The sequence below is a fragment of the Lactuca sativa genome, chromosome 5 (assembly GCF_002870075.4).
Source record: "Lactuca sativa cultivar Salinas chromosome 5, Lsat_Salinas_v11, whole genome shotgun sequence".
Lineage (NCBI taxonomy): Eukaryota > Viridiplantae > Streptophyta > Magnoliopsida > Asterales > Asteraceae > Lactuca > Lactuca sativa.
This window is the reverse complement of record NC_056627.2, coordinates 8243724-8314495: the sequence shown is the minus strand read 5'-3', so window position 1 is coordinate 8314495 and position 70772 is coordinate 8243724. Positions and strand designations below refer to the sequence as shown.

Sequence of the window (70772 nt, the reverse complement as noted above, 5' to 3'; positions counted from 1 at the left end):
ATGTTATTAGAATGAAGGACATTGTGATATCATCTACCTCTGATTGTACAATATGTAACCACTCATTATGTTTTGAGTTCCTATAATCACTCACACCTGTCCTTTTGCAAATGCTTAGAAGATCCTGCTATCAAGTGAAAACGATCAATTTTAGCAACAAACTTTGGTTTATTTGTGCATTGCATTGTCTGACTTTCATTTATTTATGTTATAATATTCCACTTTCAACTTTTTTTTCTTATTCGGACATTATACTCAGAAAATTTACCAAATTAAGCAGTGAAAGCTGCTTTTAATTTGGATGCCACTTTATAACTGGGTAGAATTTTCAAAATATAATGATATATTATGAAGACATACAAGTAGGATGCCTTAATCGGGATATAAATGAAAGTATGTTACTTTTTCTTGCATTTAAACCTAAAACAAACGACATAAATTCAGTTATGTCATATGTTTTTTGAAGAGGATACCTCCTTAAAAGAAATAATAAATAATATATATATATATATATATATATATATATATATATATATATATAAAGAGTGGTAATGACATGTATTGGGTTTAGAAACAATTCTAAACCCAATACTGTGACATCCCCAAAATCTCGGCCATAAAAGACCGATTTTCATTTATGCTTTTAAAATAATTTCAGAGTAAATCCTTTTGATTTGAAAGAGTTGCGGAATTTGTTCCCAAAAACAAAGTATGATAAAATAATATTTACCAAAGCATTTCATCAAGAAATGTATTTTCATTATATAATCAAAACTCGGGATGTCATGTTCCGATACATACCATAAAGCATAAACGATAACATTACAAGTCATTCAACAAATATATACATATACAAACTTGTAAACAAAACAACATGATGATTCATCCATCTTATGCCCTTGCGCCACTTCCTATAATACAAATAAACTGAGTGGGTCAGGCTTGGGAGCCTGGTGAGCATATAGGGTTTTCAACCCACAATAAATAATTATATTTAATTCCACCAACCAACAATAACCCAATTACCCAATCCCGTTATTCTCTCTTTACGTCCCTAAAACAACTAACACAAGGGACCTAGTCTTAGAATATTTCATCGGGGCGACAACACATGCTTTCGGGGGTTTCCCGACAATATAAGTCAAATAAGGCAACCATGAGGGAGATGGAGTACAGCGAATGAACATCCAAGTTCATTAACACCTATAGGTGGCGAACCTGCTAGCGTTCCACAGGACTGTCTAGAAAAGTCTGTGGTCGTCATCTAAACTCCGCTAGATGACTGAATCAAAACAACATCGAGGCCTCTCATCTGTTTATCACACAACTATCTACCCATGTTCTACCCGACATATTAGTAGATAAATAAATATATATATATATATATATATATATATATATATATATATATATATATTTATACATAGTTTAAAACCTGTATAGCATTCTCATTCAATACATATTCCAAACAACAGATGAGACACATACACATAACACGTATTTCATAGAGAATAAATCAGATCTATGAGATAGAAGAAAGTGAATATACATTCACACATATAACAACAAAATATACACATAACACGCATTTTATATAAAATACTTCATAATTATGCGTTAGAAGAAAGTAACTACACACTCACTTGATCAGAAGATGATCGGACAACACTACGGCTTATAGAAGTAGTATTCTTCGGCAGATCTGGAAGATCTTCACAAAAACCGGACTTCTCGCGGGCAGAGCTTCTGCTCGGGAATTGCACTTTTCGGGATCTTCGGGGCTTCGGGACTTGCTTTGGGGCTCGGGAATTATACCGGGGCTTTGGGATAATTCTTGCACGAAAAACGATGCAAAAACGCGAAAGAAAGGGAATAAGTGAGCAAAAGAATCGGCTGCCCTCGACACCCTTTTATAGGGGGCTGGAAACCTAATTACGCTGGGCGTAAATTTACATTACGCTGGAAGTAATGTGGATCAGCTCGCTGACTCCCCCCTTGGATAATATCAGACAATTTATAATTAAATTAAATATCAAAAATATTTAATAAACTTCAAAAATTCATATCTTCCTCATATGAACTCTGTTTTCGACGTCTTTATATCCACACGTAGGTGAGAGTACGCTCTATAACTTTTGTTTAGACTCCGTCGGCTAATTTTAACTTTATTTTTTATTATTTATTTTTAGTAGGCCGGGACAGGAAAACTCCGTTATAAAATCATAACTTCTTCATTCGACGTCCATTTTCACCTATCTTTTCATCGTTTCACTACAATTATCGAGATCTTCAATTCTCGTTTAGATTGTTTCGGCTAAGAACCGCTCGGTCTCAAATCGAGTATTCGGGCTGCATAATGCTAAGTCGAAACTTAGAAAAATCATAACTTCCTCATACGAAGTCAGATTTGGACGTTCTTTTTATGCACGCTCTCGGTTTAACAAACTCTACGACTTTCGTTTAGATCACTAAGGCTAAATATCGCTCTAACGTAAATTTCACTTTTTACGTCATTCAGTGTTGCCGGTTCGGTCGCGAAACTTCGACATGTCATAACTTCTTCGTTATAACTCGGATTTCGGCATTCTTTATATCTTCGGAATCCTTGTTTCAACCACTACATCTTTATGCAAAGATACTGGGCTTATCTCATATTTTAATTTTGACGCTTATTTTATTCTTAATTCATTAATTTATAATAATTAAGAAAATAAACACATAATTCACATAATACTCAAATATTTCATCATTAATACTTCAAAAAGACTTACAAGGGTTAACCTAGACCATTACATCAATGATAATGCCTAGCTTGGAAACGCGGGCGTTACAAATACATGTCATCACAACTTTTTTATGGCAATTAATACATAAATAAAATTCCAAACAACAACATAAATGTGACATCCCCAATTTCACGGCCAGAAAAGACCGATTTGTTTATGCTTTGTTTTTATAAAATCAGAGTAATCCTTTGATTAAAAGAGTTGCGGAATTTGTTCCCAAAATAAAATATGATAAAATAAAATTTATCAAAGCATTTCTTAAAGAAATCTACTTTCATTAAATAACAAAATCTCGGGATGTCATGTTCCGATACAGACCAAAAGCATAAACAATATAAAATAGATCTTACAACAGTTATTTATAACTACTGATCTATAATCCAAAATCTCTCGTCAGGTCCACCAACTTATACTGTTGTGAAATTACCTGTAATGCAAAGAAAATTGAGTGGGCCAGGCTTGGGAGTCTGGTGAGCATATAGGGTTTTCAACCCACAATAATACATTTATTATATTCAATTATCAAACAATCAACCCAAATACCCATCCCCATATCTCCTTTATTTTCTCAAGGGTTTACCTTAAGAATCCACTATCCTTCATTCATTCATTCCTAAGGATTAACCTAAGGAACTGGCACAAAGTCCATTTGCTACCATGGTTTATACAACAGGCACTACGTCACATAGTCACCAGGGTTCATGCAATTGGCACTACGTCTCATAGTCACCAAGGTTTACACAATAGACACTACGTCTCATAGTCACCAGGGTTTACACAACAGGTACGAAGTCACATTGTCACCAAGGTTTATCAAATAGACACGAAGTCGCATCGTCACCAAAGCTTTACTTAATAGGCACGAAGTCGCATCATCACCAAAGATTTACTTAATAGGCACGAAGTCGCATCGTCACCAACTATTCCATCTACCCATGTTCTACCCAACATTTTTGTAGATATAAATACATGCACAATTTAAATCATTTAACACCCGTATAAAAACATCAATTCCAAGCCCATCTCAAATAGACAAATAATATATAGCACATAACACGTATTTCATAGCTAATACTTTATATTTATGTGTTAGAAGAAAGTAGCTATACACTCACTTGATTAGAAGATGATTGGACAACACTACGACTTGTAGAAGTAGTATTCTTCGGTAGATCTGGAAGATCTTCACAAAAATTGGCTTCTCGCGGGCAGAGATTTGGCTCGGGAATCTCACTTCTCGGGATCTTCGGGGCTTCGGGACTTGCTTCGGGGCTCGGGAATGATACCGGTGCTTCGGGATATTTCTTGCACAAAAAACGAGGTAAAAACGCGAGAGGAAGGAAGAATGGAGCAATAGAACTCGGTTGCACTCGATTTCCTTTTATAGGGGGCTGGAAACCCGATTTACGCTGGGCGTAAATAGATTTACGTTGGGCATAATGGGGATAAGAACGCTGACTCCCCCCCCCCCCCCCTTGGATAATATCGGATATTTTTAATTAAATTTAAATACCGAAATTATTAAATAAACTTCAAAAATTCATATCTTCCTAACTCCGTTTTTGACATTCTTTATATCCCCGCATAGGTGAGACTATGATCTACAACTTTCATTTAGACTCCATCGGCTAATTTTGACTTTATTTTTATTATATTATTTTAGTAGGCCGGGACAGGAAAACTCCGTTATAAATTCATAACTTCTTCATTCGACGTCCGTTTTCGCCTATCTTTTTATCGTTTCACTACAATTAACGAGATCTCCGATTCTAGTTTAGATTGTTTCGGCTAAAAACCGCTCGGTCTCAAATCGAGTATTCGGGCTGCATACTGCTAAGTCGAAACTTAGAAAAATCATAACTTCCTCATACGAAGTCAGATTTGGACGTTCTTTTTATGCACGCTCATGGTTTAATGAACTCTAAGACTTTCGTTTAGATTGCTAAGGCTAAATATCACTCTAACGTAAATTCACTTTTTACGTCATTCTGCGTCATGCCGGTTCTGTCGCGAAACTTCGACAGGTCATAACTTCTTCGTTATAACTCGGATTTCGGCGTTCTTTATATGAACAGAAACCTTGTAACATATACTATAACTTACTTAAGATTATTCATTCTAAATAATCTTTCATCAAAAATTCATTTTTGACGCCTATCGTCTCTAAATTGACTAGCCCGGATCTACGGGCGTCACAATAAACGTAGTTATTTCTAGGGATCATTTCATCAGAAAAAGGTTATGCTTGAGGCAAATCTGCAGCTACCATCAAAATTCACCAGAGTTTCATTCATATTAATGCTTATGTTCATACCCCTTTAGCTTGATTTGGGCATATTCTCACCCTTGCTAATTCATTTTGTTATTCCAAAGTTCCATTTATATTAATGCTTATGCATCATATTTTTTTTTTTTGACAATGAGTGGATAGATTTAGGTTGTTAAACTTTGATATACATTTTGATCACGCACTTAAGGAGCTAAGAGCCAAAGCTCAAAAAGGGGCCTTGGGAGGTACTGGTCTCAAGAAGAGTGGAAAAAATGAGACCAATTGATGGTAATTATTATGTGTACTAATTTTTGTATCAAGTGTTTTATGATTGTTCTTGTAGAAATTTAAGAGGAACAATTCATGACATTGTATTTCATAAAATAGAAATTAGTAGCAAAAATGTCCCATCTGAGTTGCTAATTGTGTTTTTAGAATAATAACATGTAACACTCTAAATCATGTAATTACTCTTTATACCCTTGAATTAATAAATAGAGCATAATGGCCCCTTAAGTACGTTGGGCATACTCCAGGAGTACGCTTAGCGTACTAAGCATGGATGAACGCGGAGGGTCAGCACGTACACTGGGCGTACCAAAGGGTACACGGGGTGTACGTGATGGACATGGAAACCCTAATTTTCAAACTTAAGACCTATATAAGCATACTTATCTCATTTGAGCTTCACCCTAACTATCCTCTTTCACCCTCAAATGTCCCTAAATCCCTAGAAGCATTAGAGTGTGTGTTCTTGAGCTTGTGAGTGCTTTAATACCATCTTCTTGTTGTGTTAGCTACAAGGAAGAGGAAGAAACAATATTGAACGAGGAAGGGCTTCTGGATCTTACATTTAGATTTGTATGTTGAAGTCCCAAGTATTAAGCACTTAATGGTCATTTCCGCATGCCAGACTAGTACGCTGCGTGTAGCAGCATGTACGCAACACGTACTGATTAAGACACTAGTACGCTGAGTGTACTGGAGTGGTACGCCAGACGTACGCATCCCGATGGGTTTTGAGCTTTGTGTGGGCTTGTAAGCCCTTTGGGCCCATTAGCAAGGGGAGACTTTTGGGCTATTGTGAAAGGACTTGGACTTAGGTAATTGGGTTCTACTGTTAGATTGTGTTTGTAACATCCTAAATTTTAAGATAAGGGTCTTAAATTAATTAGGATATTTAAATAAAGGAGGAGTCACATAATTAAATCATTTAAATGATAATCATATCATTAGTCGATATGAAGCTTGCAAAGTTAAAGGTTAAGATGTTAACATTTCAAAGTTAAGGGACCCAAAGTGTCAATTTGGAAAAAAGTATGTTTCACCAAGGGTTGACTCACTAAGGTTAAATGGATGATAAATGTTAAGAATGGGATGGTCAAGGACTCATTATGTCAATCTTTTAAGCAAATGTGAAAATAAATGAAGAAATGGTAAATTAGCAGAAGATGTAAACTAGAAGGACCAAATATGAAAAATCCGAAAATAAGAATACCTCCTCTTCATTTCAGCCAAACAAGAACGATGGGAGGAGAATAGAGGAGGTTGGATGGCGATTCAAGCTCAATAGAAACCCTAGAGGTTGTAACAACGTAAATTTCAAAACAAAAATTTCATATTTGTCACAACCATTTTCACATAAAATATTTTGTAAAATATCCAACAATAGTTATCAAAACATATCGTATCCCAAGATCACAAAAATCAAATCCTTAGAACGCTCACACCCAAGCTAAAAATGAAGGAAATGCTCTCTTAGGGTTTCTCTCTGAAAGATGGTGGCCGAGGGACAAGACCATCTCATTCCTTTTATAGCCCTCAAGTCATATTAGGGTTTGAGTCTGGGCCGGTTACGCCCGGCATGACCTTAGGTATGCCCAACGTACCCGGATGGAACTGCATACAAAATAAGCGCGCGAGTACGCGCAACATACTCCTTGTACGCCCAACGTACTCATAAGCTTAACACTCAACACAAACGACCCAATATGACAACTTGGAAAAGATGAAGGGTTCAATGGTTGAACATGAATTTCGGGCTGTTACAATTCTCCCCCACTAGATCCAGACTTCGTCCCCGAAGTCTTATACCGAAAACAACTCTGGATGTTGCTCCCGCATCTCCGACTCGGACTCCCACATCAGATCAGACCCCTTCCGGTGCTGCCACTGAACCTGCACCAAAGGCACCTCCTTGTTCCTCAGAACCTTGATCTTCCGATCCCGAATCGTGATTGGTCTCTTGGCATAATTCAGGCCCGCATCTACCTGAATATACTCCAGAGGCATTACCGCCGACTCATCGGCTATACACTTCCTCAACTAAGACACGTGGAAGGTATCATGAATCTAGCTCAACTCCGTAGGTAGCTCCAGACGATATGCTAATCTGCCTACTCTCGCAATCACTCTAAACGACCCAATAAACCGGGGCCCTGGCTTGCCCCTCTTCCTGAATCGGATCACTCCTTTCCAAGGAGATACCTTCAGGAGCACGAAATCACCAACTTGGAACTCGAGCTCAGACCGTCGCCTATCCGCATAACTCTTCTGGCGACTCTGAGCGGTCAACAGCCTCTGCCGAACCTGTTGTATCTGTTCTGTCGTCTGAAGCATAATCTCCGTACTATCCATCACGCGTTGCCCTACTTCTCCCCAGCATATGGGGGTCCGACACCTCCTCCCATACAACAGCTCAAAGGTGGCATACCAATGCTCGAGTGATGGTTGTTGTTGTAGGAAAACTCAGCCAAGGGAAAATACGTGTCCCAACTCCCTCCGAAATCCAATACACATGCCCGAAGCATATCCTCAAGCGTCTGAATCGTCCGCTCACTCTGCCCGTCCGTCTGTGGGTGGTATGCGGTACTGAAATGCAGCCTCGTACCCAACTCCTCGTGAAACTTCTTCTAAAATCTAGAAGTAAATCGCACATCTCGATCTGAAACAATCGAGATCGGAACTCAATGCCGCGATACCACCTCCCTCACATACAACTCTGCCAGCCTCTCAACAGAAGAGCTCTCACTGATAGCAAGAAAGTGAGCGCTCTTCGTCAACCTGTCCACAATCACCCAAATTTCATCAACACCCCTCGCGGTCCTTGGCAATTTGGTGATGAAATCCATGGTAATCTGTTCCCATTTCCACTCGGGAATCTCTAATGGTTGCAACTTACCATGTGGACGCTGGTGTTCGGCCTTAACCCTGCGACAGGTCAAGCATCTCTCTACAAACCATGTGACATCCCTCTTCATACAGGGCCACCAATATTCCTTTTTCAGGTCCAAATACATCTTAGTGGCCCTGGGATGGATCGAGAATTTCGATAGATGAGCCTCTTCCATCAAAATGGTACGCGTTCCGCCCACGGACGGTACCCATATCCGACCCTGAAAAGTCATAAGCCCCCGGCTATCGGTAACGAATTCCGATACCAGCCCGACAACTCGCTCTCTCTTCTGGATTTCTGACCTCACAGCCTCAACCTGGGCCCCACGGATAGCATCCAACACCGGGGTCATCACTGTCAATCTCAAACAAACATCTCACAATGGGGTGCCATCCGTCCTTTGGCTTAGAGCATCAGCTACAACATTAGCCTTGCTCGGGTGGTACAGGATCTCACAATCATAATCCTTGACCACGTCCAACCACCTCCTCTGGCGCATATTCAGGTTAGGCTGATCCATCAAATACTTCAAGCTCTTGTGGTCCATGTATATCGTACACCGCACCCCATACAGATAATGTCGCCAGATCTTGAGGGCGAACACTACCGCTCCCAGTTCCAAATCATGAGTGGGATATCTCGACTCATGAGGCTTAAGCTGCCTCGACGCATACGCTATCACATGCCCCCTCTGCATAAGCACCACTCCTAATTCGGATATCGATGCATCACAATATACCACAAAATCCTCCATCCCTTCCGGAAGGGCTAATACTGGGGCCTCACATAACTTCTGGCGAAGTGTCTCAAATGAGGTCTGCTGCTCCGGACCCCATGAAAATGCAACACCCTTCCGGTTCATCTTGGTGAGTGGCACAACGATCTTGGAGAAATCCTTAATAAATCTCTGATAATAGCCGGCCAATCCCAGAAAGCTCCTGATCTCGGTGGGTGATCTCGGCACCTCCCACCTCATGACTGCCTCAATCTTGGTCGGATCGACTAATATCCCATTCTGGTTGACGAGATGTCCCAAGAACTGAACCTCCCGTAACCAAAACTCACACTTGGAGAATTTGGCATACAGCCTCTCCGATCTCAGAACTCCAAGGATCTCCCTCAAGTGCTCCTCATGTTGTTCTCTGGACCTTGAATATACCAAAATATCATCAATAAATACGATCACCGACCGATCCAGCATCGGCCTACACACCTTGTTCATGAGATCCATCAACGCAGCTGGTGCATTGGTGAGCCGAAAAGGCATCACCACAAACTCGTAATGCCCATAACGAGTTCTGAATGTTGTCTTCTAGATATCTTCATCCCGAACCCTCATCTGATGATAACTCGACCTAAAGTCTATCTTGGAGAACCAAGATGCCCCCTGCAACTAATCAAACAAATCATCGATCCTCGGCAACGGATACCGGTTCTTGACCGTCAACTTGCTCAACTCCCGGTAATCAATACACATCCAGTGTGAACCATCCTTCTTCTTGACAAAAAGGATCGGCGCTCCCCAAGGTGAGCTACTCGGTCGAATAAACCCCTTCCTCAACAGCTCCTGAAGCTGCGAGGATAACTCCTGCATCTTTGGTGGCGCGAGACGATAAGGCACCTTGGCGATAGGTGCTGCTCCCAGAACCAAATCGATACGGAACTCCACTTGCCTCTCCGAAGGCACGCCCGATAGTTTCTCGGGAAAAACATACGAAAACTCACACACTATCGGAACCTCGTCAATCGAACTTGGCCTCCCCGCGACCACTCGTGTGTCCATCACATAGGCTATGAATCCACTGCAGCCTTGCTGCAAACTTTGTCTCGCCCTGGCAACCGAACAAAACGCTGACCCACACCGGGTCCCCTCGCCATACACCGTAAGCACTCCCCCACTAGGGTCTCGTATCGTCACCAACTGACGCTCGTAGTCTAAAACAGCTCCAAATCGGCTCAACCAATCCATGCCCACTATAACACACACGTCCCCCATCGCAATCGGGACCAGATCTATCGGAAACTCCACACCGAAGATCTCAAGGATACACCCTCGAATCACCTCCGAAGCATACACTGCTCGCTCATTATCTATGGAAACTCGCAGAGGTCGACTCAACGCCTCTCGAAGGATACTAATGTGCTGACTAAATGCCAAGGAAACAAATGACTGACTCGCACCCGAGTCAAATAATACCAAAGCAGGTACATAACTCACAAGAAAAGTACCTACGCATATCATCATATAAGCACAATATCATAAACAAAAGATAAAATACAGAATACATACCAGCCACAACATCGGGCGCCGCGCGGACCTCCTCCACAGTCAACTGAAAAGCTCTCCCACGAGCCTTCGGAGCCTAGACCTTCACCGGTCGAACCTCGGTAACCCTAGCAGCAGGCGCAGATCCCTGCGCTGATCCCTGGTGTAGCTGAGGGCACTCGCCCTTCCGATGGCCGGTCTGGTTGCAATGGAAGCAAACCATAAATCCCTTGGGGCAATCCCTGGCGATATGCCCCTCCTTGCCACATTTGTAGCAAGCACCTGATCGACAGGCCCCCTCATGACTCTTGCCGCACTTCCCGCAAGTGCGGCCCTTCTGGCCTCCAGTCCTCGAATCAGCGGACTTGGTCCGCTTGGCTGCCAGCTGAGACTGAGTCGGCCGCCGATCCATCCTCTAAGACTCGGTCTCCTCCCTGGCTTGAGTCTCCAACTCAATCTCCCTCTTCCGGGCATTTGCCTGGAGCTCAGAAAAAGTCTGGTACATCGAGTTCGACACGAACTCCCGAATGTCCCTCCGCAGAATACCCAAATACCGACTCATCTGTGCCTGCTCAGTAGACACCTGCTCAAGGCAGAACATCGCCCTCTCATGAAACTTCCGGGTGACCACAACAACTGAATCATTACCCTGCTTGAGGGTCAAGAACTCCTGAACCAGCCTTTCCCTCTCGACCAGGGGAACATACTTGTCTCTGAATATGGTGACGAACCTCTCCCAGGTCACCGCTGAAATCTCTGCAAGAGTGAAGTTCGCTGTCACGAACTTCCACCAATCCTTCACTCCCAAGCAAAGCTGGTTCAAAGCGAACCGTACCCTCAGATGCTCCGGACATGAACACGTATAGAAGAATCCCTCAATTTCAGCAATCCATCTCATCGCAGCGATCGGATCCTGCGTCCCATCAAACTCGGGTGGCTTCGTGTTGCTAAACTCCCAGAACAACAACGATTCACCTCCCCGAGGTCTGGCAGCAGCCACAGCTGCCGTGGCTGCAGCGGCTGCGGCCTCAGTCAATGCGGCATACCGCTCATTAAAAGTCTCCAACAGTGTGGTCTTGATAGACCCAAACATCTCCGAAATCTCGGCCCTGATCGCCGCAACCACCTCATCGTGGATCATCTGACGAAGCTCCTCATCACTCACACCGCTCGCCTCAGGTCAGTGGCGTGTCCCAACCATGATGCCTCTGAAATACAACAAAAATTATCAGAGACTCGATCGAGCATAATTATACTCGATGACGCAACCCTACTCGTCCTCCGTTGTCCAAAAGATTCTTACTTGGAATGCCCACTGATCCGGTGTCTTCAGTAGTATGGGCCCAATACTATTGTCCACACCGCATCAGTATTCACTCCAAGTCCTCCTCCTTGGATCCTAGATTACGAGTAATCTACTCTCATGAGCTCCTGACTGCTATCTACTCGCTCTCAAAGCATCTCAGCAGCAAAAATCTCCTAGGCTAAGGCATCCCAAATCAGGCCACTCTAGTCCTAATATGTATACCTAGCCTACTCTAGCATGCATAATGTAACATAACATATCTCATAACACATAATGTAAGGGTATTTTTGGGAATTCACCGTTCGGGCGCTGGCTGATCGTACACACGGCTCTGCTCTGTTTGTCTCAAAACTCTTTTTACTCTTTTCAAAAATTTTACTTCATTTTCAAAATTTTCCTCAAATCCTCAGTTTGAGTTCAGATACGCCCGAAGGTGTATCCGAATCTCTCAAACCAAGGCTCTGATACCAACTTGTAACAACGTAAATTTCAAAACAAAATTTTCATTTTTGCCACAACCATTTTCACATAAAATATTTTGTAAAATATCCAACAATAGTTATCAAAACATATCGTATCCCAAGATCACAAAAATCAAATCCTCTCTCTAGTGTGTATGAGTCACGCCGGCGTCTTTCCACGGTCCTCGCTAGTACCTGAAACACATAACACAACAACTGTAAGAATAAATGCTTAGTGAGTTCCCCATAATACCCTTACACACATACGCCTTTCCAGGCCATACTCAACACGACCTTCCGGTCCATGTGTCTCAGGGGACTTCCGTCCCAGTTCCAGTAGACCTTCCGGTCCATGACTCCCTGACCTTCCGGTCCACGTCATAATGCGTTCCGGCCCATATCATACATAACATACATATCACATACATAACGCATACAGAACATGCTATGCAAAACATGCATCTCATAACATACAAGACTTTCCAGTCACACATAGGTACCTTTCTAGGTACAGTATAGTGAGAAGACTCACCTAGTATGATGTCTAGAATCTCACGTGCTCGATATCTCTGAATCTCGAAACAACGACCTAGCCCCACCTAATCACAACAAATAATCATTCTAATTATTATCGCATTCCAAGGCTATGCTACGTCCTTTTCCACTATCCCACAGAAGGGTAAAAGACCATTTCACCCCTCCCTGACTCGAAAGTCCACATGTTGACCAAAACCCTAAAAGTCAACAAAAGTCAACAGCAAGCAGTACGCGGGGCGTACCAGCTCCTGTACGCGGGGCGTACCCTTGCATTCCAGAAACGGGGGACGTGACCCATTACGCGGCGCGTACTGGGATTACCCCCATCGTACATCCCAGTTTCTCACTTCCTCATTCTAATGTCTTAAACGATTAAGACATAACCCCATATTCCAGATCTGGCCATTTTAATACTTTTTAATCCATAAAGTCGAAACCTTTAAGCCTTTGCATGGCTATAAAGGTTCCCCACACCTTCTAACACCTTTCCTTTCTCCTCCAAGAGTCTAGATCTCATGCATGGCTCAACATTCACGTCCAAGATTGCATTTTTATGAACATACAACTCATTTAGTTCTGGAATATGATAGATCTAGGCCAATGGAGACTACTTGCTCATAAAGTCTCCATCTTGGGACCAAAAACCCTAGAAATTGGTCCAAGAAGCACACCATATAAACTACAAGGCAAGATCTGAACTTTTTACCTCAGGAAGAAGCTCCAACCTTTGTAGTCCTCAGATCTACACTTGTCCACCAACTCCTAGCCTCCACAATGGTCTCCTCTTCTCTTTCACCACCTTGAAATGGCACTTTGAAGCTTAGAACACTCACACCCAAGCTAAAAACGAAGGAAATGCTCTCTTAGGGTTTCTCTCTGAAAGATGGTGGCTGAGGGACAAGACCATCTCATTCCTCTTATAGCCCTTAAGTCATATTAGGGTTTTGAGTCTGGGCCGGTTACGCCCGGCGTAACCTTAGGTACGCCCAGCATACCCGGATGGAACCGCGTACAAAATACACGCGAGTACGCGCATCGTACTCCTTGTATGCCGAGCGTACTCACAAGCTTAACACTCAACACAAAGGACCCAATATGACAACTTGGAAAAGATGAAGGGTTAAATGGTTGAACCTGAATTTCGGGCTGTTACAAGGTCGATCTCAATCCTTCTTGGTTCATTTGGTGCAAGTTGTGAAGAAATCAAGTGGTTCAAGGTATAATTTCTTCTCCTTTTCACCTAGAATTCGGATTTGTGAAGTGGGTTTGACCCCAATGTTGAATTTAGCTTCTTATAAGGGTTAGGGTTTTGGTTTCTAACCTCTCTTGAGTTGTTTTGATGATCCTAATCTCAATACAATCACCCCATTGATGAATTTAGGTGAAAACCCTCATGAACCCTAGAAACCCAATTTGGGGATTTTGCAATTGATGATGAAATTTGATTGTATTCTATGGCATATATGTTGTTTGATGACATTGAATCCAATTGCAATGCTCAAACACATCGATGATGGTAGAATCATGTATAAGTTAGGGTTGAAATGGTTTTTGGGACAATATGATGAAACCAATAGAATCCTTTGTAGTTGAGAGATTGATGGGTAAAGGAAGTTCATAATTATGAATGGATACTCTTGGAATGATTTGAAATCAAAACATAAGGTGTTGCTTGATTCCTAGATTGATATATGGAATAATTGGTCCTAAGGGTTGTAGCACCCGGTTCCTGAATTTCCTTCAAGCATTATTCATTTTTTTGCCTAGAAATCGGCGAGTTGATGGCCAACTCGACGAGTAGGAGCGACTTGGACCCGTGAGTTTAATGACCTACTCGACGAGTCGGTAGCCAGACACGACGAGTAGGCCCTGGCTGGATAAAACCTTAATCTAAGGGATTGCACCCTGTTTAAGCATCTCATTTAGCCTCCCTTCGTCCCTATTGCTCTCAGAACTCTCCATATCAAACCCTAATCGTTTGTGTAAAGATCTAAGGCCTTTGTGGTGGTTTTTGGTGATTTTGGAACATAATAAGGAAGAGAAAGGCTTTAGGAATCAAGAGGAGGCCAGAGGAGTTCGGGTCTGTGCACCCTCTGCGGTTCTTTAGAGGTATAAAGCTGACACCTTGGCCTTTCATGTTTTAGATCCCTTTTTGGGATGATTTAGGGCTTTTAGGAGCCATTCTTGGTGACCAATCATGAGTGCAAGCATGGTTGGGGGCTAAGACTTCAGATCCAAGGTCTTTAAGGGGTTACAAGGCAGAAAGGGGCTGAATTTGGAGCCTTAGAGAGCCCCATGCACCTTAAGAGTCTCATTTAGGGCCATTTGAGCTCATAGTCCCATGCATGCATGTAAAGTTTGTAACTTTGCGTGCTAGATCGATCCTAGGAGCCTAGATCTATCTTTTTGCCAAGTGTTGTACGTTAGAAATCGAGAACTAAGACTTGGTCATTCTTGACTCGACGAGTCGTTCTTGGGACTCGGCGAGTCCATGGCTTGACTTCCCTTTTCTGTTATGGTTCGAAGGAGCCCAATGAGTGTTAGAATAGTCTTAGAGGGGTCTGAGGGAATGACCCAACGCATTGGACTTAGCCATAGTCCTGGGGATCATAGGACTCGGCGAGTGTATGAACAGACTCAGCGAGTCCAAGACAATCTCCCAACGTTCGAAGATGAACTCGACGAGTTGTTCATACAACTCGGCGAGTCAAGGGCAGACTTGTTCATAGGATGGGGATGAACTTGAAGAGTTGTTCATACAACTCGGCGAGTCGGGTGAAGGTTCATTCGAGGATGTTTTAGAAGGATAACTCGTCGAGTCGTTGCTAAACTCAACGAGTAGGGGTGTGAAGAAGGGCAGATGACAGGATAGGGACTCGACGAGTTGGCGGCCCAACTCGACGAGTCAGGTCAACTGGAAGTTGACTTTGACTTTAACTTGGTCAGGGGTAAAATAGCCATTTTACCCTAAGAGTAGTTATCAGTGTCTGATTAAGTGTTTTATGGATTTATAGTCGGAGGATCACCGGAGCAGCAGTCAGACATCTGCCGATCAGCTTTTTAGCAGTCAGCCTTGCGAGGTTGGTTACCTTCCAGTAGCGGTGGGTCTACGGCCACAATGCCGGCCCACCAGTAGGAGTTATATGTTAGATGATTGTCTTTGTGATATTCATCTAGGTTGTTACTACTTGATGTGTTATGTGCTAGTGTGATATGATGTTATATGCTAGTAGCAGTAGGGGAGATAGTCCCCAAGACTTACGGTCGATAGGGCCGAAGAGGGTAGTCATACCCAGTCATGCTAGATAAAATATGATTATGTGTTATATGTTATGTGGTAGTAGTAGAGGGGTGAAATAGTCCCCAGTATCCGGTCGAGAGGACCGAAGGGGAGGCCAACACCAAGATATGCTAGGCAATATCCGATCGAGAGGACCGAAGGGGAGGCCAGCACCCATATATGCTAGGCAGTAACCGGTCAAGAGGACCGAATGGGAGGCCAGCACCCAGATATGCTAGGCAGTATCCGATCGAGAGGACCGAAGGGGTAGGTCGGGCACCCAAATATGCCTTACAGTATATGTATGTTATGTGATTGTATGGTATGCGGTACGATGGGGGAACTCACTAAGCTTCGTGCTTACAGTTTTCAGTTTTGTTTCAGGTACCTCTTCAGCAAAGGGGAAGGAGCTGGCGCGGTAACTGCACATCATACACACACACGTTGGGTTTCTGCATTACGAGATTCTTGGGATTATACTCTGACATTGTTATGTTTATGGTTTGGTTTTCAGACATGAGATATTAGTTTTACGAAATGATATGTCTTTACTATGTTTTTCTTATGGAAGTTTTATAAATAAATTAATTAAAAATGAAATTTTTGGACTCGAAATTTGGGTTGTTACAAGGGTATTTTGGGAAATCTATGGATAATTATATGTTGATTGACATATAAGAAGTGAATGACATTCATGAACATGAATTGACACTCTAGAGATGATATTCAAACATAAACATGAAGGATCTCTTGATCTATAAGCGGTACTAGTGATTGTTTGGCTATAAGGGAATCTTGGAAACATGGAATGGAATTGAGGATTCCATTGTTAGTTTATGTATTTACAATGAGATTAATAAGGTTTTACATGCTTGACAACATTTATTTGAGTGTTCAATAAGTTAGGAACAAGCCTTGTGAGCTTTGGAATGTTCAAGTGAAAGATGGACTAGTTTACCCTTCTTTTAAACACATGAAGATCATCATGATCTAAAGGTTTCAATGAACACTTATTGGATTAAATGGAGTGTTTTAAGATGATAAAACAACTCCTAAACATGTGTGAGAACCTAAATAAATGGTACAAAGTGAATGGGAAAAGGGTCTTCAAGAAATATGCAAAGTAGGGTGTTATGTTGTGAAAAATCGAGTTTTGGGAGTGTCCAGACATGAAAACACGACCCAAGTAAATTAATGCTTTAACTTACACCACCCGCGTAAATCCATGATTCGGAGATTTTCTTGTTTTATTCATAACTTTTGCATACAGACTCAGATTTACGCACAGTTTTCGCCTACATTTATATTTTTGCATGCGGAATAGTATGAAACAATAAAATTTAGTATTTGAACCTTTGAGGGGTATTTTGGTCATTTTAATGATTTATGTCCATATATGGTGTAGGTAGTGTTTCAAGAGGATTGATTTCGGGAAAGGAACTAGAAGAGCACTAGCTAACCTATGTGTGATTGAGGTGAGTACGTGTTGGAATTTTTCCCACTTTGGGGTACATGGAAAAATGATTTTATGATAATGAAATGCAATTATTTGATATATGAAATGTTTTGAAAAGAAAGCATCAAATGTTTTTGGAAATAGTATTTTGAAAGAGTGCCTTAAAGGCAAGAATGTTTTTAAAAGAAAAGAACGTTTTGGAAGATCGAATGTTTTGAAAATATGTTTGAAATGTTTTGAAATATAAATGCTTTACTTTTGAAATGATTTATGATACTAATATATGAAATGTGTAAAGCATGGAAAGTAATGAAAAGAAATGTAAAGTAATGAAAATGAATGGAAAGTAATGAAAAGAATGGGAAAGTAATGAAATGAAAACTACCCGGGCCATGATACCTCGTAAGAGGCACTAGAGGAATATATCGGGGTGGCGCCTCCCCTTCACGAGATAGATTTCCTAATAGAAATGATGCCTTGGTGGATTGATTTGTTCTTTCCATCTTGGTTTAGACTTGGAAGTGGTTCCTTTATTGGACGTAGACCCTAAGTATAAAAATGAAAACGGTTTAATACCGGAATTAGCTCTTAATGATAAAAGAAAATGAAACATGGAAATATGGCTTTTGAAATGAAATGAAAGGAAAGGAAATGAAATGATAAGATATGAAATGATATTTATGACGTGTATGAAATGAGCTTTCCTTGAAAATGTTTTATGGTCTAAAACTATGTTTTGCAAAGATGAAATGTTTTTGGTAAAAACGTGATAAATGTTTTGGGTCATAAACTCATGTAGCTCACGAGACATTATTGTCTTACGTATCTCTTTTAATGCCATGTATCTCAGGTTACCTTTAAGGAGAGAGGATGATAAATGGAAGTTAGAAGTCAAGTTATAGAGAATGGAGTGGAACTTGATAAGTTCCTTATTATTTTGTATTAATGTAATTATTATTTGCTTGCTATGGATTTATTGATGCTTAATGGTAGCACCCAATGTTTTAATTTATAAAGGTTTTTGTGGGACCGGTTTTTGTTAAATGTGGGTTAATACCCGAATGTTTTTAAAACTATAGCATTTTAAAGTTTGAATTTTTTTTGGGTGTTACAGTGTTTAACCCTAATTGAAGGTTAATGGTATTATTGTTCAGCGTGGGTGGTTTCAGACTGATAGACGAGCAGCTTTCGGATTCAGCAGACTAAGGTGAGTCTCCTCACCATACCAATGGGTCGAAGGCACCAAGGTCGACCCAATATGTGATATATGGATTGTTAGTGGGTTATGTGTTATGTTGGTATGACTTTTGCTTGTAAGAACTCCGGGGGGGGGTCCCGTTAGGGATGTCAACGGGGGCAAACAGGACGGGGAGTGCATCCCCCGCCCCCGCCCCCGAAATTTCCTCGTTCCCCCGCCCCCGCCCCCGCCCCGTTTCCCCGCCCCCGATTGATTTTGGCCTACGTTTTTTTTGGCTAAAAGAAGTTGTTATTTAGGCTAAAACAAGTTATTTTTAGGTAATAAATAATTATTTATATCAGAATTTTACATGTTAAAAATAAAAAAGTTATGGCATCTTAAAAACATTATACTAGCAACTCAATAACATGTTTTTTGATGAACCTTGGAAGCTCAAAATCATGTTATTGTTTATTATATTTATATAATTAATATATATAAATATATGTGTAACGTATTAACGGGGTCCCCATGGGGGTTTCGGAACGGGATAGCCTACCCCCACCCCGCCCGTAAAATTAAAACGGGGGTTAACCTCGCCCCCGCCCCCGTTCCCGTCCCCGGTTTTTTTTTTTAAAAGTTCCCCAAAACTGGACGGGGCCCCCACGGGAACGGGGTCCCATGGGACTTTCTGACATCCCTAGTTCCCGTGGCAGTAGATTAAGGTGGTGTTTGTTTTTTTTCTGCAAATCTGCGTAGCCTCTTCTGTCTGCGCCGTGCAGACCACGCGCAGACATTAGTCTTTGCAGACTGTTTGTTTTTTTGAAGACTGCAGACCTAAAAATGTCTGCGCGCCCTCTTCTTGGCACAGATGTGAACCAGAGTCTTCTAACATCTTCAGACATCTTCTGGCCTAAAAAAACACATATATCTATATTTTTTTGCAAGTTTTTTTTAGTTTATATTTTTTCCAACTTTATTAATCATAAAAAATTTGAAAAAACATTACAAAACTTAAAAAAAACGTTCGATGATACAAACATGATATTTTTGACAAATTTATAACTAAAGATTTATTACAATAATCGTCGTTGAAGTTGTTTATATAAATACGGAAAAAAATCATAATATATTCTTATATTTTTTTTGCTAAATTTTGTAAAACATTATTTAATACACCATCGTCAATTTCTCGAGAAAATATTTATGCTACGTTTTTAATGGATTTAATTGAAAAAATCGAAGTTTATTTCCTTCCATTTATATAACAAGTTCTTTGCTCCTTAATTTTAATGTTTAGTTATAACTTTGCAACCAAAGTTGTTGGTTTTTATCAAATATATATGTTAATTCATACCATTTTTATTTTTATTTTTATACAATAATACATAAAAGTTGATATAGATTTGTTAATTATTTATAACAAAGTCATAAGAATATTAATAAAACACTTTGAAGTTTAAAAAAATCAGTTTATTTAGATTTCAGTTTATTTTAGTAGCCGACAGATGTTAAAAAAACAAACATTATTCTTTTTTCAGACTGCAGACGTTTGGTCCACATCTTTTACTACAGAGGTCTACAGATGTGGTCCGCAGACTGCAGACATTTTTCCTCGAAAAAAAAACAACACCTAAGACCATGTGGGGGTTCCCATGACATTTGGTGTAAGACCTTGGAGGGTTTCCATGGCATCCTTGTATGATTGTATGTTTAGCTTGCATGATATTTCCTTGGTTAGTGAAGACCTTGTGGGGGTTCCCATGGCAGTTAGTAAATACCATGTGGGGGTTCCCATGGCAGATAGTCAAGACCATGTAGGGGTTCCCATGTCAGTGGTTTAAGACCACGTAGGGATTCCAGTGGCACCCAAGGTAAGACTGTGGAGGGTTTCCATGGCATCCTTATATGTTTGTATGCATGGCTTATGTGGTATATGTAGCTGTTATAGCTAATATGGTTTATGTGATTATATGGATTGTGTGGGGTATGCTCTGGGGAACTCACTATGCATTAGTTTATAGTTTGTTGGTTGTTTCAGGTATTTCGGGATCTAAGGGCAAGAGCCCGGCGTGTTGGCGCGACATGCACTCTCTGGCATTTTGTTTGGGGACACTCTGATTGTATGAATAAATTATCTGATGTTATCGATCTGAAAACAATTGTGATTGGAATTTTATGATTTATGGAAATGAATTTCTTAATTGAAAATGAAAAATTTTATTGGGATTTTGGGTTGTTACATAACAATCAAATAAAGTACATTGCTACTACGGGAAAAAAACTCGTGTGCCATTTGGGAAATCATCACTTATATATATATATATATATATATATATATATATATATATATATATATATATATATATGTATATATATATATGGAGAAAGGTATACCGATTGTAGATACATTTGGCTATTTTTTAATCCACCAATTATAACGGAATTCCATAAAGGGTGAAACTGAAGTTTGGTACTTTAGAGCCATGTATGAATACCAAACCCCTTCTTTACCTTTAACGGAATCACAATTTATGGCATCATCACTTGACCTTAAAAACAACAATTTTAATTGAAATATAAACAACAAATATTTGAGAAAATATACTTGAAAGTGATTGATTAAAACATTAAAGGTTGTTTTAATTCCCCACTTTGGTTCTTGATCATTAGTTGTCTTGTTGATCGATAGTTGATTGTAACATGTTACACACATTTAATCTAAATGTATCAACGAACATTTATAAGAACAAACCTTAGCATAATCAAGGTCTTCCAACAATAAAACTCCAACTCCTTTACCCATAACAAATCCAACACGCCCATGTAAAAATATCACAACCAAACCTTATCATGCTCATGTGTTTGTGGCGCCACTGCCTGATTTGAAGGGGTTGACTTTCATTCCTTAATTTAGTTATTATTTGAATTTCCTTAGTCCGTATTTGTAATAAAATAAAGCTCATTTAGTGTATGGATGTTATGGATCTAGTTCATAATTTTTGAAAGGTCTATTAACACGTATAACATAAATCGCGTATGTGAGCATTTGAGCAGGTTTTAATTTGTAACACCTTTTTCCCAGAATGGGCCAGTGGATGGTATAAAGGAGTCAAATGGATTGTTTTTGAGGAAAACCATACGCCACTAGGTGACATGAAGGGTGTCACGACGTGACATACCAAAAGAAGAAATTATTTACGGGATGGCTGTCACGATGTGACTAAAGGAAGGTCACGATGTGACAGCAGCTGCAGCCGAAGCCCATGATTTATTAGGGTTTCCTCCATATTTAAGCACCTTAACTTCAAGTTAGGGCATCCCTTTCAACCTCCAACCTCTCCATTTCGAAAACCCTAGCCCTTTGAGTGTTCGTGGCGATCTTGGCCATTTGAAGGCTCAGTTCTCAAATTTTGGTGTGGAACTTGAAGACCAAGTATATTGCAAAGTGTTATCGTAAAGAGCTCAAGTGTAGATCTTGAAAAGGGACTTCATTTCTAGACCTTTGTGAGTAAAAAACTTTCATCATGGTCCTTAGTTTGCTAGATCTTGTAGTTTGATTATATATGTCCCTTTTGGTCCTTGTGAGCTTGTGCTTTGGAGTTGAGTGAACTCCTACACCTCCTGAGCTTATTTTATCACCTCATAATCTTGTGGAACCGGGTTTTGCATCTTGATCTTGTTCTTGAATCCATGCATGTCTTGGAAAGGTTTTGTGCTATTAAGGACTTAAGGCTGTAGATTTAGCTTCGAGACGGAGTCCTAATGGATAAAGTTGGAAACTTTATATTAAGTCAGTAAAAACAACTAGAGATGAAGTTATGGGCCTTGATCTGAATGAATTAAGCACTTAATGGAGATTTTAGCATTCTTCCAGAAGCCATGACGTAGCCGAGGGTTTGCCACGACGTGTCAGTGCTTGGAATCATGACTGTTTTGTCCTTGCCTTCTGATAACGTGATGCATGGTGTGCCACGACGTGATGTTGAATGTTTAATTTTTGGACCTTTGACCATTGACTTTTGACTAGTTTGACCTTAGGTCAAACTTGGAGGATTAGGCCGCTGATTAAGGATTTGTCTGTATTAGTGCTAGTCGGTTCAAGGGTTTGATCAATGCAAGGAGTTAGAGTTTGTAGAGTTTGCTAATGATCACGACGTGGACAAGGAATGACCACGACTTGGTGAAGTCTAGCTTCACGATTGTTTTGTCCGGACAGGACCACGACATGGCGATGTCTTTCATGTCATCTATTTTGTCCTGTCATGCCCAAGACATGGCCAAGAGGTCTCCACGTCATGGTGGCCGTTGACTTTTGTTGACCATTGACTTCTGACCAGTTTGACTTGGGGTCAAACTTGGAGGATTTGGGTTGTTGATTGAGGGTTCATCTCTTTTGGTATTAGTCGGGTCATGGGATTGAACAGTGTAATGTATGAGAGTGTTGTCGTGTTTCTCTGTTTCTCTAGTTCAGTTGAGTTTCTCACTATGCCACGTATCCCATTGTATATCCTTTGCATAATAGGATAGAGGTACTGTATGGTACAAGTATGCTAGTTGACAAGGATAAACTCCATGTTATGTATGTGCAGTTAGAACACTTAGTGTCTTGGTATAGTAGACTAGTAAGGTCTTGCATGTTAATCGCATGATACTGTTAGGAATTATAATTGGTTAGGGTAACTGGGGAAGACCAGTTATCAGGGTTATGTATGATTAACCAACGAAGGACTTAATTGAGAAGTGGTCAATAACAAGGTAGCTAGGGAAGGCTAACCACCAAGGATATGTAATATGGTAGTATATGTTATGTGTTTATGTTACATGATTATGTGGTAATGATAACATTGTTTCTATGTAGTTTAAGTTGGATAATCTGAGAACTCTTAGTCTAATGCCTTATTGTGATGTTCTTGTCCGATTTCGCTCTCGGGTGGATCATTTGTTTGACTGTTTATATGATCTCTGGCTCCATATGACTTTTTGTAGTGTATGAAAGACCATGATTCTGTTGGATTAGTGTCTAAGTCCATAACTATTTTGGTATGTACTTGACCCGATGGTGCATGGTCGTTTTGGGTTGCCTTCACCAAATCAACTTGATAGGATGAATTATGGAGAGCAAGGATTAAATATGATTTATTAATATATTATGAGAATAATATATTAAAGGAGAAATCATATTGTTTAATTAATATTAGTCAATAATTAATTAGTAATTAGTTTTGTGACTAAAAGAGATTAATTAAACTTAAGGGACCGGAATTGTAATTATAAGATAATTGCAATTTGGGCCATGGATTGCCTTGTATTAAGGGGTGGACGAATTCTATGGGAAGCCCATAAGGAAATCGTCCAAGACCTTAATTAAAAGGAGTCTATGGGTTGCTTAAGGCTTAAGCATCCAAATTAGGGTTTCCTTGTTAGATAACCCTAATGGCCTCACTATATTAAGACCCCTTATGACCCAAAAACGTGGTGAAGCATTATTCTAGGGCTAGAACACGTTTTGGGCAGCCTCCATCCTCTCTCCTCTTCATCCTCTTGCTTATGGTGTTTGTGAACCATTAGAGGAGTGACATTTGTGACTCTAAGCTTTCTAAAGTCAATACAAGGAGATTTGGGATTGTTATTGCTACATAACAATCTAGGTAACATCTTAAACCTATCCTTATGTTAATATGATTAATTATATGCTAGAATTAGGGTTTATAGTCTTGGATAACTTGCATGTATAATAGAGAAACCTAGATCCAAACATTAGGGTTTGTATGAGCACATAGGATGTCTTATGACCTTAACCCAACAGATTCGACCCCTAGCAATTGTAGGAAAGAGAATGAGAGGACAATCGGAGGACCATGGCACTTGGATGAAAGAGCATGGGAGAACAACGATAACCGTACCTAAGACTATAGGAGGACAATAACGTTCACACGTTCTGTATTGATATGGATGAATGTATGTATGTTGATAAGTCAACGTTAGATCTGATGACTTTATGTGGATGCATTATATGATGGAATATGTGGCATATTGGAGAACTCCCTAAGCTTTATGCTTATAGTTGTAGATTAAGTATTTAGTAGGTCGTACGTGAGAGGAGCTCGGCTGGACTATACACACACATCGAAGATATTCGTTTCCACAGTTTTGTGAACTTAACTTTGATAATGTATGATTTTCAATCAATCAAATGATATTTAATAGTTTTGAAACAAGGGTATAATCGGTTAATCCATTTTAAAATGAAAATTCTCTTTGTAATATTTGGGAAGTTAGAAGTAGATACTTAAATGGATTGATCTTTCTTGAATCAAGCTCCATTGCACTACAAGGCTCCTTCTACTTCTTTTAAGATGCACAAAAAAGAACACAAAGCTTAAGAACACAAAAGATGGAGGCTAGGGTTTGAAATGGGTGTTATCTGAAGGTGGAGACTCAGAATAAAGCAAACCCTAAAAATTTCATTCCTCAAATAGGGCCCAAGGTCTGAGATCTTGAGTTTTGAGCCCTAGCGGCTTCATGTCGCGACCTACATAAGGTCGTGTTGCTACTTATTTGACATGGTACGTACTGTGACCACTAGGTAGTTGCGTTGCGACCTTCCCAAAATCCCAAATCAAATTGAACTTAAAGAAGATTAAATGATAAGCCATATACTATAAATAAGGTGTTACACATACAAATACATAAGTACGATACGAAATCATATTTGTTGTATGCTAGACACGAACATGAATTTTAATTTCACTACAATTTCATTTCATTTTGACAAGTGATTAGTCGACATGAAACAGTGTTGTGTTCTGTATAACTAAAAAAACACGTCCAACATGACAAATACAATATAAAATAATTATTAGTTTATTTAATTCGTACATAATCATACAAAACCCGACACACATATTCATATTGTGTCAATTTTACACATGAACACAACAATGCTATCACGTTTTTTTTTATACTAGATACGAATATATTCTATCACAAGTTCTTAAAAGTTCTAATGAGCTTAGTGGTCAAATCATGATAAAAAAGTCACTCATATTCTAACAACCTTAGCAATCTAAACCAAAAAAGGGTTGGCGTTTCAAAGCTTTCTCTATATCAGAGCCAGGTTTCGATCCTGGGACCTGTGGGTTATGGGCCCACCACGCTTCCGCTGCGCCACTCTGATTTGGTGATTTAAACACTTTTAATATTTATATATTATTAATTTACGTTAAGGCATTTGGCAGGTATATCCACTCTCTGGTGATAAGAGATTTCCTCCCTTCTTCTGTTCTTCATACAGCGAAGTACAACAATGGCGACTATTCCATGTACTGTTCAACTCATCTTCGCGAGTACAGACACAAAACCCATAAACAGTTCGATCACAGTTCTTGGTAAACTCAATTCACAGTTTGTAGGAATGCGTAAAGGACTCGGGTTTTGCAGGCGAACTTCAAGAATTGGACCTAGTTGTGGTTCAAGAACCACCTGTTGGTTCAAGTTCGGTAAAAATGGCGTCGATTCTGAGGGTGCTGGTATTTACGGCAGTCAATCCCGCGACGATTTTGATCGGGATGATGTCGAGCAGGTATCCTTTTTAACTGTTTCAATTGTATTGAGTTCTTCTAAATTTCTTCTCGCTTTCGAACATTACATAATCAAATTCTAGATTTCATTCGTTGGGTTCCATGAAAGTTAATGATTATTGGAGCAATTTATGACAATTGACATTAGAATTATGTATTGGGCACTTACGTATACTGTTGAAGTAAGTGAAAAAGATGATTCATTGTATTCTATACCAAATTTGATGTGGAATTGAAAGCTTTTGGCAATTCCATGGCTCTATGGTCATAAGACACATACATTTGGTCCCAATTTTTCCAAATATTATGTTTTAGTCAATTTTATTTTTATGCAGTACTTCAATTACATGGGTATGCTTGCTGTTGAGGGAACATACGATAAAATGGAGGCTCTTTTAAGCATGAACATTCACCCTGCTGACATTTTGTTGATGATGGCTGCCTCTGAAGGCGACAAGCCCAAAATAGAGGAGCTGTTGAAAGCTGGAGCCAAATATGATGTCAAAGATGCTGGTGGAAAGACTGCACTTGATAAAGCAGTAAACGATGAAATCAAAAACTTCATTCTAAGTTTTACTACTCAAAAGGCATGATCTGATCTTCAACACCCAAAATTAAAGTTATTGTTATGTTTTTGTTTTAGTGAGATTTTAGATTAAAAATGTATAATATCATTGTCTTCTTTTGAGATGATAAATGTTTGTTAGCAGAAATGCAAATGTAGTAGTTCAAAGTTTTATTTGATTGTTGAATGGCCTTGATAATATGTGGTTTATGTAAATCTATGGTTATCCTTGTATTTCTGATGCTTCTATTTTCTTCAAACTTCAGTCATCAGTGACATATAAGACATAAACGTTTTAATCTGCTTCAACTTAGCTTTGGTATCTCTCTTTGGTTCTTTGTTTGTAATTGATTTCCCTGGTACTTTTATCTACTTCAACAATGATGACTTAAATATTTACTGAAGTCTCAATATATAAATGTTTTAATTTGATGATGTTACAGTGGAGGGGACAAGTGGTTGAATTAATTTGGACACCAGAAAACCTCCATTAAAGTAAGTTGTTGTTTGTGCTTTTAAGCAGTAATAGAGTCCGTCTTATTTTTTATAAACTTATAACCTACTCTTAAATGTTAGATTTTTTATTTTATTTTATTTTATTATTGTTATTTTTTTTTAACAATACATACAAGAATAATCACACGTATAATATATGTACATTTAGTTAATTATATGCGAGAAAAAGTATATATAAACATTAAAGATTTTATCTTATAAATTCCTAAATAGATAAAAGGTTTTATAACCTAAAACAGAAATTGAGATATTGACTTTTAGTTTCTTATATATGATAACAAACTAGGTTATGCACTAATTAAAATATATCTTCCGAGGTATTATTTGTCCAAATATAATACTCCAATATTTCAAAAAGTTGGTATATTTCAATAAGAAATTACAATTAGAAAGACAATTGGGTGGGTTTAGACTTTAGACTTTCAGTTTCCGAATTCAAAATTTGATTTTAATTTTTTCAGCTACGAATCTTGATCGTTGCTTTCACGTTGGGTATTACTGAACCACCCAATTAAAAAAGCAGTTGGAGTTGGGGCTTTTCAATTTCCAATTTCAAACCCTTCCTTCTTCTACACCGGTGGTTCTTTTTTTTGCACCACCGCAGGCACCACCGTCAATTTCATTTGCTGTTTCGAAACCAACCCATAATCACAATGTCAACCAAACCTTTAAAACCCACAAAACCCCCAGTAACACCATCTCCACCTTCTTCACGATCATCTTCACTATCTGCTCATCTCGCCATGGTTGAACTCAGACAAAGAATCTTGACATCACTCTCCAGACTCTCGGACCGAGACACCCACCAGATCGCCGTCGAAGACCTCGAAACCATCATTCAAACCCTCTCACCTGACGGCATCTCAATGATCCTCAACTCCCTCTACGACGCCACCAACGACACCACCACCAACAAACCCGCCGTAAAGAAAGAAGCAATCAGACTCCTTTCCTTCCTCTGCGCCACCCACACCGAATCAGCTGCCAGTCATTTGACAAAAATTATAGCCCACATTGTCAAGAGGCTTAAAGATTCCGATTCCGGTGTTAAAGATTCGTGTCGCGAATCAATTGGACATCTTTCTTTTCTGTATTTGAAGGGTGAAAGAGGTGATAATAATATGGGGTCTGTGGTTTCGTTGTTTGTGAAGCCTTTGTTTGAAGCTATGAATGAACAGAACAAAGCTGTACAAGCTGGTGCAGCATCGTGTATGGCTAAGATGGTGGAAATGGCTTGTGATCCACCTGTTTTGACTTTTCAAAAGCTTTGTAGTAGGATCTGCAAGTTCCTTAATAGTCCTAATTTCTTGGCAAATTCTGCCCTTTTGCCTGTGGTTTCAAGGCTTTCTCAGGTTTGGTCAACGCTTTGCTACCTAATTATGTGTAAAGAATTCCATACCTACATTTGATTCATGAAAATTTACTCACTTAATTATGACACTTGTTGGGTTTTGCAGGTTGGTGCTATTTCTCCACAAGCCTTGGAGCCACTGCTTCAAAGTATTCATGACTGTCTTAGTAGTTCTGACTGGTCAACTCGAAAGGCAGCTGCTGACACTTTAATTGTATTGGCTTTGCATTCAAGTAACTTGATCAAAGAAAAACCAACTTCTACGATAACAATACTTGAAGCAATCCGCTTTGATAAGGTTCTTTTCCATAAACTAACTACCTTCAAGTAAATATCCATTTTGTTGAATACATCAAAATCCTGGATTAATTGATGCAGATAAAACCTGTTAGAGATAGCATAACGGAAGCACTGCAACTATGGAATCAAATTGCAGAAAGCTGTGAAGATCAGAAAACACCTGGTCATGGTGAAGATTCTCAAGTACAATCCAAGTTGTCAAGAAAGGAGCTTCCAAAGTTGGATGCGAAATCAATAGAGACCCCAGCAAAGAATGGCGAAACAAAATCTCAAAATGTTGCTGAAAAGACAACTGGAACGAAAAAGAAGCCACCTCCTTTAAGTGATAAGGAACTGAACCCTGAGTTCTTTCAAAGACTTGAAACTAGGGTTTCAGGTGAAGTCGAAGTCGTTCTCCCTCGTAGACTCCTCAAATCTTCAAATACACAAAACGAAGAGGAACCAGACATCAATGCTGGGTCAAAGTCAAAGTCAGAAGAGGAACCGGTCAACTTGCAAAAACAAGGTGGTGATCCGTGTTCTAGAAAGCGAGAATTAGAGAGTAAAGGAAATTTGTTGGGCATCCAAAGGCAGTTACTTCAACTGGAGAGACAACAAGCTTACATCATGAACATGTTGCAGGATTTTAAAGGTGGATCACGTGATGGTATGGTGACTTTAGAGAACAGAGTGTGGGGCCTAGAGAGAGTTGTTGAAGACATGGCACGCAGTTTATCATCAGCGTCAATGTATAGTCAAAGAGGTAGTAGTAGTAATCATATTCATATGGTAGGAAAGTACAATCACAATGGGTTCTCTGAATATCCTAACATGGGTTCAAGTATGAGGGGTAGGGGATATAATATGCAAATAGGGTTAAGAAAAGGGGTGGATAGGGATAATAGGTTGCCTAAAGGGGCTGGACCTGGTCCTTCAGCAAGAGGCGTTTGGCAAGCTTCAAAAGATGAAGCCACTTTGGAAGCAATTAGAGGGGTTGCACCTGATCATGATCATGAGAAGAAGAAGAATGCTGTTTTGACTGCTTGGAGAAATGCAATGGATGGAGTTTGTGAAGGTGACATGGATGTGGCGTTTGGTGAGGTTTTGTCTACCGGAGATGATCTTTTGCTTGTGAAGCTAATGGACAGGACGGGGCCCGTGCTTGACCAGCTGTCAGCTGATGTGGCAAGTGAAGTTATGCATGCGGTTGCTCAATTCCTTTTGGAACCTACCTTGTTTGACATCTGTTTGTCCTGGATTCAACAGGTATGACCTCTTTGTAAGCCATTTCCTTGATAAATTGAAAATCTTGTTACATTTTATTAGTATGGTTAATGAAGAAACACAAAAAAAAAAAAAAAAAAAATTATTTATGGATTTTTTAATTTGTTTCTGTTATGTTTGTAGATGCTGGATACAATGGTAGAGAATGGAAATGATGTGATTGGAATTCGTATGGAAGTGAAAAGGGAGATTTTGGTGAATTTGAATGAAGCTTCGTCAACTATTGACCCTCCACAGGACTGGGAAGGTCTGATGCCAAACCAACTTTTATTGCAGTTGGCGTCAGCCTGGAATATTAGTATGCAACACTTAAACAAATAGTATCTCATTTTCATTCTTGAATATAATCGCTTATTTATGCAAAGAAGCTACACTTTTTTTAAAAAAAAAAACAATTTATGTATCGATGTTTCAGTTTGCTACCAGTTCTTGCATTATTTTAGCAAGTTAACTAAAATAACGCATATAAATTGGTAGCAAACTGTAAGATGATTGAAAAGTGTAAACTCATTGTATATATAAGTGATTAGCCTTTCTTGCATAATATACACAAACAAAGTTATAGACATTTGATACATATTTACCAGCTTGTGTATAGATCTAAGCTTTATATGGTGGTTCTAAGTTATTTTTATTTAAACTATACAGTAATGGCTTGTTTTTTCATGTGCTTTTGCTTTATTACAAAACCTTGGGGACAATTGATTTTTTTAATTGTTATTATTATTTTTTTAAAGAGAAACCAGTTCGTTTGTCATCTTTTGAAGGAAGAAAGGGGCGTCAAGCCCTGGTTGCCAAAATTCAACAATCATACATTACACGAAACATATGGCCAATATAGGGTTCTAATTTTGTTTTTTTAATAAACAATACGCCATCGTAAGCCCATTTACAAAGATAAATGAAAGGCTTTTTAGTTTGGGATAATGACTTGAGAGGGTAATGTATTTTAGTTTTTGGTTACATTTAGTCACTAAATTATTTTTCGTGCATTAATAACCCTTGAACTTGTTGAAATGTATAGATTATACCAGTATGACCGGTTATAGTGGGTTTTGCCGGTTTCAGGCGTTGTTTCCGGCCAAACACGTTTTCCGGTCACCTTCTCCGGCCAAACTCGATTTTTCGGCATTGCTTCTGATGACACATTTGGTCAAACTCAATTCCTACCTAAGACCACCGCCAACAGCTCCCAAATCAGCCACCAGTCACCACCCTTACCTCCACCAGTTACCACATTTACCTTCATTTACCCCACCATAACCCACTAAAACCACCATTGGTTCGCTGCCAATATAACCACACCTGCAAATCGACAATAATAAAAGGATTAAATCTTGTTTTCTCTGTGCACACCGTCAAACCCACCCAAGATTCTCTATCTGTAGAAAGTCAAACCTGCAACTCAAAGGGGGAAAATAAAGTCTACAATCGATTTTGAGAGAAGAAGAAGGAAACAATGACTTCGCTGGAGAAATCCCATACAAGATCAGAAATATTGTTCAAAGATCAAAAACATTAAAAGAAACAACGTATGATTCACTAATCAATGCAAGATTCGATTTTGTTCTTATGTTCTAACTAAAAACTCAGATTTAAACAACTTGAAAGATTGTAGGAAGGAGAAGGTAGAACCCAAACCAATGGTGAGAAATCGACCCAAATAATAATCTGAAAGAAATGCACCCAAAACAGGGGCAAAATTGGAAGCTGCAGTCCAAAGAGAAATTGACCCAAATATGAATTCCGGTTTAATTCCTCCATTTGCTCCCCATTTTCTTCGTGTTTTTTTTCTTCTGAAAAGTAATAACGGGGTTTCTCTTTATATATCGGTTATGGGTTAATCTTTATGGTTAAAAAGAGGGGAAAGAAACTATAGAGCATTTTGGATATGATTTTGCTCAAGAAAGGGGACTAACCATGATATTGCAGGAAAATCGAGTTTGACTGACCGGAAAACTCATGTTTGGCCGGAAACAACCCTGGAAACCGGCAAAACCCACTATTACCGGTCATACTGGTATAATGTACACATTTCAACAAGTTCAAGGGTTAACAAAACACGAAAAATAATTTAGTGACTAAATGTGACCAAAAGATAAAGTACGTTACCCTCTCAAGTCATTATCCCTTTTAGTTTTCACTAGATTGTTTTTTCTTTCACTAGAAAAAAGACACTAGAAATGTCAGACAGGTACCAATTTTTTTCCAATCAAATATAATAATATAGAGTTAGCAAATGAATTCGTGTCGGGTCGGGTCAAGATAGGAAAACCCATGAAACACGTCAAACTCAAACCAAAAAAACTTACTAAAAAAAATTAGTTTGAGCAACAGTAAGCAAATCCAAACTTTAAAAAAAAATTAGTTTGAGCAACAGTAAGCAAATCCAAACTTTAAACAAAGTATTTTAGATTTGATAAAATTTGTAACTTTGACGCATATTTTTTTGTTATTGGAACCAAGGTTATTAAGATTGAGATTTACGATAATTTTTTACTTTGCAAGACCACAATTATAAAATCGAATTGGAATCATAAAAAATTCTACCTGATAAACATTTTTTTTTCGTAGTAGCTATAATTATCTATCTCAAAAAGTTTATCGTATTTAAAGAAATTCTAAAACAAAACATGATGTGAAAACAAGTACTATAGTTTAGAACAAAAAAAAAAATTCAGACGCACGTTTATCGTATATTTGTGATACATATGAAATTCATCTATATCTAAATTTTACTTTTTAAAATTCAAAGCCCAAGTAATCAATAGAAGCCCAAATTCCGTTTTTAACCTATATGTATATGATATATCTGAATATGATCTTTTCTTCTTAGATTTGAGCGTCTATCCATCTTTTTCACTTTTTCAGTTTGTGAACTTTCCATTTACTCACATTTCATTCTTCAAAAGATAGAAAATGGTTGCTTTTTTATTTTTATTTTTATTTTTATTTTTATTTTAAATAAAAATAATTTAATTTTAAGCTTTATAATTCAAAAAATAAATATAATACCTTAAAATGATTAATAAACACAAAGCTTAATTAAAATAAAAATACTTCATTACTTCAATAAAAACTAAAAGTATATAAAAAATAACCAAGATTAAAAAAACCTAGAAAACAACCAACATTAAGAAAAACAACCTACATTTAAAAAAAATGACCTACATTTGGAAAACAATCCAGGAAAAATATTTTTTCATGATCTTCTCTTTCTTCTTCAAAAGTAGCTCGAGGGCCGGTCCCGAAAAATGATTAGTTTTTTGCATCAAGAATTTAATATCGTCAATTCTTTGACCTGCTGCGCACTTTTTTTTTTTTTTTTTTCAGCTTCTTTTTCTTTGTAAAATGTTCAACGAAATTCAGATTGTATGGATCAAATATTGCCGTCATTTTCTGCACTTCGTCTGCGTCCAGAAATCCGAAGCATTGAAAGAAGACCCCTTCCCTTTCTTTTTTGATTTGTCCCTACCCATTGGTCGGACAATTTCTTCTAGTCCCAGTCCATCGTTCTCATTTAAATCTGCCCCAAAACGAGCTTCAAAAGAAGTTGTGTTTCCACTGGAGCCTGTTTTTGTTCTTTTTAATTGTGCTCCTCTTAGTATGAAGTCGACATCATATTTTCCCACCTTAGACTAAGAATTAACACTTTCCAAAGCTCATAAAACTTGAACGTCTTTCCTATTTCCTCGCGAAATAAATGCAAAGCCCTTTGAAAAATTTCCTCATCTCCTTGACCGCTTCTCCTTTGGGTTTTTAGATTGTTGTATAACCCGTTCATTTTTTAAACACATTTTGGTATTTCTTGAGACTTTGAATTAAGTTGGTGTTTAGTACAGTACTCATCAATTCATCTTTACCCAACTCCATGCGAAATCTTTTAAGAATGCGAAGCAAAAAATGTTCATGTGGTTATGCATTTCCCTGCTCTGAATGCTCCGAAATGTCAACGCAAGATTATGTCAACACTAACTCTTCTAGTGGAGTCAATGCTTGAGGCTTATGCTTTGTCTTCTCTTGCACTGGTTGTTTTCCTTTGCGATGTTGTGGGGGTGTTGGGGGGTAGGGGTTGAGTTTCTCGTATAATTTCGTCGTCCGACTCATCAAGGGTTTGGTTTTGTGGTTGAGAGTGAAAGGGTATGGTTTAGATTTGGGTTTGAGATTGATAGTGGGGATTGACATTGGTGAAAGTTGATCGAAAAACGACAAAGTTGTTGAACATATTTGGACTAACATTGTAACATCCCGACTCTCAGGTATAATATTTATATATTTATTTTTAGGATTGAATGAGTGACTCGATGAGTTGTATGCCCGACTCGTCGAGTAGAGTCGGATTGGTCACGTGGGTTTAATGACCAACTCGACGAGTCAGAGAGCCGACTTGCCGAGTTGGCGCTGTGTGAGGAAAACCTAAATCTCTGGGTTTGTGTCCTATTTAAAGGGCCTTAAGCCCTCATTTCCGCCTCACCAGCCACCTAACTCCCATGTGTGAAACCCTAATCGCCTAGAGTAAACTAAGAGAGAAAAGAGAGTTAATCTTAGGCATTTTTGTGATCTTTTGGAGGAGAAGTGGAGAGCATCAAATCTTAGATCAAGAGGAGGCTTTTGGATTGAGGGATTCCTCAGAGATTTGCATCAGTTGAAGGTAAAAAGATGCTAAGTTGATCATTCCCTTATGAGATCTTAGTTTAGGGTTTTCTCCAATCCATCTTGTGTCATTAAGTCATTTGAGCATGGATTGAGGTTGAAACCTTAGATCTAGACTGTAGGGAGCCTTGTGAGTCCAAAGACCCGAGCTTTATTGAGCTGGAGGCAAGCTCTTGTGCATCTAAGCCTTATTGGAGCTTGTATTGGCATTATGAGCCTAATATGCCATGCATGCACGTAAAGCTTTCAGCTTTACGTATATTCGAGCCTTAGGAAGATAGATCTGGAGTATGGGGTATGAGTTCTGCCTTAAAACGTCTGAATGAGAATTCGACTTAAGGGACTTGACGAGTCGGTTGGAGTTTGTCCCGATGAGTCTAACCACGCGGTAACTCACGCGAGTTGATGGGTCAACTCGACGAGTTGAGTTAGACTTTCATGAGGGTTCTGAGGAATTGAAGGGACTCGACGAGTCACATAGATGCGCTCGACGAGTTAGGTCAACATGGACTGTTGACTCGAGTGTTGACTTTAGGGTTTGGTCAAACTTGAGGGATAGAGGTCATGGTGGGGAAAAATGGTCTTTTACCCATCCCAAGAGTTAAAGAGGGACTATCATGAGTTTATTTAGAGTTGTGATCTTTAAGTGTTAATTAGAGATGCTTATTACATGTAGACGGGGATTAGACTATTCAAGGGGTATTCAGTTTCCTTGCTTGCTTACGAGGTGAGTCTTCTCACTATACTTACCTAGAGTGGTAATCTATGTTTGACCAGAGGGTCTTATGTGCTTATATTGAGTATTGTAATATCCTGCATTATGTCTTTGTGATTTATGTTGTGTATTATTCTGAGCTTATCGAGTTAGGATCGGAGGGTCCACCCGAGTTTTGGGACCGGAGGGTTCCATTGAGACACATTGACCGGAGGGTCTTATTCGAGTATAGCCATGAGAGGCTAATGAGATGTGTGTGGTATTTTGGGGAACTCACTAAGCTTCATGCTTACCGTGTTATGTGTTATGTGTTTCAGGTACTTCTCAGGATCACGGGAAGGCATCAACTTGATTGTACACACAAGTTGGAGTTATCTTTTGGAGGATCCTGGATTGTGATTTAATAAACTTATGAACATGTGATTTGATAATTTGACATTTTGGAGATTCTAAGATTTGTGTTAATGATATTAAATGTGATTTTTAAATGAAATTTTTGTTTGAAAATTTACGGTGTTACAAACATTTAGTACTTGCATGTGATAGTATTACCTAACATTTTGGTATTGAAATTTGAGAAGGATATTGAATGAGAACATCTAGTTGGGGACGATAAAACGTTTGGGATGGATCAAATGCGAAAATGTTTCAAGTTGGGGGTACTTAAAGTCGAAACATTGGTTTCTATTGGATTTTGAGGCTGGATTGTTGGGGCTCTTTTTTTTCTCAAGAAACAGAGAGAAATTGATAGAAGAATGTTTGATTTTAAAGGTGAAAGTAGTGGGTCGTTTATAGATGTATAAAATGAATATATATATATATATATATATATATATATATATATATATATATATATATATATATATATATATATATATATATATATATATATAGGGCTAGGTTATAATGTGGATGAACAATTATTGTGTAGACGTGTGGACAGTGCTATTCTATGAGAATTACTAAGAGAATAAGTTGTTTAGTAATGCGAATATGTTCAACCTTACATAAATATCATCATTTTCATGCATTTTCACTAATTCTTATTCATTTTTTTTCTCACACGTCGTTTTTCACTCACTTTCATTATGACAGAATACGACTTAATAAACATTCTGACAGAATGAGAATAATAATAAAAAGTCTATAATAACTTTATAGATGATTTAATTAGTGAAAATGTGTGTTAATGACAATAGTTATGTAAGATTGAACAAATTTATATTATCAAACAACATATTTTCTTTGTCATTCTCACAGAATAGCAGTGTGCACACGTCCGCACAATAGATGTCAATCCACATTTGAATCTTGCTCTCTCTCTCTCTCTCTCTCTTTTTCTCTTTCTCTCTCTTTCTCTCTCTCTCTCTCTCTCTCTCTCTATATATATATATATATATATATATATATATATATATATATATATATATATATTCAAATTGTAGTCCTTAGTAGTTTAAAAAAAAACCAAACCAATGAAATGAAGAGAGATAGGGCAGGGTAGCCTCCCCTCACTCTGATCCCACAACATTGCACCATCTTCCCCGCTACGGTCCGCTCGGCCTTATCTACGAGCAAGAGCCACAACCTATCATCTCTTCTTAGACTCATTCATCAAACCACACACTCAAACAAAGAAGAGATATGTTTTACATGGTACGACATACAACAAACGATTGAGATATAACGATTTTACGATCTTACGTCTGTTTTATTTTGCATATTTTTTATTAGTTCCACAATAATGAAAAAAATAAAAATTAATTTTTTTTTACTCTTGTAAGACCAAATCGAATAGTGGCCCGAGGCATCCCGGGACACTTAATTGATTTGCCCCTGTCACTAGATTTTTTTTCTTTCCTCTTGCTCAAAGCATAAGAAAGAAATATTAATAGAAAAGTACATTATTTTGTGGGTTTATAATGTGTATATATAACATGTAATATCATAAAAATAGATTGTTTCGTGGATTTTCTTTTAAATTTGAATTGAAAAAATTGACATTTTGACCCGACTACATTCATTATCTTGACAATTGTGACCCGTAAATGATCCTAACTTACCAAAATATGAAAAAAACATCATAAATGGTCCCTGTGGTTTCCCATAATTTGAAGTTTAGTCCATGTGGTTTAAAAACGTCATAGATGGTCCCTGTGCTTTCAAAACTTTTGACGATTGGTCCTTATTGCTAACTCCGTTAAATTTGTCCGTTAACTAAAGGGAATTTTCGTCTTTTCATGATTACAGGGACCATTTATGAAGTTTTTCTCTCATTTACAAAGGGGTCTCTCTCTTTCTCTCTCTCTCTCTCTCTCTCTTTGACGTTTGCTTCCCCCTCCTTTGTTTCCCCATCTCACACAATTTACAAAAAGTTGAAGCTTTCATGGTGCCATGATTCATTGGCTACCGACTGCACCCATCGTGGTAAATCAAACGCCCCACCGTACCCAGCCCACCATGCTCAACAACTGCTAGATCGATGTTGATTTCTCCCTCTCTGACAAATCTGAGTCGTCAACCCTTTTCCATTCAGTTGACTTCCAATCATCAACCCCTTTCAAATCTGTTCATCGTCAGTGTGGGTTCGGCGGTGCTTGGGCTTTCTTTAATAAGCAACTCCGATAAGGGTTAGATCGACAAAACCGGACCTTGAAACACCGAAAAGGGTTAGATCGAAGAGGTTTCACATCAACGGTGAGAGGGATAATCGGAGAAGGACGAATGGGGGTGGTTGATTCCATTAAACATACCCGATAGAGACATCCAAGGAACTAAAAATAGTATCAAACTAGAAATCGGACCCCCCTTCGATTCATAGAATCCGATCGACAAACTCAATCACCCAACGTCGCATCCTCCTTCTCCTTCTTCTAATATCGATCATAGTTCTCCCTTTTATCCTTTCTGAATAGACTAGCCTCTTCTTTTATCTTTTATTTTTTACATTTGCAGCTATTAGGGATGATGATAATGGAGGAATATGGGAGGTATTTGGTGATTAAAGGTGACTTTGGGTAGTGATGTTTGTGTGGGTGGTGTAGGGGGATGAAGAGGAGAGAAGAAGTTGATGAAGGTAAGTGACTGGAGACTGGAATTAGAAAGTTGTGAAGGTTTGTTTGAAGGTCAATTGCTATGGGTTTATGGAGTAGAACTGTAGGGTAAGGTGGCCGGAAGTTTTGAGGAAATATGGGTGGTGGTTTTGGTGGTCATGGTGGTGAAATGGTGAAGGTGGGTCTTGGTGAAGCGGTGGCTGGAACGGAGATTGTGGAGCTGGGAACGATGTTCGGTGATGGTGAATGGAGGAATATGGTGATTCATGATGATAGAAGGTGGCGATGGTTATGTGGATCTTGGGAGGTTGATGGTGGTCATGGAGAGAGAGAGAGAGAGAGCTTTAATATTAAATAATAATAATAATAATAATACTTATATTAAATAAGACAAAAACTTCATAAATGGTCCCTGTGATCGTGAAAAGACGAAAATGTCCTTTAGTTAACGGACAAATTTCACGGAGTTAGCAATAAGGACCAATCGTCAAAAGTTTTGAAAGCACATGGACCATCTATGACGTTTTTAAACGATAAGGACTAAACTTCAGATTTTGGAAAACCACAGGGACCATTTATGATGTTTTTTTCCCAAAATATGGATCCGCCTCTAACATCATTCTACTCTGACAAACAAATAAAACAAGTAATAATTATTATAGAAAACATAAACAAACCAACCCATATTAATATTTAGATTAACATGTAAGACCCCATTCACTAAAATTACCATAAAGCCAAACATGCTACATGCATATTCATAATTATAATTCACACTAGTGGTCTAAATACAAAAGCATGGATACAAACCAACTAAAAGGGTTTTTACAAAGTTTCATAACTAGTTGTATAAACACATAACTACCCAGGAATTTATAATCCATATACATATATGTATACCAAGTAAAAACGTAGTAGTGTCAACTACTCTAAGTCCTCCAACAAAGCCTATTTACTCTGGATGCTTATCACCTGAAATAGTTAAACACTGAAAGGGATAAGTGGGCGTCACTCAGTGAGTTCAAAAATAGATACAATATAACGCTATGCCATATACATAACAATATGACAGGAACAAAAAGAAACAAAGGACAACAAAGGCTTATATGTGTATCAAATGAAGGGCTTTCCAAATCAATAAACGGTTAGATTCAAGGGATTACAATCAATGAGACACAATGATTTAGGATCATAAACATCATAAATTCCAGCCCAAGAGGCACATAAAACACAATCCCTTTTAATCATGTTGCTAGAATGTACAGGCTTTCAGCCCTACCTAGCCCGAAGCCAATACCAAAGTGATACAAGTCATACTCTACATGGCCAAAGGCACAAAGCCAATACCAAAGTGATACGAGTCATGCTCTACATGGCCAAAGGCATCAAAATCAATATCAAGTAATAACCACTTAGATCAATAACACAAGAAAGCACATTGCACATATAACACATAACATACAATTGTCCCTATATTGAACTCACTGTGCTGTAACCGAATGTTGCGATAAAATTCCTCTTTTTCTGATGAAATTACACCATCTTCAGGCCTCTAAAACCTTCAATTATACACCTGGAGTTCATATTTCAAATTTCATAAGCAATTACTCAACTACTCTCAAGTTATGTTGTTTTCAATTTAGAAATTTTAGTTTTTGTTCTTTGTATAGCTGTCACTTGCAGATCTGTTTTACCATTCTTAAATATCAAAATAACTAATAAATTATAAATATTAAAAAATATACTCTTATATCTTTCTAATGCCACTGACCTCACATTTTTATGATTTTTCTATAATTTACTATGAATTTTACAAAACAGCATCCTAAAGCTGTCAAAATGTCCCAAAGCTGTCAAAATTCAGCCTTACTGCACTGAACATATAGCTGTTTTCACCCATCTTAAGTCCGGAATTAGATTTTTGTTTTAAAACAAAAATCAAAGTAGACATTCTAAGCTTTCCAGGGATATATAGCACATCTCCATACGATTTTTCTATAATTTTTGGTGATTTTTACAAAAACAGGATAATTATACCCTTTATAATTTCATTTTACCCTTTACATTATCAAACCTCATGATCAATATCACCAAGTTCTTCTTTTACAATGATAACACTGAATATTTTAGTAATCCATTCTAATTCAAGTATAAACCATGGGTTTCATTACTAATTTTCACTAATTACTCTTAAACCATATGATTAATTCTCAAGTTTACATGTAGTTACTTGATTTCCATTTAAGATTCTAGGTTAATAAGATAAACTCATGCCTAATTTCATTAAATCAGTGGTAAACCCACTTTGATCAAACCCTAATCTCTTAATAACTCACTAATTACAAGGGTTAATCCAAAAATTAAGAGTTCATACCTTGATTACTAGACTTGATACTTCAAGAACACTCAAAATCTTGATTTAATCTTCAAAACTTGATCAAGATTGATCATGTATGTGAAAATCTTCCATAGGGATGGTGAGGAACTGAAAATGGCAGAAAAATGACTCAAAATCGTGTTTCAATGGGTAAGAACCCGAGTTGGGTCGGGTGTGACCCGGTTTGGGTACCCGTTTTACCCCTAAACACTAAAAATTGCATAACTTTTCGCTCGAAACTCCGTTTTCGATGATGTTTTCGCCTATACGTTTCTAACAAGATAATTTACAACTTCCAATAAAAATATTCCAGAAAAGATCTTCCAATAAAATTAGATTTAATTATTTCCATCTTAGACGTTATACTTTCGTTAATTCCGATAGTTGACTTTTTGATCGGAATCACATAAGACTTCCCTATCACCTCTAATACCTTCCAAATGATTCTAAACTTAGTTTAACTTCAAATATTATAAACCTATTTCGTTAGAAATCAACGCTTAAAACCATACCGATTTTTTTTTTAACGCTTACAATTATATTTTATTATAACTACCTACTTTAAACGTTTAAAACAACATAATATCTAATAATATTCATTTTTAAACTAACAATCATATGAACATGATAATTAAACAAGATTACTAAAATGTATGTTACATACATAAAGTCATAAACCGACGTTTAGGAACATAAAGAACAAATAAAATCATTGCATATGTTCGTATAACTAAAGAACAAAAACTAATCTTATTTATATTCGTTTGTTTATTAAACTAACATTCAATCTTACACATTTGATATTTTCCATTTTAGTGCGAACCGTTGACATCACCACTCCTTTCTGACCTTCGTTTTAACCCAATTGATCTTTAAGTATCCCTTAATCAATGCAACGAGCAATGGTTTATAATTCTTCAATTTAATATTCAAACTTGCATTAAACTTTTATTTAGGAAAATAAATATTAAGAAATGGACAACACGTTTTATGGCGGAGAAGCCTCCGCCTCCACCATGCAATCGTCGTCTGGTTCGCTCCATGACCGTGGTCGCAGACCAAACTTGCGGAACACCGCCATTTCCAGAGCCTCATACACCCTATGCTTATCCAAAAACCTATCCCAAACCCCACTCACAATGCAGTAATTTTTATACGGCGGCGTGTGGTGGCCGACGTGATGTGATGGGGATAAAATCACTCCGGCGTCTTGTAGCGCCACCACTATTGGTGGCAGCTTGCTCTTTGTTCCATGAGCCCAAGCATGGAACTGCTGGCTAAACATGACGCACCCACTAGCCACCCCCAGAAACCCCATCACCACAGGTTGATCATGGTAGATCAGATTAATCGGTAGCATTGTAAATGTTACGCCACCTGCTAACAGATGTAAGTTATTCGCAACCTGACGCTTAGTAATTTTCCAAGGCCACTTATGGTGGCCCAGAGCCATGTCACATTGCGCACCGATTAACGGAGTTGAGGCATCGCCATAATTATCAATGCCCCAATGGTATATACCGGTAGCAAGATCTGAAAACAAGTAGCCGGCGAATCCAGATAAGACGGGTTCGAGCCAGATGTGTGAGTCGATTGATCCGATGATGGAATTGGCTAAGGACAGGACTACTGTTGTGGATCCGGTGGCCAACCATGCGCGATGAAGCCAAGTCGATTTGAGGCTTGGGTCGACATCGAGTTTTGGTTGAGTAATGACCGGCGTTGTGTTGGCGACGAGTTTTTGGAGTTTAGGCCTAGTGTTTGGTGGTGTTGCCGTGCAATAGACACGGCGGTTGCGGTGGTGGTGATGGTGGCCGGTTGTAGCATCAGCATGTTGGAGGTGGTGGTGTTGCGGTAAGATGGACATTATATTGCCGTATTAATTGGGATTTGAGTTGGAAGTTGCAAGGTGGGACAGTCGAAGGCGGAAGCCAAGGGTGGACTGTGGATGGAAATAAACTGTGGAAGGTTATCAAATATATATACTAGGCGAGTAATAAATGTATACTCTATGTCTCTATGTAAATTTTCAGAACATTATATTCTAAAAAGTTATTACTTTATATTTTCTCTCTTGACATCTCTACATGTTTTATAAATGTTTTTATAAAAATCATTAACATGCTATAGTCTATTATCATTAAATAGCAACATTTTCTTATCAATAAAACTATTAAGTTTTATATTTATTTAAAAAAACGATAACTTTTTGTATCTATTTCTCCTGAAAAACATTGTGGTTTTAAAAGTAATATTAATAATAATAATAATATTATTACTACTATTAATAATAATTGTCTTTATTTCTAGTTTTGATTCGTTTTTTAATGGTTATTATGTTCAAATATAAACAAGAAATAAAGTGAAATTTTGATTAAAAAAAAATCAGGATATCTAATAAATCCACATATTTATGAAAGTTTAAAAGTAACTTATATTTCCCTTAAATTAAGAAATAGACATTTGCATTTTTGTGGCATTAATCTTCAAATCCGAAATTTCTTCCCACATGATATTACTGTATGTGTTCATCATCTTCTTAGTTCATTATGCATTTGACGGACATTACTAAAAACATAGGTACAGGGACAGAAAGACGAAGAAAACTGGACGTAAAAAAAACCTTGGTCGCTTAATGGTCAACGACCGATTACCGACGGATTTCGACAGATCGGCGAGTGATTAGCTCATCACCAATGCTCATGAAACCAATTGACTTTGTTGTAGTTTCCTCGCTAATTGTCCTCCCGAATTTGTCACTGATTTCCGTCATGAGATCATTGGTGTTAGTGATGGAACATGTAATCGCGCTTCTAGTACTCTCTTGATGTTAGGGTAGAGCTAGTACAACTGACGACGAAGAGTGGAGGCTGATTTAGAGAGTGAGTTGTGGACAATCTCATTTTTGGGTGGAGAAGAAGTTTATCTCCTTTAGAGGAACTTGGTTAACTTTTTCAGTGGGACCGGGGGGTGGGGGTGAGGGTGAGGTTAAGTTCTAAGTAGTGAGAAAATAAATATCAACGACATATTGGGTTATTTTTTCGAGAAACAAGTAGTAAGGGATTAGTTCATCATTGATCCCTCTTAATTCTGTCTCTAAATTAGCTATGAATTTTGTACGTAGTTGATTCTGTTGTTGATACATCAATTTCTGGTAGTGAATTGACATTGATCTTCAAACCCTAACTTTCTTCCCACATGAAATCAGTTTATATGTTTATCAACTTCTTTGCTGATCATCTTTGCATTTTATGGATACTGAAACATCGACGCATCGTATAATCATCAAAAATTTCATTATATATTGATCCATGTTTTTTTATTAGATTATCTAACATCGCAAAATTTAAAACCAAAAATTTCGTTTTCATAATATTATAACCATCAACCAAAACGTGTTGATAAAACCATAAAGGAAAATCAGAGTATGTTAATCAATCATATCAATACATCAGGGTCAAATAAAATGGAAATCGCGGTGTGTGTGATGCGATCATCCCGAGTTCTTCTCCTTCGATCTGGAAATACCTAAAGCGTAAATTGAAAATCGTAAGCACGAAGCTTAGTGAGTTCCCCCAAATACTGCATACAATACATATCTGCCAGCTCAAGGCTGTGATGGGTCTATTTCACCCCCGAGTCTATTTCAACTCATGTGTCGTCCCAAGGCTGTACCGAGTTTATTTCACCCTGAGTCCATTTCAACTCATGTATCAACACAAGGATGTACTGGGTCTATTTCACCCCACATACATATAGCAAACATACACACATAGGGATGAACATATGGACCGGGGAACCAGCTGGAATCGGTACCGTAACCGGAACCCGATGGAACCGGTAGGGTCGGGACCGAGACGATATTCTTGTGGATTTTTGGAACCGGGAACTGGTAGAACCGGAAAAAACCGGAACCGTATGTTGCTATTTTTCGAGGACCGATTCCAACATTTGAAGACATAGCAAGAACCAGTAGAACCGACGGCCCGGTTTGGTTCCTATTTTCCACCAAGTTCGGTTCCCGAGCCAGTTCCGGTTCGAGCCGATTCCAGCCTGGTCGGTTCCTTTGCTCATCCTAGGCACACAGACATATAACACATACAACAGGAGTCACAAAGACTACAAGCACATAACATATCCTAGTGTCCTATAGTATAGTGAGCAAACACACCTCCATCTACTGTTAGTCAAATAAATGATCGACTGCTGAATCGGAAAATCCCTTCGCTATTCAATCAAACAAAACCCCAATAAATAATTGGGCCATATACCATATTTGGGAATCTAGTTCATTTGTCCAACACCCAGGGTAAAAGACCATTTTTCCTTTCCTTCACTTGGCCCAATAACTGAGGGCCAACCCAATGGTACCAAAAGCCCAATATAGCCAAAATTCCTAAATGATACCCAAAGCTCATTATGGGCCCAAATACAAGAAGGCCCAAAGCCTAACAATGACCCAAGGTCAGAAATACTAGTGGCCCACCAAGGCCCAAAACCCTAATAGTCCAAATATAGCCTAAACCACAAAAGTCAACAAAAGTCAACAACTGTTGACTACGCCCAATGTACTCAGACTTACACTGTAACATTCCATTTAAAATAAGTAAATAATAAACCCTAAAACCCGAAGATGTATTTTATATATATTTATTTTATTTTAGCCCTTAATCCTCAATAATTTATTAGTGTTAGCCATAGGAGTTAAATGTTATAATTTCTGGAATTTGGGTTCTATTTTGGAACAATTGGACTTGAAATGTAAAGAGTTTCGTGGAGTAGGGGTTGTTTGGTAAATTATGGACTTGAATTGAAAAAGATAGGGAAGGAGGGACTAAAAGTGGAAATTTGGCATACGATTGAAGTTGGAGGCAGGTTAAGACCCGTCACCCCTCTTGGCCTTCATGTAGTGTAACACCGAAATTTTCAAAAGAAAATTTTCATTTAAAATAGTTTATCTCTTTAACACTTTTCATAAAAATCTCCTTTTTGTTTTAATTACAATACATGACTCTTTTGTTCAATCAATTAATAAACCAAGATCCTCAAAACAAACTCTTCCTCGGGTGTGTACAATCGAGCCGGTGCCGTCCCGTGATCCTGAGAAAACCTGAAACATATAACACAAAACACTGTAAGCACGAAGCTTAGTGAGTTCCCCAAAATACCACACATAACACATACTAGCCACTCGAGGCTATAACTCCGTGGGCCCTTGAGCCCTAACTCTATGGACCCTCTGGTCCTAGCTCTGTGAACCTTCCGGTTCTAACTCTGATATACTCTGATATACACATGGCATACATCACATAGAAATAATAAATCCCAACACATAAATAGCATACAAATACACTGGCACATCTAACTCTTTGGACCCTCTGGTCATAGCTCTGTGAACCTTCCGGTTCTAACTCTAATATACTCTGATATAAACACCGCATAAATCACATAGAAATAATGCAGTGCAACACATCACATAAATATCATACAATAACTCTGTCACATAACTTTGTTACCACTCAAGGTAAGGTATAGTGAGCAGAATCACCTCAGATATCTTGGTAAATCTCTGACTCGGTAGAATTATGGCCTAGCCTCCGCCTGATCACATAAAGTAAATACTCTCATAAATATAACTCTCGAGACTAGACTCAACTCTCTCTTGGCATCCTCAGAAGGGTAAAAGACCATTTTACCCCTCTCTTGACACAAAGACCCCATTGTTGACCAAACCCTAAAAGTCAACAAAGTCAACGGTCAAGCTTTGACCCGACTCGTGGAGTGCACTTGGGCGACTCGACGAGTCTACACGTGTCCACTATCTCTCTAGTCTCGCTTGGCACGTCGAGTCTTTCCCCTTGCTTGACGAGTTACAACTGGCATGAACCTCGGGGCCACCCCGATTCAACTCGCTGAGTTTCAAGATCAACTCAGTGAGTTCCGCCTTGAACTCTAGTCCTCTATCCCCCCTCCGACTCACTGAGTCATTCCCCCAACTCGGCAAGTTACTCACTGAATGATTTATGGGAAACCCTAACCCTACTCGTCGAGTCTGCCCTTGGACTCGACGAGTTCATGCCATGCACAAACTCAATTGACCTCCTGAGGTCAGATCTGTTCCTTTGATCCATAGATCTGACCTTCCCAAGCCTGCTAATCACGTAAAGCTCGGATCTTGACACTCATGTGACGTCTAAAAGGTTTCACTTGGTGATTTAGCCCCAAAAACAACACCCTAAGCTCATTACCTCCATAGCTCAACATAAAGCAAGCTGGAATAAGCTCTTTACACCACTATGGGTCCAGATCTGAAGTCTCAATATGAATAGGGGCCATATTCTCACAATTCATTCCAAATAAGGACATAAAAGCTCTACATCTATGGATTCCTTCAACAAAATAGATAAAGGGGCGATATAATACCTCAAAGATGAAGTATTTTGCTCGAAATCCCCAGATGCACAACCTCCTTGGTCTCCTCTAAGCTGGAATCACCTCCTTCTTGCAAGAATCAACCAAAAGATCAAGAAATGGCTCCTTTCCTCTCACAAACGCTCTAGCTCTTTTAGGGTTTCTCTCTAGGGTTTGGTAGCCGCAAATGACGGACCTAAGGGCCTTTAAATAGTTACCCAACCTGGGAAATTAGGGTTTCATTAAACAGCGCGGACTCACCGAGTCCACTCATGAACTCGCCGAGTCCGGTTATTAATCCGGATGAGAAATCGCGACCCTACTCGGCGAGTCTAAACACCAACTCGCCGAGTCCCTCCACAAACTCCAAAATAAATGAATAAAATAATATACCTAGGAATCCGGATGTTACAATTCTCCCCCACTAGAATCAGACTTCGTCCTCGAAGTCTCACTCTACAAACAACTCTGGATGCTGCTCACGCATCTCTCGCTCCGGCTCCCAAGTCAACTCTGACCCTTTCCGATGTTGCCACTGGACCTGCACCAAAGGCACTTCCTTGTTCCTCAGCACCTTGATCTTCCGATCCCTGATCGCCACCGGTCTCTCAACATAGTTCAGGCTCGCATCCACCTGAATATCCTCTAATGGTACCACTGTCGACTTGTCGACTATACACTTTCTCAGTTGCGACACGTGGAAGGTGTCATGTATCTGACCCAACTCTACAGGTAGTTCCAAATGGTAGGCTACCCTGCCTACTCTTGCGATCACCCTGAAAGGTCCAATATATCGGGGCCCCAGTTTGCCCTTCTTCCTAAATCGGATCACTCCTTTCCAAGGAGAGACCTTCAGGAGTACAAAATTGCCGTCCTGAATTTCGAGCTCGGACCGGCGCCCGTCCGCATAACTCTTATGGCGACTCTGAGCGGTCAACAACCTCTGCCTAACTTGCTGAATCTGCTCGGTCGTCAGAAGCGCAATCTCTGTACTACCCATCACACGTTGCCCTACCTCTCCCCAGCAAATGGGGGTCCGAAACCTCCTCCCATACAACAGCTCAAAGGGTGGCATACCGATGCTCGAATAATGGCTGTTGTAATAGGAAAACTCATAGTACCTCAATCCCATAGTTGAACTTCCATGGTTACCCATCACATGATTTAGAATGTCTCACTAACTTCCTTCTCGTGTCCACTATCTCAGCCCAGTGACACACAAGTCACAAAATTTTCTTTACCTCATACGAAAACTACAATCCAACCGAAGATTGACTCAACCCCGACCTCTGATGTCTGCTGCGCATATCTCATGTGCATCTCGCGGTATCTCCCGTACCCGATTACTGACCTATACAGGTTTTAGACATCGGACGACAACAATACCCTCATCCAAGAATTCACCTCAGAATTCCAGAATTTCATCTCATTTACCCATGCACCATCAATGCCAAACTCAACTCGAGAGTTTGGTCCGACCCAAAGTTGGAACCTCGCTACCCAATAAGATACTCTTCTCATGACTCGACCTGCGCCCCGTGCAATACCACTTTTCCAACTTCCTCATGTTGCGACAATCACCACTAAAAAAAATAATGATTCCCCACAGAGACGGAGACCCCAGTCTCACCCTGGTTCAACCACTAGGCTCCAAAAACAGAATACTAGGGCTACTTAAGCCTAAAACTCTTCTGCATCATACACTGATCGGAGAACACTCCATCATCACACTCTCTTTCCGTCTAGTGAGTACTATGGTCCCTGCAACATCACGACAACCTCTAACTAGTGAGTACTACAGCTCCCCGTAGCACCAAAACACCAACTGACTAGTGAGTACTATGGCTCCCCGCAGTACCACGACTCCCTTTCTCTGACTTGTGAGTACTACGGCTCCCCGTAGCATCACAACACCCTCTGACTAGTGAATACTACGGCTCCCCGTAGCTTCACCCCATACTCTCATTCTCATCACAACGCCACACTACGTCCACTAACCCATGCTCCGTAGACTATCATAGATAGCTACACACCCTTGTCCCACATATGCATCGCAGACTCTGGCGGTAACCGCTATAACAAAATACCCACCTCTACGGAGATCCACTTTCTTAATTAATCCCTCTTGATGCCAATACCCGAAGGGCTCCCACTGGAACTGTAGATACATGATACACCACTAGTCGTCTCAAACTCAAGATTCCAAATAACTCCGAAATTGGAACATTATACCCGGGTATTACAGAACACCATTACAGAACATCACAATGTCTTGCCTCAACCACTGATCTCCTATTCCCAGCACCATACAGATACAACAATACATTTCCTCTGAACCCCATAAATAATTCTTCATTTTACCCAATGCGCAACTTCAGTGTATCCAAACACTCAATTGGAATACAAAGAAAGCGCTAACGCTTCAGAACACGCTGATGATCCTCCGAAACCCTTTTCCCCACTACTCAAAATCCAAGCAAAAATACACATACCAGTCCGGGAGTTGGCTGCTCGATGATCTTCTATCCATACTTCGACCCAGAAGTTCTCAACTGCCCATACCATCATTACGAGCCTTCCACTCGAAACGGCCCTGACGACCACCAGATTCCTGATCATCAGCCACCTGTCGTGGAGACACTCATCCTTTTTCAGACACGCACCACATGCATTATCTCGCTCTGCACCTCTCCTTGATCTCCAATGACCCTGGTCTCATGAACTCGAGCCTCAGGTCTCTGTATCCAACCCCTAACCGCTCTTGCACAAATCTCTGGTTTCCCCAATAAAATACTCGGTTTTCCCCCACTTAGGGTTCGAACCATCACCAATTGATGCATCAACAATCTACCCCACAGACAGTTTCCGTCAGAAACGTCGCACCTACACTTGGAAGGTGCCACACAACGTCCAATGATCTCCCCACGTAGGGATCAAGAAACCTCAAATACCTTAAATCTCCAATGAAATCCTCAAGAATTTCTCATCACGACTGCCTTTAGCCATTCAAAGCATCATACCATCCCAATACCGAACCTCTCAACTGTCCAATACTATCACTGACTCTTAGACTGAAACAATAAATCATCATACTCCTCATCCTGGACTTCTCAACTCCCGTTCGAACACGTGAATCATCACAAGAACATGGACTCCACTACCATACTCAATACCCATCATAGACAAAAGAGCCACCGCTCTGATATACTCGTCTGGATTACCCACTGATACCGCTACCATAAGCCCTACTATACCCAATTAGGGTGTAATGTGGTCCTTGACCATCTCAGTCCCCACTGACTACCTGCTCGTGGTAGATCATTTCCTCGCGGCAGACCTGCTGCCTGATACACTGGTGGAAAAATCGACATCAATGTCAACCCGTCGGGTTTACTCCTAAACCCAGAACTGAAATCTCGTGTTTCTCCTGTTTCCCACAGAAACATAAATAGCACCCATCAGGTCACAGAAGGTGACATCTCCTCCATTGACTGATCGCTCACTCAGGCCGCAATCCCCCATAAATGCCTTCTCTACAAATCCCTGAGTCTTGCGACTACATATTACATATTACCAATAATACTCTGAAATGCTCCCGACCTCCTTCTCAAGGGATGCCTCTTCGAACTCAATCATGGTCCTCAGGCCTAAAACCCCATCGCGTCCAAACTCCACCAATCAATCCTGACCGGACAACCGGAGAATCACAAGCATCATATGCTAAGAACCATGGTACTAATCCCATGACATCTCTCCTCAATCGACTACAATACATGGCACTCGAACTATAACATCACCCCTCGATCTGCTAAGATGCATGGTACTCGAACCATGACATCACTTCCCAATCTGCTCTGATGTATGGTACTCGAACCATAACATCACTACTTAATCTTCTCTCGAACCATAAAATTATTCCTGAATCTACCCCGATGTATGGTACCCGAATCATAACATCACTCCTCAATATGTTCCGATGTATGGTACTCGAACCATAACATCACTCCTCAATCTGCTCCGATGTATGGTACTCGAACCATAACATCACTCCTCAATCTGCTACTTAGAACCTTCAGAATACTCCCTGTATCGATTATGGGTCCTCTTCTTTCGGTAGTACGGGCCCATACTACCTACCACATCTACCCATACCTTCCACACAGACCATCCCAGAGCTCCTAAGTAGCTGCTCAGCCTTCTCGTTCACCAATTCCGTCACACGTGCTCGCTCCTCAGCGAAATGCTCTACTCCGCCAGCGTACTCATCTGGCTAAGGTTGCTCCCTAGGTTCTTCCTTGTTCCTCCCACTTCTCCCCATCAACTGCTGAAGAGCTCCTAATGATGCCAGTCATCTACCTCCTGAACATCGTCATATTCACTCGGTAGCTGACTCCCATCATCGAAAGTTCCACAAATCACGAAGCAAGCAACATTCGGGCATCGAAGAATACATAGAACTCACTCTAGGTGATAGCTCCGCTTGCTCTGCTCATTCTCCCAAACTACCACCGAACTCTGCAACTCAACCCCTCGCGGGTTCTAACTATTCTCTCGATAAGCACCACAATACTCATCTAGGCGTCTATCCTAGATTGCTCCTCTACTCAAATCCCCTAGAAGGATTCCAACTGAATACTCTCACTCATACTCAAAAGCGCATCACATATAACAACAACTCCTAGGCTAAGGCATAACAAATCAGGCCACTCTAGTCCTAAGATATGAAATACCTAGCCTGTCTCTAGCATGCATAATATCTCATAAAATGTATCATAAATATCTCATAACACAAAAGTAGGGGTATTTTGGGAAATCAACGTTCGGGCTCAGGCTGATTGTACACATTGCTCTTTCTTGCTTTCTCTTTGAACTCTTATTCACTTTTAGAAAATCATTTCCTTGAAAACTCTTCTTACTTCCTCAGTTTGAGTCCAAATTACCCGAAGGTACATCCGAATCCCTCAAACCAAGGCTCTGATACCAACTTGTAACACCGAAATTTTCAAAATAAAATTTTCATTTAAAATAGTTTATCTCTTTAACACTTTTCATAAAAATCTCCTTTTTGTTTTAATTACAATACATGACTCTTTTGTTCAATCAATTAATAAACCAGGATCCTCAAAACAAACTCTTCCTCGGGTGTGTACAATCGAGCCGGTGCCGTCCCGTGATCCTGAGAAAACCTGAAACATATAACACAAAACACTGTAAGCACGAAGCTTAGTGAGTTCCCCAAAATACCACGCATAACACGTACTAGCCACTCGAGGCTATAACTCCGTGGCCCATAAGCCTTAACTCTGTGGACCCTCTGGTCCTAGCTCTGTGAACTTTCCGGTTCTAACTATGATATACTCTGATATACACATGGCATAAATCACATAGAAATAATAAATCCCAACACATAAATAGCATACAAATACACTAGCACATCTAACTCTGTGGACCCTCTGGTCCTAGCTCTGTGAACCTTCCGGTTCTAACTCTAATATACTCTGATATAAACACGGCATAAATCACATAGAAATAATGCAGTGCAACACATCACATAAATATCATACAATAACTCTGTCACAAAACTCTGTTACCACTCAAGGTAAGGTATAGTGAGAAGACTCACCTCAGATATCTCGGTAAATCTCTGACTCGGTAGAATTATGGCCTAGCCTCTGCCTGATCACATAAAGTAAATACTCTCATAAATATAACTCTCGAGACTAGACTCAACTCTCTCTTGGCATCCTCAGAAGGGTAAAAGACCCTTTTACCCCTCTCTTGACACAAAGACCCCATTGTTGACCAAACCCTAAAAGTCAACAAAGTCAACGGTCAAGCTTTGACCCAACTCGTGGAGTGCACTTGGGCGACTCGACGAGTCTACACGTGTCCACTATCTCTCTAGTCTCGCTTGGCACGTCGAGTCTTTCCCCTTTCTCGACGAGTTACAACTGGCATGAACCGCGGGGCCACCCCGATTTAACTCGCCGAGTTTCAAGATCAACTCGGCGAGTTCCGCCTTGAACTCCAGTCCTCTATCCCCCCTCTGACCCACTGAGTCATTCCCCCAACTCGACAAGTTACTCACTGAATGATTTACGGGAAACCCTAACCTTACTCGCCGAGTCTGCCCTTGGACTCGGCGAGTTCATGCCATGCACAAACTCAATTGACCTCCTGAGGTCAGATCTGTTCCTTTGATCCATAGATCTGACCTTCCCAAGCCTGCTAATCACGTAAAGCTCGGATCTTGACACTCATGTGACGTCTAAAAGGTTTCACTTGGTGATTTAGCCCCAAAAACAACACCCTAAGCTCATTACCTCCATAGCTCAACATAAAGCAAGCTGGAATAAGCTCTTTACACCACTATGGGTCCAGATCTGAAGTCTCAATATGAATAGGGGCCATATTCTCACAATTCATTCCAAATAAGGACATAAAAGCTCTACATCTATGGATTCCTTCAACAAAATAGATAAAGGGGCGATATAATACCTCAAAGATGAAGTATTTTGCTCGAAATCCCCAGATGCACAACCTCCTTGGTCTCCTCTAAGCTGGAATCACCTCCTTCTTGCAAGAATCAACCAAAAGATCAAGAAATGGCTCCTTTCCTCTCACAAACGCTCTAGCTCTTTTAGGGTTTCTCTCTGGGGTTTGGTAGCCGCAAATGACGGACCTAAGGGCCTTTAAATAGTTACCCAACCTGGGAAATTAGGGTTTCATTAAACAGCGCGGACTCACCGAGTCCACTCATGAACTCGCCGAGTCCGGTTATTAATTCGGATGAGAAATCGCGACCCTACTCGGCAAGTCTAAACACCAACTCGCCGAGTCCCTCCACAAACTCCAAAATAAATGAATAAAATAATATACCTAGGAATCCGGATGTTACATGTAGACACGCCTCAAACCCTCACCCTATATCCCATCTTCAGCCGCCACCTTATCTCTCCAACTTCCAACCGTCGCCGCCAACTCCTTGACGCCATAGTGAGCCACCGAAGCTCGAGGCTATTGCTTCCGATGAATACACAAGTGGAAAGCTGAAACCGTGACTATGGAAAGGCCGGAAGAACGAAGGAACGATGTTGCCTCTGTTTCTTTCCTGGGTTAAGAGTTGCGCCACCTCTCCTTCTTCATTTCTTTTCTGCTGCTACATCGCCGCCCCCGCCCCGACGATTGTTTTGTTTGCCACCATCTCTTCCTACTGCCACACGCCACCAAGAGGGTGGCTGAGTTTGTGTGCATGTTTCAAGTTGGAACTCGTGTTCATGTGTGTGTGTGTGTGTTGCTACTACAATCCGTGAGGTGGTGGCTGCCACCTCCTTCCGCCATCTGCCACCCTTTTTGTAACATACAATAATTCAAAGCCAAAAATGTAACATCCTATTTTGGATCGTCCGTGATTAGGGTTCGTGGGCTGCAACCCTGGGCATGAGGAAGCCTCGGGGCTGCGACGAGTTGCTAGAAGTGTAAGGATTCTAGTGTAACATCCCACATTTTAGAAGTATAATTTAGGGGCTCATATGTAAATTAAGGAGTCTACTCGGCGAGTAGGTATGCCTACTCGTCAAGTCGAAGTGGGTTTTAGCCACGTGTTAAGTGACCAACTCGCCGAGTCGGCGGCTGGAGTCGACGAGTTGGTGCTAGGAAGAGAAAGCCCTAATTTTAGGGTCTGCACCCTATTTAAAGGACCTTAAGTGCTTACCTCAGCCCCCTTATCACCCCTTGACGTCCAGAAGCTGCCCTAACCGATCCAAACCCCCATTTTGAGTGTGAGAAGGAGGGAAGGTGTGTTTTGAAGCAGTTGAAAGAAGAAGGCTTGGAGGAAAAGAAGATCATAGACAAGCTGGTGGATTTGATTTCTCTGCTCAATGGCATCCGTTTGAAGGTAACAAGTTGTTACCTTGACTTTGTTACATTTAGATCTATTCATGGATGAGATTTGGGGCCACTTAGCATGTTTAGGATCCATTTCGGGTTTTAGGTCTAGATCTGAGGTTGCAACTTCAGATCTAGACTTGTCTTGGTCCATGAAATCATAAAGTATCAGCCCTTTAGCTTGTTTGTGAGCATTCTTGTCATGAACCTTCTCCCTAGCTTGTATTGAACCAAAATCACCTTGCATACACGTAAAGTTTGCACCTGTACGTGAAAAACATGCCCTAGAAGGTTAGATCTACAAATTGGAACAATTGGTTAGCTCAGAATCTTTGGATTATGGATTAGGGCGAAGGAAGTCGGCGAGTCGGGCCGCCCAACTCGGCGAGTCACATTAGGGTTGTGAGTCTTGAGTTGCGATTCAACTCGGCGAGTCTAGGAGATGACTCGACGAGTCTTCTGGTGTTTCCCCGACTTTTGGACACATTTGGACTCGACGAGTTGCCTGGAAACTCAGCGAGTCAACGAGGGTTTCATGACTCTTTGAGTTTTGCAAGAACTCGACGAGTCAATATAGTGCACTCGGCGAGTCAGGTCAACATGGACTGTTGACCTTGGCTGTTGACTTTGACTTTTACCAAAAGTTGACCAGTTTGACTTCCAAGGGTATTCTGGTAATTGAGCACTTATAGATGTGATTCCATCATAGTGTTAGGTGGTGGAGTTCGTGGCTGTGATCGGAGGATTTGATCTTATCTCTTCAGTTCGGCAATTGTAAGGTGAGTTATACTCACTATACTCAAGGGTCTAAGGCACCAAGGCCGGCCCTTTGATTTGTTATTTGAGATAGTTACTATTGTGATATGTTAGCTCGGTATCCTGGTAAATAGGATCATAGGATGGTTCTATGCTAGTATGATCGGTTAGATCGGTATCCTGGTAGATAGGATGGGTATATGCTAGTATGATCGGTAGATCGGCATCTTGATAGATTAGATGTGGTTATGCTTAGTGACCTATAGTTTGGCCTGACTGTCTGTATGCTAGTAGGAGATTACCTGTTATATGTGCACATGATTGAGTAGTAGTGGAGGGTATCCCATCCCAAGGATGATAGGGCCCTGGTATGTTGTCTTGTAGACTGTTATATGATTACCTGATATAGGTGCACATGTTTGATTGATAGTATGTGGGCAATCCAAACCGATGGTTGTGGGCCAAGAGTATTGCATCCCGAGGATGATTGGACTCATCGTATGTGGGAAATCCAACCCGATGGTTGTGGGTTGGGGGTATTTCATCCCGAGGATGATTGGACTCACAGTAGTTTGGCATTCCAACCCAATGGTTGAGGGCCTGGGGTATTCCATCCTGATGGATGATTGGACCTATAGTAGTTGTTGTATGTGTAGGTCTGTGGGCATTCCAACCTGAAGGTTGTGGGCTGAGAGTATTCCATCCCGAGGATGATTTGACTCGTAGTATTTTAGCATTCCAGCCCGATGGTTGAGGGCCAGGTGTATTCCAACCTGATGGTTGGCTGGACCCATAGTATGTTGTTCATTGCTGTATGTGTATGGTTGTGTGTATGGGTATTTTGAGGGTAACTCACTAAGATTTCGGGCTTACAATTTTAGTTTATTGTTTCAGGTACATCAGGAGATCGTGGCAAGGCAAAGGCGCGATCGTACATCTCCTCACTTTTTTATGACTTTGTTTATGGGATTCTCTGATATGATACATTTTGAAAACAAGTTTTGTAATGGTTAATGGTTTTGGAAATGTTTTAAAAGTTTTAAATTGGCTTGAATTCTATGGGTGTTACAAGCTAGTATCAGAGCCTTGGTTTTAGTGAATTGGAGGAACATTATGATGGGTTTTGAGCATTCTAACACATCCTAAGTGTACATGAAACCCTAATAAACCTTGGATCTATGTTTGTCTAAGATTCATGCAAAATTGATTTCCAAGGTTCTTGATCCTATCTAGCATACATGGGGAACATTTTAACTTAATTCATAGATAGAATAACATACCTTGTTGTTGATTTTGATTCCTTGAAACCTTGTGAGCCTAGCACCTCAAGTGTGATGCCTCAAATGCTTCACACAACACCAAATGCTATGGAGTAAACTTGGAGAGAAAGTATAACACTCAAAAATCGGCTCTAGCCCTCAAGCATGCATGTGTCTTACCGATTTTTGGAGATGTCACATGGTTTATATAGTGTGTTGCATTAGGTAAACCCTAATGTAACATGACTCTTCATTTCCATGATCCATGGATTAACTCCATGGAGCATCCTATGGGTGAAACCCAACTTGATAATCCATGGAGCCTCTTAGCTCACTATATAAGTTATGGATGATTTACATAATCAACCCATATATTTAATTAGTTATCTTTTGATCACTTAATTAATTCTTGATCAAACTAATTAAATAATATTATTAATATATTAGAACTTATAATATATTAATAAACCATAAGTGTTATTTCTCTTATTTAGTTTATCCAATGCATGTTGCCATGCAACCCAAATGGACCATGCTGGGTTGGGTCAAGTAAATACCAGAAATAGTTATGGACTTAGACACCTTATCCAACACATTCGTGTGAATCCAGTCTCAAATCAAGGAGAAATTTTCAAAATTATTTCTAAAATGATTTTCAAAATAAGTAAAGGAGGATGCAGGGTGCACGATCAGCCGGAGCCAGTAAGTAGACCCCAAAATACCATACAATTATTTGATATTATGTGATATGTTAGAACAACATGCTAGTACTATGCTAGGGATCTTTAGGAACTACATGAAAGAATTTCCTGATTAAATGATGCTTGCTAGCCTAGGGTTCTCTTTATATGAAATTGACATCATTACTGTAGTTATTTAGTGTAGGCATCACGGTTATACATAACTAAGATCTTATAGCCTGAGAATGTTTGATTTGGTCTTATGTTCTGTTCTTGTCTGATTGGCAGTTTAGGGTAGGATTGGATATTCGAAAGTCTATAGGGTCCAGCGTTATGTATGACTAGCATACACTAGTGTTGTAGGGTTGGTGAAAGTTTCATGGATGGGTGGGTTGTGTGGGAATGGTAGGTCAGTGATGAGATATTTAGCATTCCTCTAGGAGTGAGGATTGAGCGCTCGCTATTTCTATGTATGTTGTTTGGGTGTTGTGATGATACTTAAGACAAATATGGGTAGGTGTGGAAGGTATTATGGGCCCGTACTACTGAAAGCACAGGCCCCATACACGTATCAAGGAAGTCACAACTCCCTAGGGTTTTGGTTGGAAGTTAGTTCATGGGTTCTTATGAGGAGTGTCTAATGTTCTTCTTAGTGTATTTCAGTATGGTGGTTACGAGACGCTTCGGGGCGAGATCTGGATCGGGATCAGGAGCAGGATCAGGTGAGGGTGGTCAGGATGGGTCAGCACCACTCGAGGTCATTGGTCAGATGAGGATGGATGAGTTGGATGCTAGGATTCGTGAGATCTTACATACTGAGGTTGCTGCTATGTTTCGGGCTCAGTTACCGGAAATTTTTGGGTCTATCAATACCGCTATGGTGGAGTACTTCGATGACCGTTATTCAGCTCTTGCTGAGACGGCTACCGCTGCAACTACAACGGATGTATCAAAGGCAGGGGGAGGAGTCGGCCGGGGCTTCCAGTATCAGGACTTTGAAAATATGAAGTCCCTACTTTCGATGGGGTTCAGGATCCGATTGTTGCTATGAGATGGTTGTCGGACGTGGAGGGATGTTGCTTCACGTGTTCACGCCCTACTGATCAGAGGGTGAGGTGTGCTCTGAACCTGTTGAGGCTCGGGGCAAAGGATCGGTGGAGGTTGACTACGGGATCATATTCTGATATGCAGCGGGTTGCAGTTACTTGGTATCTGTTCCGGGACATGTTTAGTACCCGTTATGTCCTGCGGGTTGAGAGGGAGAAGCTGACTCCAAAAATTTCGTGTCCACGCAGAGATGTCATACCTTGTTGGAGCTGCAAGAGGCCGCCAGGACGCGAGTTAGAGATTGAGCTCCAGATGAAGGAGCAGAGGCAGGCCCCGGTGCAGTCATAGCCTACACCGAAACGGTTGAGGGCCATTGATTATCGACAAGGAAGTAAGAGGATTCGCACTTGTGGGAAGTGCAGCAAAGTGCATGATGGAGGTTTTCGGTCTTGTTCTGGGTGCCACATGTATGGCAAGGAAGGTCACATAGCCAGGGACTACAGACAACAGATTCCAGCTGCCGGAGTCCGACTTTGTTATCATTGCGAGCAGGTGGTCCATATGAAGGCCCAGTGTCCTCTATTGGCTGCCAGGCTAGTACAAGCCCCATCACCAGCCACTTTGAGGCTTACTGACGGGGGTCAGGGTAGAGCAGGGCCTCCAAAGGCTCAAGGGCGTGCCTATCAGCTTATGGCTGAGGAGACCGGGACAACGCCAGAGGTGACGACCAGTATGTCTTTTCTCCAATCTTTTGTTCATGTTGGTATTATGAGTTCCATTTATTTCCTGCATGAGTTATTAGGGCATAGGAGATGCTAGTGAGAATTTGTTGTTAAGGGATTATAGATGAGTAGGATCCGGTGGTGCATTCAAGAGAAAGAGATAGGATAGAAAAAAATCGACAAACCAAGACGAGCAGCCATGATTCAGGGATTTAGAAATCATCAGCAGGAACTCGGATTCTTTGAAGTTTGTTGCCTCGGATAGGGACAATTGAGTCGCGTACTAGCTTCGCCACCAGTAGACAGTAGTTAGTGCTCTAAGTGGGGGAGAATTAGAAATTCTCGGATGAGGCATTTGCTTTGGAAGATGCTGCTTGATGCAGTTTGGATGACGGTTACTAGAGTGGTGCAATGAGGCAGTCCAGTTATGCTGAAGACTCTATATATATTGTAGATCTATGTGTGGGCCTTGAGTATACTGCTATGCTAATAACAATCAGTGGGTCTGTCTTCAAGTGATGAATATTTTGAGATAGTGTGATGAAGACTCTGCATGGGTTTATTAGCTATGTGATCAGGTTCTGAGTATATGTGTGATAGAATGTCAATATGTTCCACCAGTGGATAGTGTAAGGTGGGATTTCAACACTACGACACTGACTGATGTTGCGAGGTCATGGTTTAGGCCTCCTTGGAAGTGGAGGAGGTGAGTATCTCCAGGATGGAGCTTTAGACAACAGAAGTGGAGGTAGCGGGGTTGACAGACTCAGAAGCAAATTAGACCTATGTTGAGGACCATGTGAGGGTTTTCTAGTCGTAGGTCGTGGGTGTAGAGATCATGATAGTTATGTTCCCTGCTGTAGCGTTTGGAGTAGGCGTATTGTTGAGATTTGGGTGAGCTGTACTCGGTTGTGTTGAATCAGAGGAGTTTGAAGGAGATGCAAGGATAGCTCCTTGGATTCCAAGTATGGTTGTAAACATGGGTTATGTATGTAGTGGTATTCCAATCTAGAGTATTCCATCATGAGGATGGCCTTCCCTATGAATGATTGGACCTGATGTGTTTGGTATTCTAACCCGAGGGTTGACTGGGCCAAACATGCATGAGGATACAAGGGTATACCATCCTAGGGATGACTAGACTGTCGTAGACGTACCTGGTATTCCAGCCCAAGGCTGATTGGGCCAGGTATGAGTGTTTATGTGATATAGGTGGTTGTTCATGGGAGTTGCCCGGAAGCTGAAGGATGCATCATCCTATCAGCGCGGAAAGGGACTAGATTCAGGAAGGGGACAGGATGAGTTTCCAATATTGCAAGTTACTCGGGTTATCACCAGTTTGGAAAGGGGAAGATATATTAGTACTGTGAGAGAGCCCAATGAATTATAGTAGTATCTAAGTTTTGCAAGTCACGAAAGTATGTTCACGACAGGAAGGAGTTGCCGTAGAAAAGATGCGGTGGTAGTGTCTGAAGAGACCTGAGTTGGCTGGGTGCTCAGAGGCTACAATGCAAGAGTGTTATCCTAAAAATCGTGTTCTGAAGCAGGCTTCAAGGATGAAGCCTAATTTAAGTGGGGGAGAGTTCTAACATCCCAAACTTCAGAAGTATAATTTAGGGGCTTATGTGTAAATTAAGGAGTCTACTCGACGAGTAGGTATGCCTACTCGTCGAGTCAGAGCGGATTTTGGCCACAAGTTAAGTGACCAACTTGCTGAGTCGGCGGTTGGACTCGACAAGTTGGTGTTGGGAAGAGAAAACCCTAATTTTAGGGTCTACACCCTATTTAAAGGACCTTAAGTCCTTACCTTAGCCCCCTTATCACCCCTTGGCATCCAGAAGCAGCCCTAACCGATCCAAACCCCCATTTTGAGTGTGAGAAGGAGGGAAAGTGTGTTTTGAAGCAATTGCAAGAAGAAGGCTTGGAGTTTAAGAAGATCATAGAGGAGCTGGTGGATTCGATTTCTCTGCTTAATGGCATCAGTTTGAAGGTAACAAGTCGTTACCTTGACCTTGTTACATTTAGATTTATTCATGGATGAGATTTGGGGTCACTTAGCATATTTAGGATCCATTTCGGGTTTTGGGTCTAGATATGAGGTTGCAACTTCAAATCTAAACTTGTCTTGGTCCATGAAATCATAAAGTATCAGCCCTTTAGCTTGTTTGTGAGCATTCTTGTCATGAACCTTCTCCCTATCTTGTATTGACCGAAAATCACCGTACATACACGTAAAGTTTGCACCTTTACGTGAGAATCATACCCTAGAAGGTTGGATCTACAAATTGGAACAATTGGTTTGCTCAGAATCGCTGGATTATGGATTAGGGCGAAGGAACTCGGCGAGTCGGGCCGCCCGACTCAACGAGTAACATTAGGGTTGTGAGTCCTGAGTTGTGATTCAAATCGTTGAGTCTCCTGGTGTTTCCCCGACTTTTGGACATGTTTGGACTCGACGAGTTGCTTGGAAACTCGGCGAGTCAACGAGGGTTTCATGACTCTGTGAGTTTTGGAAGAACTCGACGAGTCAGTATAGTGCACTCGGCGAGTCAGGTCAACATGGACTGTTGAGCTCGGCTGTTGACTTTGACTTTGACCAAGTGTTGACTAGTTTGACTTCCAAGGGTATTCTGGTAATTGAGCACTTATAGATGTGGTTCCATCATAGTGTTAGGTGGTGGAGTTCGTGGCTGTGATTGGAGGATTTGATCTTATCTCTTCAGTTCGGCAATTGGAAGGTGAGTTATCCTCACTATACTCAAGGGCCTAAGGCACCATGGCCGACCCTTTGATTTGCTCTTTGAGATAGTTACTAATGTGATATGTTAGCTCAGTATCCTGGTATATAGGACGGTTCTATGCTAGTATGGTTGGTCAGATCGGTATCCTGGTAGATAGGATGGGTATATGCTAGTATGATCGGTAGATCGATATCCTGATAGATTGGATGTGGGTATGCTTAGTGACCTATAGTTTGGTCTAACTGTCTGTATGCTAGTAGGAGATTACCTGTTATATGTGCACATGATTGAGCAGTAGTGGAGGGTATCCCATCCCAAGGACGATAGGGCCCTAGTATGTTGTCTTGTAGACTGTTATGTGATTATCTGATATAGGTGCACATGTTTGATTGATAGTATGTGGGCAATCCAACCTGATGGTTGTGGGCCAAGAGTATTGCATCCCGAGGATGATTGGACTCATCGTATGTGGGAAATCCAACCCGATGGTTGTGGGTCGGGGGTATTCCATCCCGAGGATGATTGGACTCACAGTAGTTTGGCATTCCAACCCGATGGTTGAGGGCCCGGGGTATTCCATCCTGATGGATGATTGGAACTATAGTAGTTGTTACCGAGGATGATTAGACTCGTAGTATGTTAGCATTCCAACCCGATGGTTGAGGGCCAAGGGTATTCCAACCCGATGGTTGACTGGACCCATAGTATGTTGTTCATTGCTGTATGTGTATGGGTATTTTGGGGGTAACTCACTAATATTTCGGGCTTACAGTTTTAGTTTATTGTTTCAGGTACATCAGGAGATCGTGGCAAGGAAAAGGCGTGATCGTACATCTCCTCACTTTTTTTTATGACTTTGTTTATGGGATTCTCTGATATGATACATTTTGAAAACAAGTTTTGTAATGGTTAATGGGTTTGGAAATGTTTTAAAAATTTTAAAATGGTTTGAACTCTATGGGTGTTACATCTTGTCACCTTTCCATGGATATGAGGTTCATTGGAAACAGAGTTATATCGAGGAAGCTATGGAAGTTTGAAGTTTTGATAAAATAGGTCTCTTATTTGAGAAAGGTGGCAGCTGAGTACGCTGGGAGTACGTGTGTGTATGCTTAACGTAGTCATGTACATGGCTTTTAAGCGGAGCCACCTAGTACACTAGGTGTACCAGAGGGTATGCTGGGCATACTGGGCACATAGTGAAAACCCTAAATGAGGGGGTATCCCTATATAAAGAATAAGATGGCCTCATTCCTGGCCACCATCCTCAGTCAATCAACCCTCTTAAACCCTAATCCTTGTCCATTGAGCTTGTATTGTCCATTTGAGAGCCTTTAAGTGATTTTGTGTGTTCTTGGAGTGAAGAAGGAGCTTTGGAGAACAAGGAGTGAGAGTCCAGGCCTTGGATCTGAGCATATATGAGTTGGGAGCTTCATCTAGAGGTATAAAGCTCCAAGCTTTCTGACCCTTTTGATTTTTGCATCATAGTAGAGTATTTTAGGGTTTTGTCCCAAAAGTTGGAGTCTTTATGAGATATTTGAGCTCTAGAGACTATGATCAACCCCTTTAAGTGTAATTAGTGGTGTAGGGTCATAAAAATAAAGAGTTGGACGTTGGAATCAAACCATGCATGAGATATGAGCATTTTGAGATAAGAGAGTGAGAGTTTTTTGTGTTTGTGACCTTATCAGCCATGCAAAGGTTTAAATTCACTGACTAAGAGCTATTAGGGAGTCTAGATCTATGGTATGAGCTAAGGTCTTAATGGATTAAGACGAAGAAAGTGTGAAAAGCCATACTAGACGTACGCTGGGTGTCATCCTAGTACGCCCTGCGTACTAGGTTGGAGTCCCTGATCAGATTTCGTGAATACTTGTGTACGCTGAGAGTACCAAGGGAGGTACGCCCTGCATAACCTTGCTATAGGCTTTTTGGGCTAAATCTTATAATGGGCCTTAAGTGTTGGGCCTTGTAACGACGTAAATTTTCAAACACATTTTTTTTTCATTTTAAAATCGCATACTTTTCATAACATATTGTATAAAATCTTGTTTGTTAAATTTACAAAACACAAGTCCATGTTTGATTAATTGATAATCCAGGATCCTCAGAACATAACTCTTTGTAACAGCTCAAATTTTCAAATAAATTTTTCGTTAAAAATAAAACATCATTATTCGACCAAAAGGGTTTATTCCAAGTTTATTACAAAATAAAAATAATAATTCTCCAGGATCTCCAACAGTGGCAGTGTGTACGTGTCACGCCGGCGCCTTCCCACGGTCATCACTAGTACCTGAAAAACATAAACACAACTAGTAAGCATAAATGCTTAGTGAGTTCCCCAGTATACGAATTACCCACATACGCCTTCCGGCCCGGACCTTTCGGTCCACATAATATTGCCCTCCGGCCCGGACCTTTCGGTCCACATAACATTGCCTTCCGGCCCGGATCTTTCGATCCACATAACATTGCCTTCCGGCCCGGATCTTTCGATCCACAAGATAATTGCCTTCCGGCCCATACACATATATAACACATAATACAAATACTCTAACACATAAAGCACATATATCATACCGTTCTTTCTAACACATAAAGTCTCGCCTTCCGGCCCGTATAATCATACATCACATATAAGCACACATCACATATAAAGCATCTATCTCTCTAGACATAGCATGAATATAACACACGCGACCTTCCGGTCTAACAGTCAAACCCTTCCGGGTGAAGTATAGTGAGAAGACTCACCTCGTAGTACGCAGGCTATAACCTCCTCGAGCTACTCGCACACAATCCGCTAGTCCGCAGGTTCCCTATAATACCACAGCCCTAGTTAATGATCTTATCAAACAAGACAACTGACCCCTCTAAGATATATACAGGTCAACGGTCAATCTTGACCGGACTCGTCGAGTACAAAGGGTAACTCGACGAGTATAGACATCCTGACACCACTCGCCGAGTCCGAAGAACGACTCGACGAGTTCCAGTAAGTCTTCAAGCTACTCGCCGAGTCTGAAGAACAACTCGGCGAGTCCTAGTGAATCTTCAAGCTACTCGCCGAGTCTGATCATTGGACTCGGCGAGTCCTCGCCATGCAGTCAACCAACTGCCTCCTGTAATTCGCATGATTCCGTAATATATAGATATGGGACTTCCTGGACCTTTACACATACTGTTACTGGGATTTAAACACTTGTAACAACTCTATAATCTATCAAATCCTTAAATGGGTTTCCTAAACCCTAGATTCGTGTACAACACCAAAACTACAGAAATGATCCGAGGATTACCTGGAAAACGTGATCCCTGCGCCCCCAACCTTCAGAGCTCAACCCCTTGATCCTCCTTTGATCACCACCTTGCCTCTCCTTGCCTAACAACCTCTTTAAGATTCCACTAGCCTTCACCCTTGCTCCAGATGCCCACAGCCGTTTAGGTTATCTTCAATCGGCCAAAAGACGAGACATGACGGCCCTAAAGACATTATATACGATCCAGAATCGAAACGGCTAGGGTTTCAGCTTGAACAGCGTCGACTCGCCGAGTCCCTAATGGACTCGTCGAGTCCAGTCGCGAATCTGTGACCAAGACCGTGGTCCTACTCGGCGAGTCAGGCATCAACTCGCCGAGTCCCCCCTAAATATTCCCCAAATTAATTTAAAGTAATACCTGAAATTCCGGGCTGTTACAACTCTCCCCCACTAGAACTAGACTTCGCCCTCGAAGTCACTCATTCTGCGAATAACTCCGGATGTTGCTCCCGCATTTCTCTTTCCGGCTCCCAAGTCATCTCCGATCCCTTCCGATGTTGCCACTGAACCAACACCAGAGGTATTTCCTTGTTCCGTAGAACCTTGATCTTCCGATCCCTGATAGCTACTGGTCTCTCGGCGTAATTCAGACTCGCATCTACCTGGATATCTTCTAGCGGAACCACTGCTGCCTCATCGGCTATACACTTCCTCAGCTGTGATACGTGGAAGGTATTGTGAATCTGATTCAGCTCCGCTGGCAACTCCAACCGATAAGCTACCCGACCTACCCTTGCAATTACCCGAAATGGACCTATGAACCGGGGCCCCAGTTTGCCCCTCTTCCTGAACCGAATCACCCCTTTCCAAGGAGAAACCTTTAGGAGAACGAAGTCGCCAACCTGGAATTCGAGTTCAGACCGGCGTCTGTCCGCATAACTCTTCTGTCGGCTCTGGGCGGTCAATAACCTCTGCCTCACCCGTTGGATCTGCTCAGTCGTTTGAAGTACGATCTCTGTACTGCCCAACACTCTATGTCCCACTTCTCCCCAGCAAATGGGAGTCCGACACCTCCTACCATACAACAACTCAAAAGGTGGCATACCAATGCTCGAATGATGGCTGTTGTTGTAGGAAAACTCAGCCAGCGGCAGATGCGCATCCCAGCTACCCCCGAAGTCTAACACACACGCTCTAAGCATATCTTCCAATGTCTGGATCGTCCGCTCGCTTTGACCGTCGGTCTGGGGATGGTATGCGGTACTAAAATGCAGTTTAGTACCCAACTCCTCATGGAATTTCTTCCAGAATCTGGAAGTGAAACGTACATCGCGGTCCGAAACGATCGAGGTCGGCACTCCATGCCGAGATACTATCTCTCTCACGTACAACTCCGCCAACTTCTCTGCTGATGAACTTTCACTAATGGCAAGGAAATGTGCACTCTTTGTTAGTCTATCCACAATCACCCAAATCGCATCGACTCCCCTGGCAGTTTTCGGCAATTTGGTGATGAAATCCATCGTGATCTGATCCCACTTCCACTCAGGGATCTCCAAGGGTTGCAACTTACCGTGCGGTCTCTGGTGCTCGGCCTTAACTTTACGGCAGGTCAAACACCTCTCCACGAACCAAGCCACGTCTCTCTTCATGCAAGGCCACCAGTACTCCTTTTTCAAATCCAGATACATTTTCGTAGCACCGGGATGGATCGAGAATTTCGATCTATGTGCCTCCTCCATCAAAATGACACGCGTACCGCCCACGAATGGCACCCAGATCCGACCCTGAAATGTCAGAAGTCCCCGCCCATCCGTAACGAACTCTGAAATTAACCCGACGACCCGCTCCTGTTTCTGCATCCCAGACTTCGCAACCTCGGCCTGTGCCCCACGAATAGTATCTAATACCGGAGTCACCACTGTCAACCTCAAGCATACGTCCCGCAATGGAGTACCCTCCGCCCTACGACTCAATGCATCGGCTACCACATTAGCCTTACCTGGGTGGTATAGGATCTCACAGTCATAATCCTTAACCACGTCTAACCATCTCCTCTGGCGCATGTTTAGGTTGGGTTGATCCATCAAATACTTCAAACTCTTATGGTCCGTGTATATGGTACAACGAACCCCGTACAGGTAGTGACGCCAAATTTTGAGGGCGAACACTACTGCCCCCAACTCTAAGTCATGCGTGGGATATCTCGCTTCGTGAGGCTTCAGCTGCCTCGATGCATAGGCTATCACATGGCCCCTCTGCATCAACACTGCACCCAGTCCTGAAATCGATGCGTCGCAATATACGACGAAGTCCTCCATCCCTTCAGGAAGGGCTAATACTGGTGCTTCGCACAGTCTCTGACGAAGTGTCTTGAAGGAAGTCTGCTGCTCGGGTCCCCATGAGAATGTAACACCCTTTCGGGTCAATTTGGTAAGTGGCACTGCGATCTTGGAGAAGTCCCTAATGAACCTTCGATAGTACCCTGCCAACCCAAGGAAACTCCTGATCTCCGAAGGTGACTTTGGTGCCTCCCATCTCATCACCGCCTCCACCTTGGCCGGATCGACCAATATCCCTGCCTGATTTACAACGTGCCCCAGAAATTGAACCTCCCGTAACCAGAAGTCACATTTGGAGAATTTTGCATATAGCTTCTCCGACCTCAGTACCTCAAGGACCTCCCTCAAATGTCCCTCATGCTGCTCCCTAGACCGCGAATACACCAGAATGTCGTCGATGAATACAATCACAGACCGATCCAGCATCGGCCTGCATACCCTGTTCATGAGATCCATGAACACTGCTGGGGCATTGGTGAGCCCAAAAGGCATCACCACGAACTCGTAATGCCCATACCGCGTCCTAAAGGCTGTCTTCTGGACGTCCTCATCCCGCACCCTTACCTGATGGTACCCTGATCTCAAATCAATTTTGGAAAACCAAGATGCCCCTTGCAACTGATCGAATAGATCATCGATTCTTGGTAACGGATAGCGGTTCTTAACTGTCACCTTGTTCAGTTCCCGGTAATCGATACACATCCGGTGTGAACCATCCTTCTTCTTGACAAACAAAATCGGTGCTCCCCACGGCGAGCTACTCGGCCGAATAAATCCCTTCCCCAACAACTCTTGAAGTTGCGAGGACAATTCTTGCATCTCCGGAGGTGCAAGACGATAAGGCACCTTCGCAATAGGCGCCGCCCCTGGAACTAGGTCGATACCAAACTCCACTTGCCTCGCAGGAGGTATTCCCGGCAAATCCTCGGGGAAAACATCTGGAAACTCGCGCACCACTGGAACCTCCTGCAATGTCTTCGGTCTCTCGGAACTCTCCCGCGTATCCATCACATACGCCACGAAACCGTTACATCCCCGCTGTAGGCATTGCCTCGCCCTAGCAGCCGAACAAAAAGCTGATCTCGAACGGGTACCCTCGCCGTACACCGTCAGAACTCCCCCACTAGGGTCTCGTATAGTCACCAACTGACGCTCGCAGTCGATGACAGCGCTGAATCGGCTCAACCAGTCCATGCCTACAATGACACAGACATCACCCATCGCAATAGGAATTAGGTCAATCGGAAATGCGACCCCGAAGATCTCTAGCACACATCCCCGAAAAACCTCCGTAGCACAAATCACCCTCTCAGCCGCAATGGAAACGCTCAAAGGCCGACTTAACGGCTCACGACTAATGCCGATGTGCTGACTAAAAGCTAACGATACAAATGATCTACTCGCACCCGAATCAAATAATACTAGAGCAGGCATAGAGTTCACAAGGAAAGTACCTACACATACATTAACATAAGCATAACATTTCGACCTTTAATTAAATACATGAAAGATAACATACCTGCCACAACATCGGGCGCAGCGTGGACCTCCTCCGCAGTCAGCTGAAAGGCTCTCCCGCGAGCCCTCGGGGCCTCGACCTTCACCGGTCGGGTCTCAGTAGTCCGGGTAGTAGGTGTAGCTCCCTGACGAAGTTACGGGCACTCGGCCTTCCGATGGCCTGTCTGGTTGCAGTGAAAACAAACCATAAACCCCTTAGGGCAATCCCTGGCAATATGTCCGTCCTTGCCACACTTGTAGCAACCACTAGTTCGACACGCCCCCTCGTGACTTTTGCCGCACTTCGCGCAAGTGCGACCCTTCGAACCTCCCATCCTCGAATCAGCGAACTTAATCCGCTTGGCTGCCGGCTGAGACTGGGCCGGCCATCGATCCACCTGCCGAGACTCAGCCTCCTCCCTCGCTTGAGTCTCCAACTCAATCTCGCGCTTCCTGGCGTTCGCCTGAAGCTCAGTGAAAGTGCGATAGGTGGAGTTTGACACAAACTCCCGAATCTCCCTCTTCAAAACACCCAAATAGCGGCTCATCCGTGACTGCTCCGTAGATACCAGCTCGGGGCAGAACATTGCCCTCTCATGAAACTTCCGTGTGATCACTGCCACGGAATCAGTACCCTGCTTAAGGGTCAAGAACTCCTGAATCAACCGCTCCCTCTCTATCGGGGGAACGTACTCATCCCTGAACATCTCCGTAAACCTCTCCCATGTCACTGCCGTAATCTCTGCCTGAGTGAAGTTCACCGTCACGAACTTCCACCAATCCTTCGCTCCCAGACGGAGCTGGTTCAAGGCGAACCGTACCCTCAAGTGTTCCGGGCATGAGCAAGTATAGAAGCACCCCTCGATGTCGGCGATCCACCTCATGGATGCAATCGGATCCTGCGTCCCATCAAATTCAGGGGGTTTCGTGTTGCTGAATTCCCTGAATGGTAATGAATCACCCCCTTGCGGCCTGGCAACAGCCACCGCTGCGGTAGCGGCAGCAACTGCAGCTTCAGAAATTGCGGCGCACCGCTCCTCAAACTCCTCCATCAACGTGGTCTTAATAGACCCAAACA

General features: G+C 41.0%; 3 protein-coding genes and 1 long non-coding RNA gene across 8 annotated transcripts; 2 read left to right on the top strand and 2 right to left on the bottom strand.

The window, feature by feature from the left end:
• Nucleotides 1-25973: 25973 nt before the first annotated feature.
• On the top strand, nt 25974-27095 carry LOC111882808 (protein LHCP TRANSLOCATION DEFECT). Of its 2 annotated transcripts, XR_006192112.2 has the most exons (3): nt 25974-26298; nt 26632-26994; nt 27031-27095. XR_006192112.2 is itself a non-coding variant. In XM_023879184.3 (2 exons), the coding sequence occupies exons 1-2, from the start codon at nt 26023-26025 to the stop codon at nt 26887-26889; spliced, it is 534 nt and encodes a 177-aa protein (XP_023734952.1). In that variant the 5' UTR covers nt 25974-26022; the 3' UTR covers nt 26890-27095. The 2 variants fall into 2 exon arrangements, 1 of the variants encoding a protein (XP_023734952.1); XM_023879184.3 differs by having other exon boundaries at nt 26632-27095.
• Nucleotides 27096-27782: 687 nt separating this feature from the next.
• LOC111882812 (microtubule-associated protein TORTIFOLIA1) lies at nt 27783-36127 on the top strand. Of its 4 annotated transcripts, none has more exons than XM_023879187.3 (5): nt 27783-28729; nt 28835-29026; nt 29107-30273; nt 30415-30538; nt 31316-31862. In XM_023879187.3, the coding sequence occupies exons 1-5, from the start codon at nt 28031-28033 to the stop codon at nt 31552-31554; spliced, it is 2421 nt and encodes an 806-aa protein (XP_023734955.1). In that variant the 5' UTR covers nt 27783-28030; the 3' UTR covers nt 31555-31862. The 4 variants fall into 4 exon arrangements, with proteins under 4 accessions (XP_023734955.1, XP_042758303.1, XP_042758304.1 ...); XM_042902369.2 differs by having other exon boundaries at nt 27784-28729; nt 31360-31862; XM_042902370.2 differs by lacking the exon at nt 31316-31862 and adding an exon at nt 35977-36127 and having other exon boundaries at nt 27785-28729.
• A 3311-nt stretch (nt 36128-39438) lies between these two features.
• Nucleotides 39439-41192, bottom strand: LOC128126190 (uncharacterized). The gene is made up of 3 exons (XR_008223950.1): nt 41087-41192; nt 40198-40285; nt 39439-39684 (listed from the first exon to the last, which is right to left on the bottom strand). It is a non-coding gene; the product is annotated as an uncharacterized LOC128126190 (long non-coding RNA).
• Nucleotides 41193-41820: 628 nt separating this feature from the next.
• Nucleotides 41821-43033, bottom strand: LOC111882811 (fatty acid desaturase 4, chloroplastic). The gene has a single exon (XM_023879186.3). It carries the CDS (start codon nt 42954-42956, stop codon nt 42078-42080), a length of 879 nt encoding a protein of 292 aa, XP_023734954.2. The 5' UTR covers nt 42957-43033; the 3' UTR covers nt 41821-42077.
• Between the last annotated feature and the right edge of the window lie 27739 nt (nt 43034-70772).

Excerpts from the sequence above, each read along its gene's own strand:
- LOC111882808 (XM_023879184.3), top strand. The coding sequence starts at position 26,023 with ATGGCGACTATTCCATGTACTGTTCAACTCATCTTCGCGAGTACAGAC. Across the intron at positions 26,299-26,631 it reads ATCGGGATGATGTCGAGCAG|TACTTCAATTACATGGGTAT; the intron begins GTATCCTTTTTA and ends ATTTTTATGCAG.
- LOC111882812 (XM_023879187.3), top strand. The coding sequence starts at position 28,031 with ATGTCAACCAAACCTTTAAAACCCACAAAACCCCCAGTAACACCATCT. Across the intron at positions 29,027-29,106 it reads AAGCAATCCGCTTTGATAAG|ATAAAACCTGTTAGAGATAG; the intron begins GTTCTTTTCCAT and ends TAATTGATGCAG. Across the intron at positions 30,274-30,414 it reads GTTTGTCCTGGATTCAACAG|ATGCTGGATACAATGGTAGA; the intron begins GTATGACCTCTT and ends TTATGTTTGTAG.
- LOC111882811 (XM_023879186.3), bottom strand. The coding sequence starts at position 42,956 with ATGTCCATCTTACCGCAACACCACCACCTCCAACATGCTGATGCTACA.